The following is a 72089-nucleotide window of genomic DNA, read 5'->3' as shown; positions in this document are numbered from 1 at the left end:
TTGGGTCCCCCAAGGGGCCACAAGTCCTGCCAGCAAAGCTGCTCCAGTGTGGGGTCCTCTCTCCATGGGGCCACAGGTCCTGGGCTCTCCACAAGATCACAGCCTCCTTCAGGCATCCACCTGCTCCAGCATGGGGTCCTCCATGAGCTTCAGGTGGATATCTATGATAATGGCCACCATTACCCTACACTGGCTGAAGAGGGCCAGCCTGCCTCACCATGGTCTTCACCACAGGCTGCAGGGGAATCTCTGCTCTGCCACCTGGAGCACCTCCTCCCCCTCCTTCTTCACTGTCTTTGGTGTCTGCAGGGCTGTTTCTCTCACATATTCTCACTCCTCTCTCTGGCTGCTGTTGCACAGCATTTTTTCCCCCATCTTAAATATGTTATTCCAGAGGCACTACCACTGCCGCTGATGGGCTCATCCTTGGTGAGCAACGGGTCTGTCTTGGAGCTGGCTGGTGTTGGCTCTATTAGAGACAGTGGAAGCTTCTAGCAGCTTCTCACAGAAGCCACCCCTGTACCCCCTCCACTGCCAAAACCTTGCCATGCAAACCCAGTACAGTCTATAAAACAAGGAGGTAACAGTCAATGTGGATTTGTCAAGGACAAATAGTAATCTCAACCAGTTTCCTTCTGCAGGTAGAGGAGAAATAGCAGATGTCATGTAGCTGGACTCAGAAAAGGGAATTCTCATAAGTAAACTACAGATCAAATTAGTGTAGGAAAAGAGCAAAAGTAATTGAAAAACTGCTTTAAAAGAAACTATCATGGACCCACAGTGAAACTGAATGACAATATGTTTCTGCAGGGCTGTCTTAGACATAGCACTATCAATTGCTGGCTGATGGAAAAAAGCATATTCCTATTAAATCTGCAAATGAAAAAAAAAATAAAAAAGAAGAAAATAAGCTTTCTGACAGGGTTAGAATTCAAAGTCATTATTAAACTGAAGAATTTTTTTCTAAAGTAGCATATGATTCAGCTAAAAGAAAGATGCTAAGAAAAATGCAAAAGTCTACACCTAAGCAGGAATAATGAGTTGCATGACTGGACTCGATAGCAGAGAAATATCTGCAAAGAAATATCTGGCATTTCAGTGGATCGTAAGCAGAACAGAAGTCAATGATGCCATGCTGATGCCAAACTTATATATCCCACTAGGTCATAACAACAGGAGTATAACCCATAAAAATATTAAATGACCCATCTGGCCTACCCACACTGGCTAGTTCTGAAAAAGTCCAGAGGACAGCAATCAGGATGACCAGATATCTAGAAAACATGACCTACGAGGAAAGACTGAAGGAACAGAGTTGTTCCATCTGGAGAGAAGACAACATCCATTCAAGAAAATCCCAAACTGAGGACAGGGCTGTCTACAGGGAATAAAGGAATGAATGAGCTTCAACTGCAACAAAAAAGATTCAGATTGGATATTAGAAAAATAACCTTCGAACTCTGAGGATACAGAAGCATGGAATAAGCTGTTGCAGGAACGTAGAAGATCCAACTTTCGAGATACTAAAGACTAGGTTGTGTTATTACTTATTAAAGAATGTTACTGCTAGAGGAAGTACTGCTTTTTGGCACAGGAATAGACTTTATGACCTCTTGGAACCTCTCCCAACCATATAATTTTATCTTCCAAGATGATGTAACTAATCAAACAAGCTAATTAACATGCCTTTATACATCTTAATTCTAGTCTCAGAGTTGCATCAGTCTACTTCTAGAAAAACATCTCCAATAGGTATGTTTTGCAACCACAATGCTAGGAATTGTCTTTAATGAAATGGTCTTTAATGAAAGCTGACTCTGCAGCACTAGTATACGCCAACTCTACGGGCAGATGGCAAAACTATAGACTGCGATGTTCAGGTCTCAATCCAGAGCTAAAATCCCATCCATGATGTCTTCAGGGCTGTGCAAACCCTGGTGGATGAATTGGTCCCATGGTATTTGGTAAACCCTATCCCCGGGCCCACTGTCTGGGTGGGACTTGACCACCAAGCAAGGACCCAAGCAGACACTGGCAGCTCCATTCAGCTTGGGGTCCTGCTAAGTGCTGCTAATGGGACACACTCTATGTGGACTATTTTAAAGCCAAACAAATTGCTACTCACTTTTTTTTACACATACACAAACTCTCATCTTACAGTCTCATCCTATTATTAACTACATACATTAAAAGTAAAAAATAAAGCTAAGTCATAAAACCGTGGCCTAAATTTGTCTTAATTTTCTTTTGTACAAAAACTGCCTAGTTACAGGCATAGAATTATGGGGGTTTTTTAATTTTTGCCAACCCAAGTAGGTTTACTTTAATTTAGAAGTTGTTTGTATGTAACTTTTAAGCAACTCAAAACTAATCTCTGCCACAAGCAAAGCTGCAGTAAAATCACTGTCTCCATGCAGTCATTTCTAGGAAGGGTAACGGAAATTTCTGTAGCCATAAAGAAAAAAAAAATTACACCGTTCATGTTTTATTTGCCACTAGGTGGGAGTGGAACATAATCTTCTACTTAATCTTTATGTAGTATCAATAGATAAAGTGAAAGACAAAGTATATAAGCATATTTTCTCAGCTGGTCGCTAAAGAAGAATCATTCTGTCAACAGAGAATTACTTTAGCAAATCATGGGTGTCTACAGCTACAAGCTATGGGAGCAACATTACATTTTTATTTAAATCTTCTATAAAGTACTGGTACTTCGTAAGGTAATGCTTTGATTCCTACTCAGAATGCAACTTTTTTCATTTGTTTTTCAATCGGCATTAAGAATTGGAAGACTTACTTCTATTTCTAAAACTTATATACCTAGCTGATGCATTTTCAAGGAGATGCCTTGAATAATATAATAATGCTCAGCCTCATTAACCCGTTGTTAATGCTGCATCTTTTGTCAGTATTGAGAACACTGCATATCTACATAAATATTATTCAGATATATTTCACAACAATTTGTATACACATAGAAATCATGCACTTCTTTTTTATCACACAGGGCCCACACGTGTCTTTTCATGACCAATGACATTTAGGATCACTTTTGAAAGCCTCCATGTTGTAAATAAAAAGGGTGGTTTTTACCATAAAATATTGTGCCCAACAGTCCTTCTGTATGTGTCTGTACCTAACATTTTTTTAAGTGCAGTATCTCAGTGTCTCATTAGTAGTTACCAGTAGTTATCATAGTAAACTACAGATGGATCATCAAAGAAAGAAAGAGAGAACCACAATCGTGGGCTGAAGTCCTTTCTTCCTTCTTTAGAAAGCACAACATTAAAAAAAAATAAAGGTATTTTTACTATTTCTTGGAAAAACACAAAGTTAGGAGGCATATGTTAGGAAGAATACACTGGAGGTTTCTAAGATCATGAATGGCTTAAGGGAGGTGAAGATGGAAAGATTTTGCATTGCCTCTCTTGGTGCAAGAGTTTCCAGTGAAGTTAGTAAGGAGCCGATTTAAACAAGCAAGAGGAAGTAACTTTTCATACATCATGCAGTTAAACCATGGTACACAGCACTTAGGATTGCAATGAAGTCAAAATAAAATGAATTAAAAATCAATAACTACTCAAATTCTGGCAGGATAAATGAGTCAGGTTTTGGGGTCTTTTTTTTAAAATGTTCATCAGTATTAAAAGTAATAGTTAAGATGGAAAAAAACCTGCAGCATCTACACGTGGAACTAGTACAAGATGAAGGAGTATATTTGCTCCATTTCTTATGCTTCTTTCCCTTGGCCTTAAGAGTATCTCAGTTCTTGCTTGAGCCTTGAAAGTCCAACCCTGCTTTGGGAACAGCTCTCCAGTGCCATGAAGGAGACACTTCAGAAAATGCCGTCAGTGCTTCCTGCAAGGTTGACCAAGTCCGGGCATGACAGGCTTGTATCTCACTATACGTTAGCCTTTAGAGAGAGCTGCAGGCATGTCAAAGCATATCTGGCGTCACATGTATTTTGGACTCTTTGTCATTCTCCAGGGTACAGCCAGCTCCCTCTGGGTTCCCTTACCCAGCCAGCTCTTACCACGCGCCAAGAGGCTCTGCCAGCAAGGTACACACAGCTTAGTTTGGGTATCAACCCAGCAGCCATTTCTTGGTGAACACACACAAAAGATAGCTGAGGTTTAATGAGTTACCAAGCATTAGTATGCTCCTCGCCCTGATAAGACCCCTAATGAGCTTTTGCTGGACCGGCAGGCATCAGGCAGGTGGGGAAGGGTCAGCCCCACAGCTCTGTGCTGTTGACCTACCACCTCCTCACTACACTTCTTCAGGATTTTATACCTTTCCATGTCGCTCTTTTTCCCTCCTGAATTGCTCTCAACAGCCCGGCTACCTCTGTTCGTACTTTTGCCTTCCTCACCTCACATGGTTTTACTCGCAGGTCAGTGATTTTGGTGGGAGCTCAAGCCAAGGCTGTGCAGCTGGGCCGTATCCAAGCCAGGTCCTGGATGGCCAAGTCCCTGGGGAAGGGGCTCAAAGCAAGGTAAAAGAATGCAGGGGTTACACCACATGCCATCGCCAGGCGGTCCTAACATAAATTTAGCCACCTTGGGCCACTAGTGGGTACTTCTGCAGTCAAAAATAGTAGGGATGACGCACAGCCTGCTGCTCCTCGCCTCCCTGTCTGCACACCCGTGACAGCCGACCTGTGACAAGGCAATATAGAGCTGCTCTGCCAACTCCAAGTCAAAAGTCCAAGTCTCTTTGTTTTCACTGCCATCAGGCTGTACTTCTGCACAAAATTTGGTGCCACAGAATTGCCCACAGCACAAAATCAGCTTCTTTTTTGACCAGGAGTCATTGAAACAGTTTGAGCCCTTAAAATAAAGACTTTATTTACATTAGAAAATCGTTTACTCTGAGTTCAGGATACAGTCTGTAGTGAAGCTGCTAACATACCTCCTCTGAGCTCTGACAACATCCAGTCCCCTGCATAACATTTTGACTACCAAAAATTTGGGCCAAAACCACAGCTAATTTCAATGAAATCAGAAGAAGAAGAGTTTCAAAGCATGCTCTTGAGTGATACATTGGGTACACTTGCAAACCCATGCCTCATCAGTCAGCTCCAGTGACCTGGGACCCTCCACCCACAGGCACACTACATGCGGCCCCAAGACACGCAGGTGACCCGAGACCCTCCACACCATGTCCCCCTGTCCCCTCAAGTTATGCAGGACTTCCCTGATCTCTTTTCCTTCCCTTCCTCCCATCTTTTTCCAAGGAAGGATCCAGCATCCCCTCCCCTGCTTTACATTTTAGCCTAATTTTTGTGCTTTCTGCTTGCAGCTGTGAGCTAATGGGAAAAGGAACACTTCCATAATTAGCAATTCTTAAGAGCGGGAGCAACCGCTTCTGGGACATTGTGACTCCTGTGCAGCGGAGTTCAAAATTATAATCAGGGTGATTGACAGAGACACGGCGCGCTTGGGGACAGCGGAGGACAGTTAGTAGGACGGAGAATGTAGTGTATGCTGGCACCATCCCAGAGGAAGCTTCTTCACCAAGGATGTGTTTCATTAGGGGAGGTAGCCTTACGGTGGTATCAAAAAGACCAGGCGTGGAACAGGCATACAGACCTTCATGAAGAAAAGGCAAGTTTTACCAGAAAAGCTTTAAATGCTCATGTTAGTTTATAATTTTTTTTTATTTTTTTTTTACCCCAGTCCATGCCTGTTTCAACCCAGCTAAGGCTAATTCTCCCTAATCTGTGTTTATACATGTTTACCCACATATCAGCCACTTGATCTAACCTGGAAGTCGGTCTTGCTTTGATCAGGCTGTTGGACTAGATGGTCTTCAAAGACCTCTTCCCAGCTGAATCATTTTGCAATTCGACATTTTTAATAGTCAGGGAGCGCTATCATATCCAACCAGTTTGCTTTTACCGTTTATTTTGTATTCGCGGTGCCTCCCTGTACACGACAAACGTAACACCAAGCAGTCCCAAAGCTCGCTTCAGGCGTTTCACCAGCCCGTAGGCTTTGACATCCCAGATCCCTCCCCAGCAGTTATCCCGGCTGGGTCTTTGTCTAATCGGGGCAAAGGGCAGGATCAGGGGCTGTCATCTCCAGAGGGATGACGCCTGCCTCTCGTTTGACCTATCTTCCTTTTTTAACAGCTGAGAGTAACCTGAACTGCGTTTCATCTCACAGATACTTACTTTCAGCTGCTTCAAACGAACAGCAGGCAAAGAAGAAAAGAATCTTAATGAACAGCTAAAAAGTTCTATTTACGGGTATGATTTTTATGCAATGAGACATCATTCATTTTTAATACTATTTACATTTTTAAAATTTTACTCAATTTGGTTAGTAATTCTATTTTTGCACTTGGAAGAAATGCCTCTGGTGATTCAACTACTGTTAAAGGAAGAATTCAAAGGATTTTCAGTATCATAATGCCAGCCAGCAAAACACTAATACACAGTTTGGAAATTATGGGGTGAGGCACACGATGATTCTCATGAAGAATAAGCAGAAATTCCAATTAAAAGGAAAATTGCAAAATATATCCAATCAAATTATCCAAATGAGAGGGAAATAGAACCATATATTTTATCTGAGATAGTGACTGCTACAGCTAAAGTGATAGAATAACTTTTCTCTTGACATTTTGAGATAGCTCTGGAGAGGAAAGTTTCAAAGCCTTATTATTTAAAATGTATTCAGAACAGAGGTGCTTCTCGTGACCAGCAGCTTTGAGAATTTCAGTTCTGACAATAAGCAAAGATAAAGAACACTTTAAAATATATTTTTACCCATGAAATCAGTGTACACAAGAACCAAACAAGAATAAGCAGAGCAAACAGATTTACATGAACTTTGTCGACATACACGTTTCATTTTTATGTGACAGAAGACGTTTTTACGACAGAACACAGCAAAAGAAAACTTTCCTTGGTACTGAGCAGAATAATGTAAAATTCAGGGGAAATGGTTGATCTGAAAACCTGTTAGAAGGACCTGCTAATTTCAATGTATCTTTGTATTACCTTTCAAGCACTGATGAGGGTAACTCTTTATGTTTTATTTGAGAGTGGAAACAAAGTGCAACTAATCCTGCATCAGAAGGCACCTCTCTGATCTCCTGCTACTTCAGTGGGACTCCTGCCCTACAGGGTTAAAGCCAGCAAGGAGCGTGACACACTAACTGAATAACAGTTTAACTTAAAACACTTAAAAAAATGCCCACTGAACATCGTGGTGGGTTGACCCTGGCTGGACGCCAGGTGCCCACCAAAGCTCCGCTGTCACTCCCCTCCTCAGCTGGACAGGGAGAGAGAAAATATGACAAAAGGCTCATGGGTGGAGATAAGGGCAGTGAGTTCACTCAGCAATTACCACCACAGGTGGAACAGACTCAGCTTGGGGTAATTACCTTTATTTATTACCAATCAAATCAGAGTAGGATAATGAGAAATAAAACCAAATCTTAAAACACCTCCCACCACCACCCCTCCCTTCTTCCTGGGCTCAACTTCACTCCGGATTTCTCTACCTTCTCCTCCCAAGCAGTGCAGGGGGATGGGGAATGGAGGTTGTGGTCACTTCATGACAGGTTTCCTCTGCTGCTCCTTCCTCCTCAGGGGGAGGACTCCTCACTCTCTTCCCCTGCTCCAGGATGGGTCCCTTCCCTGGGAGACAGTCCTCCACAAACTTCTCCAATGTGGGTCCTTCCCATGGGCTGCAGTTCTTCACAAACCGCTCCATTGTGGTCCCTTCCATGAGGTACAGTCCTTCAGGAACAGACTGATCCAGCTTGGGTCCCCCAAGGGGTCACAAGTCCTGCCAGCACACCTGCTCCAGCGTGGGGTCCTCTCTCCATGGGGCCACAGGTCCTGCCAGGAGGCTGCTCCAGCTTGGGCTTCCCATAGGGTCACAGCCTCCTTCAGGCATCCACCTGCTCCAGCGTGGGGTCCTCCACAGGCCGCAGGTGGATATCTGTGCCACTGTTACCCTCCATGAGCTGCAGGGGGACAGCCTGCCTCACCATGGTCTTCGCCACAGGCTGCAGGGGAATCTCTGCTCCGACACCTACAGCATCTCCTCCCCGTACTTCACTGACCTCGGTGTCTGCAGAGTTGTTGCTCTCATATGTTTTCACTCTTCTGGATACTGCCATACAGGTTTGTTTTTTTCCCCTTGTTAACAGAGGTGCTACAACCATCACTGATGGGCTCAGCTTTGGCCAGCGGTGCGTCTGTCTTGGAGCTGGCTGGCATTGGCTCTATCGGACATGGGGGAAGCTTCTAGCAGCTCCTCATATAAGCCACCCCTGCAGACCCCCTGCTACCAAATCCTTGCCATGCAAACCCAATACAAATGTTTGTGAAGGTAAAAGTTCCTAATATTTCTACTAGGAATTCTTTAGAACATATAATTTAATATCACAGTTTCTCACAAACTTTACTGTTATTACAGTTATGAAAGATGGCAAAGCGACACTAAAGAAAAAAATACTTTATTTAGATTTTTATATTTGAGAATAATTATAAAATTATAAGGAATATGATAGGATATAGCGTATTTCATAGATAGAGTAATGCCTCTTCTTGCTACATTCTGCATGGGCCAAAAAAAGTCTTACAATAAGGTATTTTTCAAAGTTGCCAACGGGAAGGCAGTCTTGAGTTACTACTATTCTTCTAAGTAGAAAAGAGAAATTCTCACAAATCAGAGACCTGAAAGAATGGATGTACACATCTGCAGCGTTACAGACAGAGTTAGGTGAAGGCAAAAGAAAGAGGAGGGAAATCTGCCTCTTGTACAATAATAAGACATTGGCAGAACAAGAGAGCTTGGTGTGGCTGATGTATGTAAAAGACATATACCTTTCTGTCAGAAGTAAATATAGTCTGGCCATATTCATTCATCTGTGGGATCTGCCTGCACAGAGTAAATGGCAAAGGTAAGCACACCCCACCATGAACAAGCCTTACTTGTTCCTGAAAACTGAGAAAGTATCTTTTCCCCCTTTTCATGGGTTAGTTGCCAGAGAGGGAATTATCTTTATGACTCATATTCTTTCATTTCATGCAATGCATAAAAAGGGTAAGGACAGAATTGATTTATTTATGACCTGTCTTCCTATTGTCCTTTACCCAGCCTTGCACTAGACACCAAATTCATTTGCTTCCATGATGTGCTTCTTCCAGGAGACCTGTTTCACAGGAAGAAGACTGGCTTCACTGGAAGAAGAAGGAAGAGCAGACTCTTGTAAAAGGTCCTTAGCATGCAACCACAATTACTGCATCCCAGTCCACAGAGAATAAAGAAGAGCCTGTTCAGCAGGCTCTTCTTTCTCCCTTTCTAGGAACTGACACTGAAAACTATTGTGGTTATTTCAATAGAGCTAAATTTACCAGGCTACTTCTCAAACTGATGTCCAGACAGGCTCCTCAGTGATATTTCATACAGAAACATGAACCAGCAATGGACTCTGCATGCTCTATGTGAAGTCTACACATTGATTTCTGCAGCACTGCACCCCTTTGCGGGATTTCTGTAGTTTCCAGCACAGAGACAAGCGTACACGACTTCAGTCAGCAACTCCTCCAACTGCCCAGCCAGAGTAAGGACCTTGCCAAATCCCTTGCACTCAGGGTTTCCCAGTCCACCAGCTCTTCAAGACATGGGGTTGTTGGTAGCACCAGCAAGCAGGGAGGAAAGCAGCCCTCCTTCTTTCAGCTCCCATGCAATGTGACAGAGGATCTAGACCCATCCCACCTAAATGGCATACCTATGCTGGAAATCCTGTCATCCTGGGCTTCATCAACAGGAAGAGAGGAACTCCCTGGGATAATCCTAGAGCCAAGTGAACTGAACTGCCCTTTGGCAGCAGCTACTGCTCTTCTTTGAATAAACAGGGAGCCTGCAGTAACTAAACACCAAACAGATGCCTCATGGGGAGATCTGCCACTGTAAGTACAGAAAAGGATTAAAAAGGACAGAAGACAAGATGGGCACTGCAGGCAGCAGGTATATGAAGGTCCTTGAATGTGTCCAGAGGATGGCAACAAAGCTGATGAAAGGGCTGGGAGGCATGTCCTATGAGGAGCAGCTAAGGACTTTGGGCTTGTCTAGTTTGGAGAAAAGGAGGCTGAGGGGTGATCTCATTGCTCTCTACAGCTTCCTGAGGAAACTCCCTCCTCATTGAAGGCCTCTTTTTCCTGAGCCTTGATGTTACATATTTCTCCTCTTAGCAGGAAATTTGTTCCTTCCCATCACAAAGGCACTCGGATAACAGCAACTTGTGCCTGCAGCTCTAGTTGGTACAGGTACAAGGTACAGCTGCAAGGTACAGCATCACCCACAGTTAACATCAGGACACGGACCCTCTGCAGGCAAAGACACTTCCAGGATGATGCAGAATTTCTGTGTGACCTCCCAAAGCCCACTGCCAACCCTGAAGGAGGCTAGTTGTCATCACATCAGCCATGCAGTACAAACAAGTGGGTAGACTGCTGACAATCACAGGTACTTCAAGGAAGGTGGCAACATTGCTGGAGGGAAGAGCGAGCCGGCTGTACGGGCTCTGAGTAGCTTTAGCATGGAAATAAACCTCACACAGCATAAGATGTCTAGAAGACGAGGTGAACCAAGCCATAGCATGGAAGCTGCTTCTGCTGCATATATATGAGAGGCAACGCTGATGGCCCTCAGAGCCTGATCACTTGAATCCAGATGAGTGGTGGTCTCAGAGGCTGCAGATTTTTCTTAAAATGGGCTAATACTCAAGATGAATCATGGTCAAGCATTTTCTTGCCTAAAATATCAAGATGTGTGCTCTTAGTCAAAGCAACCACATCTTGCCTGTTGTGTCTTCAAAGCTGCTTGTTGCTATCACAGAAATTAGACTGTGTTTTACCTGGGAAATTGAACTATTAGTATTGCAGTCCTTGATTTTGCAGGAAAATAATCTTCTCCTCGCTGGATCCTCACACTTTTCTAGATCTAACCATTTAAAAAGTTCTTGAAACATACACTTCACAAGCAGATGCTTTCATCGGACAACTCACTTGCACTGTGGCGTGTAAATGACGTTTGAGATGTGGGAGCACTACTCAGTATAAGCAAGGCAGAGCTGCTGGTTGCCTCGAGAATGCTACATACTAAGCAGGATGCTGTTGTGTCAGCATGCTGGTTTCTTGCCTAACATTGCTGAGGATAAGCAGAGGCCTATTTGAATCCATAATCTATTTCGGGGAAAGAGTGTTTCCTTCTGGAATATAACTTCAGGATACCCTCCAGGTGATATTTTCTGTAACTGATAAACAACCAAGTCATTATGTTAAAAATTTTCCCATTAAGAACAAAAATTGCCATACTGAGTCCAGCTTACAATTCTTCTAACCTGGCACCTTCTCTGTAATGGGAAGCAAACCCAGACGCATTTCATGGGAAATCAGACAGTTGGAAGGAACATTCAAACTTCTATTTTTAATGGCTGGAGAAAGGCATCTGCCCTAATGCCTCCAGTTGAATGTTTCAGATGCTTTGTCATCCCCCATGGACAGATATTCCAGATAGGCGTGTGGCAGATGCTTGATATTAGAGGATGATGCGCTCAGCATAAGGAGATATGCCTTACCACATAGGAACAAAGCATGCAGGGGAGAAGATGGGAGTGAGGACCTTCAGATTCATAGAAGGAACTCTAATACAATTCTAAGTTTTGAACACATCCTGCCACATCCACCACTGAATTTTCCCAGGGGTTAGTTATTATTTTTTTCTTCTGGATCTTTGTTATTATTTTCTAAAACAGAATTATAGCCTCCCAAGGAAAGCACATTTATTTATGACTATGGCACCAAAGGAGGCCAAATATAGCAAGAGTCATGAAAATGGTTCTCTTTCTGTCCCTTTTTCCAAACAACCTACTTTCCAAGCTATGGATGGGTTGCCTAGGAAGACTTCTACAATTGTAACACATCCAGGACCTGAAACTTGGACTGTAGCAAACAAAAACGGTGACTGGAACGTGCCCAGCATCCAAATAACAAGCACAGAAAACAGAGGTTAAATATCACACAACCACTTTTTCAATAGATTTTATCTTTATATTGCATTATATGCCTAAGGGGAAAAATCTGGAGCAGAGTCTTTGCTGGCCCAGTGTGTCATTGATTTCCTTCGAGAATTTTTAAGAACAACAGAATGAACAGAATGTGTCTGTCCCTCCATTTTTGAAGTATTTGTATCAGCAAGTAAAAAAAAAAAAAAAAAAAAAGAGAACGGTCATTGTCATCTTAAGAAAAAAGAAAAACAAAGAAAAACCCTGCAATAGACTTTTCTGCAAATTTATCATGTTTTCTTGCAATAATTTTTATTCCATTTTCCTACATTAATCTTAAAGAAAAAACATGTTCATCCAATTTTTTCCAATTATTTTATTTGGTCATTGCCACGATTGGATTTTAGGAACAATAGAAATGCTGGGGAAAAAAGTTAATTAGACTTTATTTACCAAAACTATCAGAAATTAAATACCCTGCCTCACAAAAAATCTTTCATTAATTTCATTAGGTAAGTGTGATCTTTCCTGAAAGATCTTTATTTACCCATAATGAGATTCTGTCAAAATCAAGCAAATATTTCTTTGTTAAGGTTAACCAGAGGTATGGTGATTTCTAAACGTTTTGTTTAGATGGCCATTACTGTTTGCCAGTGTTTATTACCTGCAATATAGCTTACTTGAAAGAGATAAACCATCTATCAATAGGACATGTCCCTTTGGCAGTAGTTTTATCAACTCTTCCAAGCATCATTCTTTTTCATTAACTGTTTCACCAAACATCTGTCTTTCATCTCCTTCTTACACAAAAACCTCCACAGCAAACTACCATTGACACATCACCCCTTGCCATGGATGATATTCTGCGAGTTTTTTATGGTTTGCATTATCTTTTTCAATCTCCCCCCCACCCCCAGAAAGAAGGCAAGCAAAAGATAATATGTTTTACTGAACCATATGAAAAAAAGTCCAACATGTATTTTCAGGCACCCAGCCCTTCAACGCATTGGTTAAAAAAGTCTTTGTACTATTTACACTTATTTACATATTATATTAGAACACGTAAATGTTAGACCAGAACAAGAGAATACTCCTAAAAACATATTCCTGTTGCTGTAGAAACTGATCTTGATTTTTTCTGCCACACTAGTAAGAAGCAATTGACATGCAAACTAACATCTTGGCACCTTGACATTTTAGGCTAATTAAGGTGTAAAGCACAACAGAGATATTTGAAATGCTTTTTCTTAAAAAATACAACAAAAATGTGTTCAGGTAGAGCTGTAGGAGGAGAAGTTGTTGTAAACTATAAAGGACAGAAACAACCATTAGCATAGAGAGAAGAGATACTGTACATTTCTTCCCAAATAGCGTGTGTGATACAACAATATATTGTTCAAATTCTGATATTATCTTTTCAGTTTGACTGAAATGACAAATACTGTGCCCTATCTTTGGCATAAAAAAGAATCACAGACTCTGAACAAATAAATTCAATAAGAGCACAAAGAATACAGATACCTGAACTACAAATAGCTTATGTGAGACATATTTGATGAAAGAGAACTAGAGAAATGTAATGTTAGGAAGCTAAAAGAGACAAGAAGAAAAATAAAGCACTTTCTAGACTTCTAGGATAAGTTTGGTATCCAGGGCAATTAAAACTAAATTAAATCTAAACTAGATTAAACTGAAACTCTTCGGAGCTCAGTATGTCTTGCAGACTGTTCTCAGTCTCCATCCCTATTTAAAAAAAAAAATCAAATCTTCTTTTAATTAAACAATTTGACCTTCATTCTTCTTCAGGAACAACTTTCCGTTTCTAAGGGATAATGAAAAACAAGTGAGTGGAACCAATGCCACTTCATACTCTATGTCTAACAGACCCCAGGAGCCACAGGCAAGAATGGAATCTAATGGCTGGATGATGTCAGAATTATACAAGATGACACAACTATGTATCTTAGAAATAAAAAGGTAATTAAAGCATGATACATCTGGTACCCCACTACTTTTTAAATTTTATCAAACTCTACAACCTGTAGTAAAATTTTCCATGTTTGTATCAACCACTTTAATCTTGATTTCATGCAGAACAGTGAGGCATTTCCAAGAATGGGACGAAAGGACAATATTTTGGTTTGCCCACATTAACAAATTCTTACAAGTTTTTCTTTGAGACATGCCTGCTTGGGAGACCTTGAAATTTGCACTGGGGAAGTTTTTTAATGCAATTATATGACACAAAATGTCTCTGGAAAAAGCGATTTTAACCTAGCACACTTTCAAAATATTGCTCAACCTTGAAAAAAATAATAGAGACTTGTTATGACTTTTTCAAGAAAATTTCTCAAAAATGTTGATTAGAGTAAGAATCCTATAGGCCACTGTTGAGCTGGATTTTTACACAGCCAGAGCAAATCTGAGATGGCTTTGCTCAGGTTAACAGCTGTAGGACCTAGAGAGTACAGAGAGACAAGTTCAAATGCTCACTGGAAAGCCAGTTCAGAGGGAAGACCATCCCTTTATGATGTTCTGTCTTAAACTCATATGATAGACTTTTTACTTTTTTTTAATAAAAGTCTAGAAAAATATTTAAGTTTACAAAGCTAAGCACTCAGGATTTGGAAAACAGTGAAATTAAATTTTCCTGTGCAAACACATTTCAGACCCTTTTATCAACATTACAGCACAGTTAGTTACATACGTGACCTCATATGATCAGGGAAGTTCAAGGGGAATTTATAGCCAAAGGACTTTTTTTGCTTTCATTTAGCCGATATGTAAAGATATGTAATACTTCATATAACTCTCAACAGGCTAATTTGTGTTTGGAATGTCTATCGTGGTAGTTGGTGATTATCTCTTCTAGCTTTTCCTTTTAAATGCATCCTCCCAGTCCCCTAACTCTAGGTTAGAGTCTTTCCTGTGATAAGCACATTCAGTTTTCATCAAAGGGAATGGAAATGCTGCATACACAACTTGTAATCTGCACTTGTGCTTGCTGCTTTCCTCTGATCACACAAGGTGATGCTTCCACAGCAGGGATCATCTCTTCACTCCAGGAAGCAATGCTTCTGTCACAGTAACCCAAAAGTACATCGGTGGTTTTGCCACTCTATCACATGACCAAATCACACCTAATTTTCTACCTGTAGTCTTGTGTCCATATGTCCTTCCCTCTGCTTACCAAAGATTATAACTAACTGACTGGATTTCAGGTCTTTTTTTTTCCATATGGATTATTTGATTTCTTCTTTACAATGAGTCACTTTTTTATGTTTTTCTTAATCCCTTATTAATACTGGCTCTTTAAAATTTGCAGTTAAATTTTCTTTAATCTAAAGATCTGAAAATGTTCTTTCAGAGATGTGTTGAAATAGGGTTAACAGCAGCTAAACGTTCTAAAGGTGTGACAAATGCAACGTACTACATGCAAAAAATTAGCGAGTGATTTATGAGATAAACCATAGAATAAATGAAATTTGACATTCAACACGTTTTGGGCACGTAAATCTTAGTAATTTGGAAATGCACTATGTTATAATTATGTACTTACAGAATATGTTTCCTTCCAATAGATTTCCCAATTACAAGCCAACTAATGTGCCAAACCAATTAATGCTCTGTCTAATGCACAAACAATTGCAAATTTGTCTCCTGCTGAAAGGTCTATTTTTCTACAAATTTAGCAAAATGGGTTGAATTTTGACTACTTAGCAATTTCTTTTCTCCCACGCATAGGGAAACTGGAAGGAGAAATTAAGTTGTGCAACAGTAAGGCACAATCAGTTCCGGGGGAAGCAGGAACTACAGCTGAATCTTGAATTCTGGCAAGCCAACCTAGATATAGTAGTAGTGCATTTCCACAATGGTTTTCATGATTTTACATTATTTCTGCATAATACCTGGTGAATTGTCAAACCTGAAGTACAGCTGACAGCAAGGAGGCTGTTAAGTTACCATCTGGATACAGCAGGCAGCTTTCATCTTTTTCAGGAGGAAAAGCAAAATCTTTGGCAGGAGCTCAGCAGGTATTCCACACTATCTTGTTCACTGCCTCAGAAAAAAAATATCGCTTTACTTTCATTCTGTGTACTTATAAAATATGCTATACAATAAAAAGGATAGTGAGTAACTAATAGGATCGTATGAAAATAGTTGTGAATCTGCCTATTCCCGAGCAGCCTGGCAAGACGCTTTGAGCACAGAGGCTCGCCAAAGAAATAAATCTGTAATCAGACCTGCCAACATTCACTCATTCAAAACTACATTCTTTCATACTGAATTCATTTTGAGGCTGTCAAGTTTGCCCTCTAGGGATAAAGGACATTTACCGTAGATATTATGAGACATTGACAAAAATCTCACGGCTACTCATTCCCTGGGGACCCTGAATTTACGACTGAGGAAATGGTGTTTCATCTAACAGCCCACACAATGGCAATGTACTCATTTTGGAGTAATTCTGTTCATGTTCATATCTTGCTTTTAAAAGCAATGTTCCCTTTCCATGCTGAGAAAAGTGTCATCCATAGACCTGCATCTGAAACACTAGCAAGTCATTCAAGTATTTTACTGTAGTCTAGGCTAACACAGGGAGGGTCAGAAAGTTTCCTTACCTTGCTTAAAGCCTCTGTGACAAGACTCTGTTCAGACCAACTTGTCAGGCTGACGCTTTTGACAAACTGCCCTAATAAAAGCAACAATACCATTGAAGCCATATATAAATCTTCAATAATAATTAAATTCTGTATTATTGAATTCAGTTCTAAGAAAGGAATTCTACGAATGATCAATTTTTTGTTTGGTTTTTGGTACAAGCTAATCCCCTGTGTCTTTATTTTGGCCTCTTAGAGAGTAGTTACACGTCTCTCTACCACCTCTTGCTGTTATCAACAAAAACTGATTTATATTTCATGCTTTATGCATTTTTTTCAATACAAACCCCATGTTTTCCGCATTCTTCCCAACCTCTGTGTTGTCAATACATCAAGTCATGCAGCCTTGCAAACATTTGCGTCATAAGTGTTGGAAAGGTACCTCCTAAATTAACAAAATCACATGGTCTTGTCTTGAACTCACAGGCCTACTTTCATGATGAATACAAACTACTATTTTTCCAGTGGGATTTGCATGTGCAGCATAGTGAAGTTTGGCAGGTCGTAGCACTTAGTACTGCTCAGGCTGCCCAGTAAATCATCCACCTTGTCTTATCACACAGCGGGCACAGCCTCAGTGTAGTATTTCTGTATTTCTGTAATTCTGTAATTAATTCTGTAATCAAATCACAAAAACCTTGTCTCCTACTTCTTCCACTTCATCACTCTTCAGCAAAATGACCACTGGGAAGATCCCTGCTTGAGTAGTCACTTATCTCCACAGGTTATCCCAGCCCCGTACACTTCATTCTACGTTGCCTGGTGGTCTCTGGTTAGGTTAGTGTGAACTCTTTTATCAGGTATATCTGGTCTGTCAGAAAATATTCCCAGACATATATAGAAGTCCCTATGAGTTCTTCTTTCTAGGAGGAGCAAAATTCCCTCAGTCCGATGTCCTCTAAGGGATACTTGACTTTCACTGAGTAAATGTGGCAGCAGGGATGCCTCTTCCCAGCTTCACATAAATTCAAAGCATCTTTGCAGATACAGAAGCTTTTCAAATCTGTTGCGTGTAGGGTCTGCCGTATAAGCTCTGTGAAGCTTCCCTGTCTTGTCATAAGCTCATTAACCATTTAAATGATTTCAGAAAGTTCCCATTCAAGAATTTTTGATCTCATTTGTGGTTGATGGCAATTCTCCAGACTCCCAGCATGCTTACCACCCTAGTACTCCTCTCATCTCATGGCTAGGCACAATTGTATCACCTCCGTCAAGCCCAGCTGTTCCTTCTCAATGCAGAAAAATAGCAGAAAGCCACCAGTCAGGGCTTCCTGGAGTAGACTTGAAAGAGCAACATCTCCATCAGCACCCTTTTTAGCTGCAAGCATCCCACCCCCAGTGTTTTGGGCATGGGAACTGACCACTATGCCCTTCCCGAGTTCTGAGTACAAGAAATGAACGAAGACTTTGTGAAGACTGTAATCCAGTTTTCACAGGCTTGCACTTCTTTGCCTTACCCCAAATTTTGGCCAGAACAATTCTCAGACACTGCATCCTCTTAGCAGATAGTTTGCTCTGCCAAGATAGCTTTGGACAGCCCCTGCTAGAGCACAGCTTGCCACTGGCATCAACATACTCGATTTTGTTGACTTTTGCTGGAAATCTGCCTTTATGCACTTTTTAAACTCTTTGGCCCCTCAGGCTATCATGGCTGCATTTTTGTGATATGTAGAGGATATGGAATCCATATGGACCATCAACAGGCTCTTTAAACGTATGGTAGATTTCCTCATATGGTAGAGCTGACACCTTAAGGACTCTGGATGCAGTAGGCCTGTTACTATGCTTAGTAACTAGGTTTGGGTTTATTTTTCTTTATCTTCTTTTCTTTTTCTTTCTTTTCTCTGCTCTCCCTTCATTTATCCTTTGCGTCTGAAGGTTGCAATACATACATATCAAACCCTTCACCTGTAAGTCAGCACCAGAAAGTATTTTACAAGAGTCTGAGATGCCTTTCCTCATTTTGTCCGTTATCCCACATCTCCTATTACTCTAGCAGAAACCTTGTAGTGTTCCTAAGGTATAATAACATCATTGTTTCCCAGCTCACCCTTTCTTTATAATCCATTCGTTAGCAGACTTGTGAAGTTTAATAGATACTTTAATAAAGCTTCTGCTTTTCAAAGACCTGAATTTCCAATTTCTCAATCTGTCCGAGTTTTAAAATGTCAGTAGTTTCTTTGGATAAACTACAGTTTAACACACTGCTTGGATCTAGGCTGTTAGAAGAGGTCAAGGTAGTCCTTTTGATTTCTGCTATTTAATGACATCTTCCTTTCTTTCAGAACACATGGAATAGTTTTCAGTACTTTGTACTGTCTTCTTTTTTTTTAAACTGAGACAGACCGCAGAGGTTGGGCAATATCCAGCAACACCAACATTGCTGCTGACTGTTTTGTGGCTGTATCTATTTGAGCTCTCCTTGGGTACTTGTTCAAACCATCTTTGGTGCCAATACCTGCTTCTTCAGCATAGTTTCTGGCTGCTTCCCACACTGGCTTCAAACTTGTACCAGGTGAGAATGAGCACCTGACATGGCAGACTCTCTAATCATATTGCATTAGGAACATTTTGAATCCCTCGTGATTCTCTTTCATAACTTTTTTTTACCTAAATAAGTTTTAAACCTGTTTCACCAAACTCTGGTAGGACTTGAAGCGGAACAACGTTGATCTGCAGGTTCTTCTCAACCAGCACAGATCCTCCCTTCTATGCTTTGAATACCAGGGCAAAATGTATTCAAATTAATTTCTAGAGCATTGTATTACCTGAGTTTAATGACCATTATACACACCGGAACAGAAACACACACATGTAAAGAGTCTATTGCTAAGCTTCCTCTAACAAATTGCATTGGGTTGTTTCTGTGTCCCCCTTCCAAGGGAGCTCTAACTGACTCTGACTTTCAACACTGGTACTCCAAAGATGATTTGGCAACTGTTTTTTAGGCCTTAGGCAAATCACTGATTTTATTTGACCCGCTGTTTCTCAAAGATAACCAGACAGTTTTATGTAACAACCCTGCATCTACAGATGGAAAAAAGAGCACAGGCAAGAAAACAATCTTCCATATTGTGCGGTTTACATTCTCTCCCCAACCCCTATCAGACACTGCATTCTCCAGCTATCAATCCTACTACAGATTTACGGTGAAATCAGCACTAACACAAGTTAGGATGAAAGTGAATACATGTATTTGTTTACATATGGAAAGCAGACAGCAATGTCACTGAAGTTCATACAAACCACAGGTTATAGAAAGGCAGGAAAATTGTAGTTATTTCAAGATGCCATCCAAAAGGCCCTCCAGAACCTGTGACAAGCTATAAACACCTAATCTACATAGTTGGGGTCTGAGGATATTTGCAGGAGGGCACTTCATATTAGAAAGCACACTTGCTTTTGTAATTCACTTCTGGTCCTTCTGAGCTTTCCATTTGCTTAAAATCATCCTCTAGCTCCATCCACTATACCTTCTTAATTCAGTCAAGAAGACATTTCTACCTTTTCCCCACCAGCTTGCTGGCTGCTCCCTCTTGCTTTTGTAAGGGCTCTTTTCCCCTTGCAGTGCCTATCCAGAGGGGACTCAACGCGGCCAGCCGTGCCTCATGGCCAAACCCCAAACACCTCCTTACTGCACCCCCAGGTAGAAACCCCTTCTTCAGCAAGTGGGGCAGTGATAAAAACCTTATGAACTGGATATTCTGTGTGGGCACAGGGTTACTAATTACCTCTTATTCGATCATAGACTTGGGATTTATGAATGCAGTGGACTGCCAATCACTGTTTGACTTTGACCATACCACCAGAACACAAAAACACACATGTAGGGGTATGTGAGGTGTATGAGGCTTGTTTGAAGCAGAGCTTGATGAGAATTACAGAATCATAGAATGGTTTGCGTTGGAAGGGACCTTAAAGATCATCGAGTTCCAAGCCCCCTGCCATGGGCAGGAACACCCCCACTAGACCAGGTTGCTCAAAGCCCCATCCAGCCTGGCCTTGAACACTTCCAGGGATGGGGCATCCACAACTTCCCTGGGCAACCTGTTAAAGTGTCTCATCACCCTCACAGTAAAGAATTTCTTCCTCATATCTAATCTAAATCTTCTTTCACTTTAAAACCATTACCCATTGTCCTATCGCTCCACTCCCTGATAAAGAGTCCCTCCCCATCTCTCCTGTAGGCCCCCTTTAAGTACTGGAAGGCTGCTATGAGGTCTCCCCAGGGTCTTCTCTTCTCCAGGCTGAACAACCCCAACTCTCTCAGCTTATCCTTATAGAAGAGGTGCTCCAGCCCTCTGATCATCTTTTTGGCCCTCCTCTGGACTCCCTTCAACAGGTTGATGTCCTTCTTATGCTGGGGGCCCCAGAGCTGCATGCCGTACTGCAGGTGGGGTCTCACCAGAGCAGAGTTCGGGGGGCAGAATCACCTCCTTCGACCCGCTGGCCACGCTTCTTTTGATGCAGTCCAGGATGCGGTTGGCTTTCTGGGCTTTGAGTGCACGTTGCCGGCTCCTGTTGAGCTTCTTGTTTACCTGGGCTTTAGTAAGGCCTTTGATACAGTTACCCACAGCATTCTCCTGGAGAAACTGGCTGCCCATGGCTTGGATGGGAGTACTTTTTGCTGGGTAAAAAACTGGCTGGAGGGCTGGGCCCAGAGAGTGGTGGTGAATGGAGTTAAATCCAGTTGGCAGCTGGTCATGAGTGGTGTCCCTCAGTGCTCGGTATTAAGACCGGTTCTCCTTAATATCTTTACCAATGAACTGGGTGAGGGGATTGAGAGCACTCTCAGTAAGTTTCCAGATGACACCAAGTTAGGTGGTAGTGTCAACCTGCTTGAGGGTAGACAGGCGTTGCAGAGGGATCTGGCTGGATCTGCAGAGGGAGAGGCTGGATCAATGGGCTGAGGCCAGTGTTATGAGTTTCAAGAAGGACAAGTGCCGGGTCCTGCACTTGGGTCACAGCAACCCCATGTAGCACTACAAGCTTGGGGAAGAGTGGCTGGAGTGCTGCCCGGCAGAGAAGGACCTGGGGGTGTTGGTCGACTGTCGGCTGAACATGAGCCAGCAGTGTGCCCAGGTGGCCAAGAAGGCCAACAGCATCCTGGCCTGTATCAGGAACAGCGTGGTGAGGAGGACTCGAGAGGTGATCGTCCCCCTGTACTCAGCACTGGCGAGGCCCCACCTTGAGTACTGCATCCAGTTTTGGGCCCCTTACCACAAAAAAGACATTGAGGTGCTGGAGCAGGTCCAGCGAAGGGCAACGAAGCTGGTGAGGGGTCTGGAGAATAAGTCTTATGAGGAGAGGCTGAGGGAGCTGGGGGTGTTCAGCCTGGAGAAAAGGAGGCTGAGGGGAGACCTTCTCGCTCTCTACAACTACCTGAAAGGAGGTTGTAGAGAGGTGGAAGTTGGTCTCTTCTCCCAAGAACAGGCAACAGGACAAGAGGAAACAGCCTCAGGTTGTGTCAGGGAAAATTTAGATTGGATATTAGGAAACATTTCTTCACTGAAAGGGTTGTCAAGCATTGCAACAGGCTGCCCAGGGAAGCGGTTGAGTCACCATCCCTGGAGGTATTTAAAAGACAGGTAGCCGTGGTGCTTAGAGATATGGTTTAGTGATGTTTTTTATCAGAGTTAGGTTGATGGTTGGACTAGATGATGTTAAAGGTCTCTTCCAACCTAGGCCGTTCTACGATTCTCATCCGCCAACACCCCCAAGTCATTGTCTCCAGGGCTGCCCTCAAGCCACTCCCTGCCCAGCCAGTGTCTGTGCTTGGGAGGGCCCGTACACACGTATACAACACATGGGAACGCGTTGGCCCTTACGCTTTTGTGCCTCAGACCCCTCCGTGCACCTGCCGTGCGAACCTGGCGGCACATCCATCCCCCAGGCGTGCCGCCTAACGAACGCTTTCTCCCGCCTCGTAGGCACTACGGCATCGCTGCCCCGGACCCGGGTGCGTCCCCGCCCTCGCTGTCGCCACCTGCCCCGGGCTGCCCCCGGCCCGGCTCCGGCGGCTCGCGGCTGGCAGCCGTCTCTCCCCCCCCCGCCTCCGCCCTCAGGGATAGGGGGCGGTGACGTGAAGCACGACGTCACCGAGGAGGCGAAGGAGACGCCTTGCAATCTCCCGCGCTTTGCTCGCCCTCCCTTCCCCCACTGCGCTGCCAGGACTCGGCGTGCCGGCGCGGGACAGCCCCACCCTCCCCGCACCGCCCGACCGCGCCTTTGACCAATCCCGCCGAGACTGTCGGAGTCGCCCACCAATGAAAGTGCTCCTTGCGGCGTTTCCCCGCCTCCGCCTCCCGCCTCCAGCCCGCAGGCGCACCAATGAGACAGGAGGAGACAAACCCCATTCAGGGACGGGTGCTCAGTCTCTCATCCGCTCCCCACCGCCCCCCCCTCCCCCCCGCCGCCTCGAGTCTCCAGGACGTCATAGGGAAGGGCAGGCCAATCGGGGGCGAGGCGCCGCGCGTCGCAGCCAATGGGAGCGTTCGAGAGCACGGCTGGCGCGGCCGGCCCCAGGGGGGAGCCGGGACCAGAGCGCGGCGGCAGCGGCTCCGCCCCCTCTCCCTTCGCTGGTGGCGGCCAGGCCGGCGTTCCCCCTCTCCGCCTCCCCCGCCTCCCTGTCCCCGCCCGGCCTCCCTCCCTCCCTTTCCCTTTCGCAGCAATGGCGGCGACGGCGGCGGAGCAGGAGCAGCAGCAGTTCTACCTTCTCCTGGGCAACCTGCTTAGCCCAGATAATGCGGTCCGCAAGCAGGCCGAGGTAACGGGTCCGTCCTCGCCCCGGCCCTGGCCGCCGAGCCGGCCTGTCAGACCTCACAGACCTTGCCGGAGGGAAGGCGGGCGGGGAGGGGGGGGGCAGGGAGGCGGCGGGGCCGGCCGAGTCCCACGTGTGAGCAGCGGCACCAGCTGCTGCCGGGGCGGCCCGGGCCTTTCTCCCCGCGCGCGCGGCGCAGCCGGGCGGTTGTGGTGGTTGCGGCGGTTGCCGCCGGCCGTTGACGAGGGCTCCGGCTGGTGGCGGGCGCGTGAGGGCGCGAGGGGTCCGGTTCCCCCTCCTCCTCCTCTGGCGGCCCTGCCTGTCTGGCACCGCTCGGCTCTCCCTCGGCCGCCTCCTGTCCGCTCGCCACCCCGGGCCCTTGTGGAGCCCACGAGGAGACGGGGCCTGAGCTGGCTCCGCCCGGGCTGGCCGGCCTGAGGGAGCGCGGCTCCGCCGGAGAGGGGAAGCCAGGCCGGCGGAGGGTGGTGAAGCCGGTCCGCGCTGGGATGAGGGGCCCCAAACGAGGTCAGGGCGGGTGCCGGTCCTGGGTGGGTGCGGGGCTCGGAGGGGCGTGATTGAATTGAAAGGCTCCCGCCGGGCACCGGGGGGTGAGGGGGGGGCGGCTGCACTTGTAGCCTGGTCTCTGCCCTCCCCAAGTGGAACGGGCAGAGGGTCCGTGTCCCCCAGGCCTGGTGCTGGGGCAGGAGTGGGGCCGTAGCCGCCCCCCCCGCCAGCCGAGGACCTCTTTTCCTTCCATACAATAGTTTGGTTTTAACTTCGGAATGAGCCGTGTATTCAAGTGTTTCGTCAGCTAAGAAATATTTCACTAAAAGAAGCGTTTTCAATATGCTGAGTTTCTCTGTTATCAGCAGAAACTTTTCAGATGTGTTATTTCAGCTGAAATTCTTTGTGGTGGCTAAGCCACGTTAATTCTTTCTCTCTGTCATGCTTAAGACTCCATTGTCAAGCCTAGTGGGGAATCTCTCCCATTGAATTAAATACTAGCGTCTAGGTCTAGCATGAATTCCCACTGCATGGCTGCATCGGGTCTTTTATCGCTCTCATCACTTCAGCGGTCAGCAGAGTTCAGCGCATTGTTTGGTGCAGAATAAAAAGTATTATTGTTCCTGATGCTGCAGTGAAAAATTCCTAAAATATAAATTGGGAATGAAAAGGAGAGGAGATGAACAGTTTTAGAAAGCTAGCAAAGTTCAGTGTTGATTACCGCAAACACTTTCTAGAGAAGCAGCAAGAATTATTCCCACATTCCCGGACATAGAGATGGAATGGAGGCCATTCCCAGGGAGCTGAATTTCTTTCTTTTCTCAACTATATTGCCTGCATGTAACGTAAGAACATTTCTCACGGCTTTTTGAACTTTATTATAATTGTAACAAAGCAGATTTGTTAGACAGCTGTGTCATAATGCTTGTGAAATAAAACATTCTTGGAAAAGAAGTCTAAAACTTAGATTCTTACAACTGGCATGTTGTGTCAGAAACTTCCTTGGAATTGAATTGGAGGGTTTTTTAATTTCATAGATACATATGCACTGGGTCTATCAGAAAGCAACCTTAATTGCTTTTCAAGTCCATTAGTTTCGTATACAAATACAAGTGAGTAATATAATTTTTACTTATTTAACTGCACTGAATCTGGCATTGGTTTCTGCATATTTCCGAGATGTATTGCAAGTATTTTTATGCTTTAAGATCATTCAGAGTGGAAGGGTCCTCGGGAGGTCTGTAGTGCAATCTCCTGCTCAAAGCAGTGCCAGCTACCAGGTCAGACCAGGTCATTTGGGGGCTTTGTCCTGTTGAGTCTTGAAAACCTCCAAGAATGGAGACTGCACATGCGCTCTGAGCAACCCGCTCCTGCTTGACTATCCTCATTAGAGCAAAGAGGTCTGAACCTCCTTTTTTCAATTTATGCCTGTTATTTCTCATTCTTCCGCCATGCATTGCTGTGAAGAACCCAGCTTGGTCGTCTTCATGGTGGATTAACAAACTTGGGTACCTAGAAACACAAATCTACCTCGCTATAATGTAACTAGGTTGACTTTTTTTTTTGTCTGTTACTTGAAGCAGTATTTCTTTGGATGAAAGTATTGCATAGCCTTTAGAATATTTGCTTACTAAAATCATACAGGACTCATATTTGATCTTAAACACCTGCATAGTCCAATCATTTTTTTAAAGCGTGCTCACTGTTGGAAGGCAATATCGAATACTGTAGGAATTCAAATAACTGCAGGTAAATTGAGTAGCAGGTTTTCATTTGTGTCCAAGTAAAACCAGTGAGAATGAGAAATGGGTAGACAGAACAGAAGGAGACAGACTTGGGTTATTTCTAATAGGTCTGGTCATTTAAATTAGGATGAAGGGTGTTACGTTGAAGACTGGACTTGATGGAGATGTAGAGTCATACCCTGTTTGGGTGGGGGCATAGTAAAAGCTGTAAAACACAGAAAGGGGAGGAGGAAAGTCTAATCACCTAAAACTTGGTTTTATTTAAGTATTTCTGTATATGGATCTTTATATGTGCTTGCACACTCATAACTTGTTCTGACCAGTTTGCTGAAACCTGGTTCATTCCGTTTATCTCCCATTAACAATTACTGGAATGTTGTCTGTTGACTATAAAAGCCTGTCTTTCTCTTATTTTTGTGTCTGTCCTCTGCTAGAGAAACTTTTGTTTACTTTGGTTTTTGTTTTTTTTTTAATGCTTATTTTATCTCTTTTTTAAAAAATATATTTCCCAGGTTTGGAAGAATGTGAGTACTAAGTGTAGATAATAGATATTTGATTGCATGTATTCTGAAAGTTAGTCTTGCTGTGTGAGAAATGTGTACCTCTGGATAAGGTAGCTGGGGGACTAATCATGAGCTAAAAGAATACAGTGAAGATGTAGCAGGATCCAGGTACATAGTTTGGGCATAGCCAAGGCTGGTAGTAAGATGGCTGGAGCCAGCAAAGTAGTCCTCCGCCAGCACAGGGGGAAGGTTCTGGTGTGGCCGTATGTTCCTCATGCCTACCTTGCCCTGGTGCTCTTTAGCATCCTCTGAATTCCCATTTACTGACTTGACAGAATTATGACAATGAACAACTGGATAGTTTGGTGCCATTTCTGGTGAGTTTAAACAACTCAAAATAGAATTTCATTATTATCAGAATTTTTATGAGGGCAGCCAGCTTTTACAGTGCTTTAGCTCTCCATGAAAGCGTAGCTTCAAGTCCATGCTGGGCCTCTGTTTAGGGAACCTTCTTGTTTCTGCATTTGTGTTTATATTTGTAGATGATAGTGCAGTATAAATACATACGTTCATGGAAGTGGTTAATCTGAGAAGACTTTCTATTCTGGCCCTAAGCCTCATTTAATTTTGCAGTTTCCATGAAATGATTAGATTAAATGCAGGGATTCATTGGGGATTCAGAGTCTCACTGACTGTGAGTGTAGATTAGCAACCAGAGAGAATATGAAGTAAGAATTGACTCTGTGAACGAGGCCTACTAGGAAACAGGTACAGAAGGTAGACAAAGATGATCTTTAACATTAAATGTGTGATGCAGAAACTACTTTATTGAAAATAGCGGGTATACTGTCAAGGTGTGTAAATTTGCTAGAGTACTGGAAAGAGCTGCTGCAATGGTAAGAATGGGAAGTAGTCAGTCAGGCAACTGATTGAAATGAAACCAGGCTTTGTGTGGTAGGCTTATTCCTTAAGTTCAGGGTGGGATAGTGAATATTTGGAAGGGGTGGAGTAAGTTATCTTCAAGACTGTGTCCGCAAAAAATAAATCTTTCAGAGTTAGCAAGTGTAGAAGTATTTCTGAATGTTTTAAGTGGTTGCTCTTCAGCTTGTAATTCCTCTGTCCTTATGTACATAGGTTTAGTATACCAGAAACAAGCAAGCATTTATGTGTTTAAAATGCTCATGCATACCATGTTTTGGATAGTGAAAGTTATTTTGCTGTGAGATCACTAGCTTCTATGTACCGATTTAGTTTAAAAAGCCATAGTGAATGAACTGCATGCCGGAAGTGTGTAAGACAACGTAACTGAACTTCTCATTAAACTTTCCATTTTATTAAGAGGGTTTCCCCAGGGGGGAGACTAAACAGTCTCTCTTTTTGAAATTCAGACAGGAATTTAAACATGAAAAGTTCTTATTCAAAACATATAGTTGAAATGTGTGACTGCCACACATGACATTGGAAAAGCTGTAAAAAGGTTCAAAAAAAAAAATAATAACTGAACAAATTTTTGGACTATACATTTGTCAGTGGTTATTAACCTGTTGGTCACAGTTCAGTCTCAAGCTTCCAAAGTTCTTAATCCTTTGATGTGATAGAAGGTACGATTGATTACCAGGAGGATACGTGTTCCATATATGTTACGTGTTATGTTTATGTTGTATTTCTTAATTCATCTCGTAAGTGGCCAGTACTGCATATGTAGATGATTCCAATATGACAGGTCTTACTAGGTAACTAAGACTTCACTTATTATTTTGAAGTAGGTCAGAAATTTTTATGTTGATAGTTTAAATATTTTGCTACATTGTTTTCTATTAATTGAATGGATACTGAAATTGTTCTAAAAGGAAAGTCAATTCATATTAGTGCTTAACACGTGTTCTAGTAATTGTTTACAATAAGCTGCATCCCTTTTTATGCAGGAGACATATGAGAATATTCCAGGTCAATCTAAGATCACGTTCCTCCTACAAGCAATCAGGAATACTGCTGCTGCTGAGGAGGTAAGCCTCAATAATCTTTGAATTCTGCAGATTTTAAGGGCACTTGGAGAAGAGGGGAAGAAATCAGTGTTGGTCATTTTGGAAAAAATGAACAAGTTTTGTATTAACCGAATCATCCTAATTTACTGCACATTTGTAGAGGAACAACTCATCTAGTTTGTTGCAAGTCAAATTCACTAGCTGAGAATTTTTGATGCAGGATATTTAGTTTCAAAAGTAGTCTTTCATAAGTGACTGCTTAGATCTCCATTGTTGTCTGGCTGTGTGTTTTGCTTAATGAATGGGTTCTTTCCTTAAAATGTGTAACTAATATATGAGTGTTACTGTGATGTTCCTTCAAGTTACAGTTGAGAAATGCTTTCCATTTTGGGGTCCTGTGCCTTAATATGTTAAACTTAGGTATCATCTGAAACTTCTTGTGCTTCTCAAATGGGAATTGGGGGAGATAAGGTAAGAGTTGTTTTGCATGTTTTGTTCAGATGGCTTTTGTATTTTGTCTTATTTAGGTAGAATATGTTCATTAAGTCATGTAGCAGTGTTACAGAGTGAATACAGAACAGTCTAAGCGCTATATAAAATTTTTCTTTGGGCATACAGTAAGTGTGCCTTTTAGTTATTCCTTAATTTTGTAAAGGCTCTCACACTGTAGCAATCGGATATAGTACTTATTGGTAAAACTACTATTCACTTGGATATGCAGAGTGAAGATCTACTAAGCTTTCAAGATATTACAAACTTCAGAGTCACTTAAAAGTAAAAATGTTTGACTTTTTCTTTTTTTCAAATCTAGAGTTTTACTGAATGGAAGGATGTAGCATGTAAAATTTCTGAACAATATTGTAAGGAGAGTATAAGTGTGCTTTTTCTCTCTGGATAAAGATCTCTTCTGGTAGATTGTATTCAGTTTAGAGGTAGATGCCATTTGTGCTTTTTAACGCTAAGTATCAGCTTACTAAAACTGATGCTTATCTACCTACAAAGCAGTGTTCTTGTGACAGAATCCTTCAGTATTATACCAGCAACTGGTTGCATAAGAGCTGTAGTTCTCCCTCCTGCCCCGCTGAGATGTTTCAAATGATAGAAAGCCGTAGAGCAGTCTCTCCTGTATTTAAATGTCCATGAAAAATAAGATCTATCACTGCACCTTTTTTATCAGAATAATGTCATATGTAGTGATCAGATAATACTATGCCCTAGAAATCGTAACTGCATTGCACATGCTTCTGTTTTGAATACATTTGATAAGTCTGAGTTGACAACTACAGTCATGCTTGTGTAAATAAATACTTGGTCTGTGTATTTACTGATTTTATTCCATTTCTATCAGCTAAGGTAATAGCCCAACCTGAAACTTGTTCAGAATCTTGCAAATGACTTGGCTTCCAACTAACTCAAGTGCAAAGAAACTTTTCACCTGTAGAAGTTACTCCTACAGAAGAAATCGGAAGATAATGTTTGTAGAATAACTTGTCATTTAACTCCACCAATGGATAAATCAAAGAAAGGTTTAAATTTTAGCTTGTAACTTAAGTAGACATTAGGTGCTGGGCTCAAACAATTCTGATTAATAAAAGCTGTGAACAACCCCTCTGCCGTTTAAATCCAAATACATAGTAGCCTAATTAGAGCCCTAAGGGAAGTAATCTCCATGCTTAATCTAAACATTGCATATAAACAGGTAGGGAAGCATTCGGCGTGTGTTCAGTATGGTGTTGGCATCAAGAGCTAGGCATTTTGTATCTGCGTGTGTTTTATGTAGATCCAAATGTTGGGCAGAATAGTGCATCTGACACCAGTGGATAGGGCTTTGGGCCTGGTATGTGTCCTCTGAGCACACTGAATGTACTGGCACCACTGAGTACAGGCTGCTGGAAGAAGCCTTAGAACTTCAAAGATCCCTTGCCCAGGCTATGGGAAAGCTAGGTTCAGATCCCTCTTTGTCCTGAAGCCTCTATGTTGCTTTACCCCCCACCCCCCCCCAAGAAAACTAGGCTAAAGAAAATACTCTATCCTGTTTGCAGGAGCTGGGCTTCCGTGTTGTAGAAAATACAAGATTTGTAGGACTACAGCTGTTGTGTGAATCTTCACTCTGCAACCTATTACTTTTTGCATTTAAATGGAGAAACAGGGATTCAGATCCTGCTCCCAGCATCCCTTGCATTTGACATGGAAAAACCCATTAAGCTAGATCAGAAATAACTCTTTTAAAAACTAACTGTACAGCAGGGTTTTTTCCTAACCAAATGCCTAAGCTGTGGAAATAATCACCTTTTCCCTCTGTTCTCATTTCATACTTTCCTGATAGCAGAGTAACACTGTTCACAGAAGTGAAGTGTCTGACTTAGCAGTTGGAACACTTCTGTGCCAGATGATAAGTGAGTGTGTGCACCTCAGGCTGAGGAGGGGCTTGAACCCAGGTCTCAACTTTCTGAATGTGTAGTCTCACTGTTAGGAAGTTAGGACTCTCCTCCTTCCTATGCAACTGCATTTTAAAGGGTTGGGCAGAAAGGTGGTGTGTATTCACAGATTATTTGGTGATTTTTATTCTGAGGTGTTAGAGGCTGTTTCTTTGCAGTTTTACCACCTAGATCTCAGAGAGGAACATAAGTTCTGCATTTTCTCCTGCGTTGTTTTTCTTCTTGGTTAACTCTAGATTGGCAGTTTTCAATTGTGTCTGAATTTACAGTTGACTAATTTCAAGCCCTGTGAAGTACAAGAACAAATGCTGTGTAAAACTGTTTCTGCTGTACTCACAGCCCTCTTACAGGGCTCTGACCTTTCCCTTCCCTCTCTCCATATTGTCATGTGAAGGGGTTGCATTTCTTAGTCTGAAAACTGCTGCTGTGGGCAGCTTCCTCTTCAGCATTTGGAGGGGAAGGAAGGCAGCCCATGGACTTCTGATGGCCCCCAGGTTCTGCCGTTGAGTTGTATGTGGCGCTTAGGCACTGCGTGCTTTAAATTCCACATGGGGCTGGATCCCTAAATGAGGTTGTGCAAGTCCATCTTTTGGACTGTGTCCTAAATATTGGTTGTTTCCATGCATGCATGTTTTCCTCCTTGAGGGCTTAGAAGGAACAGTAAAACAAAGGTAAAAATCACTGTGACTGTGCCGCACAAGATGGTTGGTCATTTTCTTAGAAAATGTGTAGGATTACCTGGGCATTTTGAATGCCATTGGAGAATGCTGTATCCCAGAGTGCTGTTCAGAATTCTTCTGCTGCCCTGCACAGCAGTTTGGTTTTTGTCTTGTGCCTTGGTTCCATCATCAGTAAAATGCTAGAACATTCTTAAAGCACTGTAAATTCTGTAAGTAAGAAGTGGTATGTTGAAATTCAAGTATTATGACTACTTTTTATGTTAATACATTTGGCATTCCAATTGTATGTGAGCACCTCAGTAATTTAGACGTGCAGAAGAATCCAGTGCTAGGAGAGAACTCTGCTTTTTTATGCTTCATTGGTAAATGGAAGTTCTTTGGGAATGTACACTTTATATTGTTCCTGTTCTGATTAAAAGCTATAGCTGCTAAGTTGCAGGATTTTAAAATGCTTGTTTGGGTACATACCTTGTAACACTTAAATGTAAAAGAGCCTTTGGTGTGTGTGAAAAATACATCCTTCCTTAAAGCAGAAGAAACACCCCCAGAGCTGCCATTATCCAGCCATGTTTGTCTTTATTAAATTGACAACGGCAGTTTTCATATATAGGTGGATATCTGCTGAGGAAAATATGCCATTTATTATTAGAAGTCAATTGCTGCTTTGTCACTCCTTTGAACATTTGAATTTGCTTCAGGGAATTTTTTTCTAAGCTAGTAAGAGTAAAGAGCTAATTCATGTAGTGTTGATCTTGTGTCTTTCTTTATACCTTGTTACTTGTGTTTTCACTTTGCAATCAGTCTGTGTTTAAGTTCTTCAGAGGTGAAAATTCTTATCTTTGAGATTGCATGCTTTATGAAAACAAGCTCTATTCCCTATCTGGCCACCTATTATTACTTCAGGAAAGGAATGAATATAATGTGAGTCAAATGTCAGAGAATATGCACAGAAACACAATGCCCTGAGTAAGGGATGACACTGAATCAGAGTTTGTGCCTTGTTTAGTCCCAGTAAATTTGCTTCCCAGTCAAGGCTTCTCCTATGTAAGCTCGCCATGCTAATGAGGAGAAATTTAATCTGTCACAATACTGGTGCTTCTAGGGATGGAAGAAGGGAAGAGATCATTAAATTGTTTTTGGACACATTGTTAGTGGGATTCCCAGAGGCAGTGGAGAAAGGAAGGAGGAAGATTCTAACTCATGTTCCCCGTGTGATGACCTATTGCTAGAGAACCTTGGCTTATGGTGGGAGTTACAGCATAGGTGGGCACCGTGACTCTCTTTGCTCATCTGTCTTAGATCTACTAGGGAAGATCTAATCCTATGTATGTGGTGGCTTTGATCCATACTGGAGCTGTTGAGTAGGAGGAGAAAAGGGATGATCTAGAGTAAAGTCCAATTCTAGTCTTTCCCTTCTGCTAGTAAAGAGACACTTTGTGTGCACTACTCTTTAGCTGTGTAGAAGAGAGCTGGGTAGATTGGAAAAAGGCACAGTGAGTCTGGAGACTGCAGGATGCGACGAGAATAGTATCTTGGGTGATGTTCTAGAAATACCTGGTTTTTACAGGGTATGCTAGAAGTTGAGACTTTTTAGCAGTTTGTGTTTCTCATATATAGGTTGAGAGATCTTTTGGAAATTAGACTTCATTAGTTCTGCTGCTCATTGAGCATTTTTGAATTCCAAAGGCTGTTTTAAATGAAATTGTTTTTCATTAAAGTACAAATTAAGGAAAAATATCTTGGGGAAAAAAAAAAAGAGTGCACATTGCCTTGGATTGGTTTTTCTGTGAGGATTTAACATGTGTAAGGTTTTGTTACACGCGTTAAACTTCATAAATTTGGGAGATGTTTTTTAATTACCATTTGTCCTTCTAGAAACAGTGGTTAGTGAACATACTATTTATGAAGTTATTCAGAGTGCTTCTTGTGTCTTTTTGCCTTTACTGCATGTTTTGCTCTATTCATTTTGAATTACTCAGCCATGTGTTTTGCTTCTAGTTCTTGTATAATTGTAAATAAATACAGATATGTAAATGACACTGTTGTAGAAATGCTTTATGCAAGCAGGAATCATAGAAGATTGTAATATGTGGTATTGAGGTTCCTATGCTCAAATTCAAGTTTAAAGAAAAATGTTTCATCATAGGTTTGCAACAGGCTGAAAGCTTTAGTTGGTTTTTGTTTGGGTTGGTTGTTTTTTTTTTTTTGTTAGAGTAAGAGTTTTATTTGCCAAAATCTAACTCTAGGTTCCTGAATCTTTAGTGTGGAATTTGGTTGTCTGAGAAAGTGAAGTGGGGTTTACAGGTTAATTTTCTGACAAAGTTGTCCCATTAAGTCACTTGATAATCAAAAAAAAATGCATCTAGATTATAATTATCTCAGCAGCCCATTTAAAATAGAAAGACAACATGCTTTAAAAATATTTTAGTAATGCACCGAAGTCCTTAGCTTGCCACAAAATATGTCGAAGATTCAGCTCTAGGAAAACCCTAATTACCTCAGTGGATTTCATGATTATTTCTTTGAAGAACTGTAATTGTCAGAAACATGGTTGTAAGCTGATGTTTCTTTACTATGTTTTTACTTACTGTCGTAATCATCATCTGTTGCTGGATAGGTGTTCCATTCACCAAACAAGTCTACACAGTGAAAACTGATCATTTGGAAGCATGATGTCAGTAATCTTTCCTCATAAGAGCATGATTATTGTATCACAACTTTTAACATACATACTTTCTTATTCAATAGGCTAGACAAATGGCAGCTGTCCTTCTACGACGACTTTTGTCTTCTGCGTTTGAAGAAGTTTATCCAGCTCTTTCACCTGATGATCAGGCCTCTATCAAAAGTGGATTGCTGTTGATTATTCAGTTGGAAACGCAGTCCAGTATGAGGAAAAAAATCTGTGACATAGTTGCTGAACTGGCAAGGAACTTAATAGGTACTTTATATAAGCTGATAATTGTGGTAAGATGTTTATGCATTGATAATAGTTGTATTTTTATCTCTTGTCCTCTAGTCTTGTGTAGATGTTAGTACATCATGTGCAAACTGATTTAATGGTTTAAAATAAACCCTAATATTTTTTTATATTATCCTTGATCAGATAAAAATAAGATTCCCTAACTCTACTTTTTTAAATTGCTTGAGTTTAGGTGAGATTGTATTAAGGTTTAGAAATCGAATTTTGTTTAGATTCTCATGAATGTTATGCTGAACATCAGTTTCTGTTTGGAGTGCTGTTATATAACAGTAAATAGAGATCATCTGTTCCTGAGTGCCTTTAGATTGAAGATTTCAGCCATATTTTACACTGCAACTCAGACACATCTTCAGATCCTTTTTTTTTTTTTTTTTAATTAATCTTAGTAGTGATTACTGGTTGCCCTGTACAACTGAGATCTAACCACCCTTAAGTTTGCTTATCCTAAAACTTTGTGGTGTTTAATCTAGATGAAGATGGCAACAACCAGTGGCCGGAAGTTCTGAAATTCTTGTTTGACTCTGTCAGCTCTCAGAATGTGGGACTGCGGGAGGCTGCTTTACATATTTTCTGGTAAGCTTTCACGCTTTGCTACATTTTTGCAGGTTAGTCAAATCATGTCTGTAAAAATGTAAGAAAAACTGTCACAACTTAATTAACAAGCAATCATATATATTTCATTTATTCTGTTGTATTGTGGTTTTTCTTAACTCTTACATGTACAGTTACAATCTGTAGCTTAAGCAATGGATAAGTTTAAAATAATAGTCAAGGTTAAACTGTGTGAATTTTTATTAATGTTTTGGTCTTTTCTTATCCTTAGGAATTTTCCTGGGATTTTTGGGAATCAGCAGCAACACTATTTGGAGGTCATTAAGAGAATGCTGGTTCAGTGTATGCAAGATCAAGAGCATCCATCAGTAAGACCTTTATGTTTTGGTTTTGTTTTAGTTGTATGTTCTTTTTAATAATATGTCCTGAGCATAGAAATTTAGTGTAGTAATCTCAAATATAAAGGTTAAACCATAGATTCCAACCAGAGAATTGCATTTCCTGAAACTGATGAACATCTGGAGTTTTGACTATGGCTACTGCAAAACAAAAAGGTCAAACTTTTTTATGGTCCTAAAGCTGACTGGCTGGCTCATACCCGCACTGCCTCGGCCCGGACTCTTCCCTAGTAGTTATGCTTGGAGAAACCTAGCTGTAGTGGCCCAAAGCAGAGCCAAGGGTTTTAGCCCAACAGTATGAGGGGTTGGAAACTCCTTGTTAAGCTCTTTTTCTGGCCCTTGTGTATAATAGTATAGATACTATGTATCTCTACACGTAGTATCTGTACACAGCTTGTCTCAAACCTCTGAATATATGACAGCTCCTTGAACCGTTTGTGCATGCTTTGCTCTAAGGGCATGTTAGCAAGCCTCGCTCTTCTGGAAGACTTCAGATTTATTGATTTGTGCAGAGGATTGTACTTTGAAAATGTTTCTCTTGTTGTGGAAAATGCTGGGAAGAATAGGAAACCCTGCTGTGGTATATGGGTTCAGTTTGCTGCTCCCCCATGGATTACTTTTTTTGACCTTTGAAAGTCAACTGAGTAACATTTTCTAAAGTACCACAAGTCATGCCTTTAAAGAAGAGTGTTTTAAATACTTAAATCACACTTTTTGAAAAATGGGACTTAGACACTTGCACACACATTTGAAATTGGGATGGAGGTTGAAAACAATAGTTTTTTCTTTTTTTTCTTTTTCTAAAAGAAAAAACAACCCTCAAAACAAACAAAAAAAAAGCCAAACAAAAACAAAACTAGGGAATACTTGACACCTCTTAATATGATAAACTTTATTTATATCAAGGACACAGATGCTGAATATCTTCAACATTGCTTTACCTTAATTTGAAGTAAGATATAAATGCCCGTGTTAAAAACTAATTGGTATACTTATTTGCAAAATGGAAAAGGGAAATGGTAATACAAAATGTAGTCTCATAATAGGCCTAATGTTAAAAGAAAATAAAGGCATGTTTCATCACCAGTTCTTCACATTTCTCTTTCTCCAATCCTGCCCATCTTCTAGATCAAGACTCTGTCTGCTAGAGCTGCAGCTGCGTTTGTGCTTGCTAATGAGCACAATCTTCCCCTTCTTAAACATTTTGCAGACTTGCTACCTGGAATCTTGCAGGTAAGAAAGCAAACAAGTAAAGCTTAATGTGCCATTACTGTCTGGATTGAATCTATCCAAATGTAAATTATTGGTTTGCAAATGTGTGTAGCATGTGAATTTTTACTGACACCTGGATTAACTGTATCTTAGTTAGCCTGATATCAGTCACCAGCAAGATGCAGTGGAAACTGATAAGGAATTTTGTAAACACAAGCTAATTGATAAGGTTTTAAGGAAAATAGTTCAATGATGATGAATTTATATAGTGTACCTAGATAAGTGAGTTCAAATTCTTTGTAAGGTATTTAACTCAAAATCATACAGCTTCTAAATTAACCATGATATTGAAATATATTTTAAATATGGGCTACCCAGAGATTTCAGGTAATCAGTAATTGGGAAATTCATTGACCCATGATAAACTGTATCTATTCTGTTTAGAGGAAAGCACAGAATTATTCTGAACAAAGATTCTCAGAGTAACAACAATAATATGGACAAATGGTCTTTATTGTTTGATAAATTAGGAATTTGCAAACAAAATGCCTTTTTGAGCTTCACATAATTTCTAAGGCTGGATTAGATCTCTTTTAGGATGGATGAATTTGAGCGAAAGGTGGATTTCTAATATAAGGTTGTTTACTTTTAGGGGGAAACCAGACAGAAAGGTTTTGAGCTCTGAAGGGCGACAATTTCACAGTACAGTTCCCTTTCTATATTAAAGAAAAAAGTGAAAATAACTAAATAGCTGTGATAACAGTGGTAGCGAACTTCTGGCAATTTTAAATTAGGCTAAATTTAGGTTAAAGACTGTCTTATTGCTACAGGCAGTACAGCAGATTCCTGTTGACAGTGTAAGCTATAAACCTTGTCTGTGTGCTTTGTGGCAAGCTGAAGAATAATTGTGCCAAGCTTACTGGCTTTTGCAACCAATGGAATTCTCCTTGATCTTAAATGGAAACTGAGAGGAATTTATTAAAATCAACTGAACTTGAAAATAGGCTCTGGTGTATACAAGATAAGTATTTTGATATTGAGGTCACTATTTGGTGGTTAGTCCCTGTCTGTGACTTTGGCAATGGCAATTGCATTGTTCAAAAATTGTAACTGGCTGAGAGGCCCTTGGCTACTGAGTACTGTATGAGTGGGAGTGAGGTAGAATTCAGGGTGGGCATGCTGTTCATCTTGATGTTTGGCAATTAAATAGTATGCTGTTTTTAGACTTCAGACTAATAGCCCACTTTGTGTGATATAAGTTTCAATGCTACTATTTTAGGCTGTAAAAACATATGCACTTGGCTTGCATTTTCAAGCTTTATTTTGCAAATACCGAGCACAGAACTATGCTATGAAATCTGTCTTTTTATAATGCTTATTGCAAGAAGGATTAGATTTTCTGGCTGTGGTAACACAAGATGGATATGAAGATCTGAGTTTATAAATAGGAGACGGGATGTGTTAGAATAGTGGTGAGTGACCTTTGGAGACAGTTGGATGGTTTTTTTTGTTGCTGCCTGAAGTTCATTTTGTTGAAATATTGGTGTGGTAAAAAAGCTAAAAATAAAATTCTGACTTAGCAATTCAGTCCTGTCAGTACAATTTCTATAGTGGTTATGCTGGAAGTTGAACTTTCAGAACTAATAGTTGAAACTTGTATCCAAGAGATTTATCTTGGAGTGGAGATAAAAGCTGCAAGATAAGCTGACTTCTGTGGTTATTCTACAGAAAAGAGCCTCTGCCTTTTAGGGCTCTCTGTGCATTTTGAACTTTCTTCAGAAACCTAGTCTTGCTTTAAAAAACTGTCAAAGCTGCAATGGGTATAAAATACAGAGTTTTACAGAAACTTCCACTACATATTTCATTATCCTTTGCCCGAATTAGAGGACGAGGGGCAACTATTAGTCCAAAAGGCCTTAGCCAAGATGGATGTGATTTTTTTTTTTTTCCCCAGAACATTTTTGATACTAAGGTACTGCTTTTATGTTGAAAGTGTGGGCTGTTTGAGTGGCATTATTAAAAGTGTTGGATTCTAGATTTAAGTATTAAAAAACATTTAGCTATTCACTTTTTAAAAATGTTTCTACGTTAGGGAGGCATCAAGTACTTCACTAATGAAAATTCCCTTCAAAACCCCAAAACCATGTCTGAAGACCCTCTTTTTCTTTGGAGGTTTGGGTTTTTGTGTCCTATTTCTAGAAGAGTTTTAACAGCATTGAGTAACTGTGCCCTCTTTTGGTACTAGGGTATCAAGCTGGTCAGTTAAAAGTAAGTTTTCAGAATGTAGCTATGGGTTAGGAAAGGTACTTGCAAAATGCTTGATTTCTTTTTCCTGTGTCCTGTGACTGAAAGCTGAAAGGCCTGCTTTAATTTCGGTGGCTCTCCAGAGTTGTCTGGAAAAAAATAAATTATTTAATCTTGAGATTACTGGTGTTTGTACATGTAAGCTATGCAAAGCTGTTCTCACGTAACGGGGGAAAAAAGGAGTTAGACTCATTCTTCTTCTTTTGGGCAGAGTTACTCTGAGGACTTTTTCTTTATTTAAAATGCATTTTGAAGTTGTGCTTGTCAAGATGTAGTGTGAGTTTTTGCATTTTGGTACCTCTGATGTGAGACCTTAATTTTTCTGAGTGTCCGTCTACTGCATTAGATTTAAACTAATAATGGTCAGAATTGATGCCATATAACGTTGTGAGCCACAACTAATTTGTAGAAAACTTGCAGTTTTGGACCTCAGATACTATCTCTTTGTGGTTGTTACGGATTTACGCACGCTGGCCACCGTAGCAGGGTCTGATCCTAGGATCCTGCTGAAAATATGAAGTGAAGGCTTCCAATTAGTTTTTCATTAGTTCTCAGGTTACAGCTGGAGCTGGGTGCCCTCTGGAGAAGGACCCCTACCCCAATTCACGCCTCTGAATTATACCCATATCACCCATCACCTGATCCCCAAGTCCAATTCTGGTTGGTGGTTTTACTGATTTTCAGTGTTGTTAGGCTGGCCTTCTGAAATGACTTCATGCTCTTAGAATTGTCTCCTTTGTCCTTATCTTCTTCATTCTGCTTGTATCTACCAGATTCAGCTAGTTCTTTGTTAGCAGCATTAGTTTTATCAAGAAATTTACTCTCAGTCTTAATGGCTAACCACAACACACTAATGCTAAACAAGACTATTCAGAGAGACAAGAATACAGTTAATCAAATTTCTTCTGTAACAGTGGTTCTATTCATAGTATTATTTGGGTTTATTTAATCTTATTTTCATCTTATCTCTTGATAGGCTGTAAATGACTCCTGCTACCAAAACGATGATTCTGTCCTGAAATCCCTTGTAGAAATTGCAGATTCTGTTCCCAAGTATTTACGACCACATTTAGAACCTACGTTGCAACTAAGTCTGAAGGTAAAGCTAGGAATTTTTTAATTTTTTTCTTTTTTAGTCAGTCTTTCCTGCCCAAAGCATCTGTTCTAACCATTTGCTCTAATCTGGATTGTAGTTGTGCGCAGATGCCAGTCTCAGTAACATGCAGCGTCAGTTGGCACTTGAAGTAATTGTGACCTTGTCAGAAACTGCTGCTGCGATGCTGAGGAGGCATACAAACATCGTTGCACAAGCCAGTAAGTATTTTACTCGTTTTCTTGGTTGAAACGATTTGTCTTCCTTTAGTGTTAAACTGACTTTGCAGGTGCTTAGTGGCAAAACCACCTCTAACTCAGTTTCCTGGTGCTGGTAACTTTAGGTGACACCAAATTGGATTTTCTTATGGAGAAAGACTTCTTATTGTGACTCTTCATAAATTAATCTGCTTATGCAGCCACCAACAATTTGAATAAAAATACAGTAGATTCTTCATTAGGTGTTTCCAAGGAAAATACTACTTTAATGCTATTCTGCTGGCTTTGGAAATTTGTACTGTAAAAAAAAAAAAAAGTATTTAGTTCTCAAGTTCTTTTGAAGTTGGATATGTAGGCCAGACACTCTGTGGTGCTGGCAGCTGAAGGAGTTCAGCATGCATGTTGAGCTTCAGTGTTGAGTTAAAGATGTAAATTAAAAATCAGATGCTTATATAAATGCTTAGAGAAAGTCCAATGCAGATTGTAAATTCTTTGGAAAGGCACCTTTTAATCATGTGTTATTATTTGAGATACTAAAAATAACTGTCTTCTGGACAGCCCCAGCAGCAATGCTGCACACAGTGGTATTTCTCTGCCTTTTATATACTTTCTGTGAGTAGATCAGGGCACTGACACAGCAGTGTAGGCTGCTTTTTGGAAGGATTCTTCTCCCTCCCTGTCACACTTGTATCAGTCTAAATTCTTGCTTGGTTTCTGAAACTTGCATAAAGACAATCTGTTAAAAGGCAACTTTTTTTACTCGTGTTTTCAGGCTGGAGAAATTTGTGCATATACACACCACTAAAATAAAACTTCTGGAAAATGTTGTAAACTGGATCTGCCTGGCCTAAGTGTCTAAACTGTTGTCTAGAAGTTTTGTTTACTTGTAGGACAGAGTTTTTTTTAAAAAGCAGATTCTTTCAGAATATGTTTTGAAATCTGAAAATGTTTAGAGCGCTGTTGGGATAGCTTGTTGGGAATATTAACGCTTGACACTTGCTGTCCCCAAATCATTACAAGCTTCTTATCTGGTGTGGCAGCATAGTAGAGAAGTACCTCATATCTCTTTAGAATGTATTACTTTTATATTGGGTTGCTAGTTGCTGTTTAGGAATGAAATATTTGTACGAAGATAATGCACCATGTGTAAATGAAGTGCCTTTGGTTTTCAACCCATTGTAAAATTGCTCTTAATGAATCAGTAAGGTGAAGGACTTTTATTTCGCAGAGCTAGTTATGTTCAGAGAAAGCCAAAAAGGATTGCTTTTGTCTTGGTTTCGTGCCTTGGTTTAAGAGGCTTTCTGTTTTCATTCAGCTAAAAAGTTGCTACATAACTTTATCCTCACAACTATGACTGGGTCTTAGGCAAAACTGTTATCTTATGCTGGTTTTACTGAACAGGATGCTAATTTAGGAGTAAGTCTGTGTCCTGTGTACCAGTCTTCTGCTCAGGAATTCCATTTGGGTTCAGACTTGCCTCCTGGAGCTCAGTATTCAGGATAGCAGAGTGCTTTATTGCTCTTTCCCTAGAAATTAGAGCTGCAGTCTGTCTTTGGCTGTAGTTTTTGTTCAGTCTCCAGAAAATGGAGTCATGGCATGCTCTGAAAAGGAGCAGGCTTAGTGGGCTCATTCTTAACTTGTTTGTAAACAGTCTATATATTGGCAATAGTTAAATTTTGAGGGCTTGTCTGGGCAATGTTGAAACTAATGCACAACTCTATATTTACAAAAATACCCTTTGTGAAACTAAACTTACTGGCAACTACCTTCATATTAAACATCAAGAAGAAATGTGTACAAGCTTTTGCAAGTTCTGGATATAACGCTGGCCAGACAGCTTTGGATTAGTTTATTCTCAGCCTTGCTTGTTTGTAGCAATGAACAGTGACATCAGTTTTTGGAACCCCATAGCATTTGTGGCAGATGATGGTTGACTTGCATATTTCAGAGATGTGACAATACATCATTTTCACCTGTGTGCTTATGAGTGTGTGTCTGAAAAGCTGGGCTATAATACTGGGGTTTTTTTGAGGAAATTCTTTTCAGTGACTAGTAAGTATATAGAATTCTGGCATGTGGGCATCGTTCTAGAAAGTTCATAGTGTCCTTTAAGTTATCTTGATATGTATATAAAAGCTCTCTGAAGGTTTTTGCAGCCATAGTGTCATCTCTGGCTGAAGACATGTAACCTTATCAAGCAAATAAATCCGTAATTTGATCTTTTCTTGATACTTGCCTGACAATGCTGTCAGTGAGCAATATTTTCTTCTGTCATCAGTTGACTATAAGTTTCTCATCTGTCCACATGTATGGCGAGGTGAGTTTGCTTAGGGTTGTGCCTCTGTCATAGATTACAGTAGTGTAAGTATATTATGAGATTCACCAGTTGCAGGATACCTAATCAGTTGCAGGCAGCAGCATGGTCTACTGTGTGCCTACTAATTTTTGAGGTAGGTTGCTGTAAGGGACAGTTAACTATGGTGCCTGTCTTCAAGATATGTGCTAGACTGTCCTAAAAAGATTCTTAAAGCTCAAAGATTGAGTATTTGACTGAAAACTTCTGTTTCCAGGGCAAAGTGAAGCTTTGTTGCATTAATGATGTTTAATTCAAATAGCTGCTCTGAGTGGTTAGTGTAATACGAAGTACAGAATGCCTTACTTTGCTCTGAAAGTGCAAGGTATTTTTCAACCTTTGGGCTTCTGAAGTACACCAGAACAGGCAGGCTTATAATAGAAAAATGACTGCACTCCTTCCTCCCATGAGAACAACTCAGAAGAATAGGTGTTGCTTATTGCATAGTAGTGGAATGTTATGATAAAGATTGTGTAATAGCTTCTGTAAAGACTTACACTGAGAAGAGCAGACAGAAACAATCTACAGAGGCAGAAGTAGAAAACTTGGTGGACTATTATGTGCAAGATATTTTTATGATACAAAACGAATATTTACATTGTGGGGAAAAAACCTCAAGTTCTAAACCGTTAGCATAAAATTTTACTTTTACAATAACGTAAGTGGCCAGTGTACATATAGTTAACAAAATTTATAGATGTTGTTAAAACTAAGGGTTGAGTATTATTCTTCCGTAATGAATGTAGTCTCTCATCAGTGAATTTTCAGTTATCAGTGTTTCAGCAAAATGAATGAAGCATATCTGAGTTCTTAAAGCATATAGTACTATTTTTAACTCTTTCAAGGAACTTAGACTTTATTAAGGAATTTGCTTTTTACAGTCTTCATAACTTAAATCTTGCATTGTACTGTCATTCTTGGTAAGATACACTCAACTGTTGTTTACTCTCAATTTAAATTATTTTTGTGAAAATCTATTCTGCATTACTGGCTGATGCAGTTTGATAGACTTGGCTTTCTGCTGCTGGAAGAAGAGCTATGTTTCTTCAATCATTTTTTTGAAAGATGAGAACTTAAATTTTATGCTTGTTATTTGAGAATCTATTTTAAGAAAGCAACCAGAGTTTAAAACTTTTTTTCAGTTCCTCAAATGTTAGCAATGATGGTTGACTTGGAAGAAGATGAAGACTGGGCAAATGCAGATGAGCTTGAAGATGATGACTTTGACAGGTAATTATGAAACTAGTTGTTTCAATATATTATCAAGACTGTGTGGCTATAGGCAGATTTTAAATGCAGGATGCGAATGACTGCAGTGCATTACTTTTTCTTTACTCAAGTAACTCTCCTGATTTTGTTCCCTTGGTCATGAGTGGTATATATGACTGTTCTCGGTTTATATGTAGGTTACATAGGTACTGTTCAGCAAGTAAGTAAATTCTTTCAGTGTTTGTATATTGCTGTAATTCAGTTCTACAAGTTGCATGTTCTATTGTCTGCTATTTTGCACTGTTTTAACTTTTCAAACTCTCGTTTCTTCTGTCGTTTCTGTTACTCAGTTCAGAAGTCAGTGCTTCCTAAACCTTTAAATTGAGGGCTTATCCCGGAGTTAGCTGGAACCAAAGGTGAAGGATACTGACTTGTTTAATCATCTACAACCAATCTCTTCATTTTTCTGTATCTATGCCCTTGAAAAGGTGGTGGTAAAGAAAAAAAGCTGCCAACCTTTGAAAGGACATCAGAATGCATAGTGGAATTCCTTGCTTGATTTCATCTAGCTCAAAAAAGTTATGATTTTGCTGCTATTTTAAATCCCATGCTATGGCAGCAGTAGCTTGTATTGTTTGTCTTGGGCATGAAAGATCTAATAAAGATGTCCAGTCTTTTTGATTTGCTTATTCCTGCATGCTTTGTAGCTTTCTCCAACTTCCCAAAAGAACGTTATGGTTTCTCTGCAGTATCTTGTTACATCTGCTTTTGTCCAAATACAATCAGATTGAAGTAGAAGAAAGCAAAAAATACGTGTAGAAGATGACTGTTTTCACACTTCTGTAAAGATACAGATGTTTATTTACCAGTCTAGACACATTTTTGCCACATCTGGCATCTTCTTCAAGAGTCACATGTAATTAGTGTTTCAAAACAATTTGTCACAGAAGACTTTGAGATCTTCATAGGAAGACAGGCAATAGAAGAGATGTTGATTTACCACTGAACTGTGTAGTGACCTCTAGTAGATATCAGGCATATAGAGACACTTGCAAAACGGATGCATAGGAATTTATGGAAGAACCTGTTTAATCTCTGCTTGACTTGGAATACTTTTTTTTTTGTTCCCCTTGATTATGGAATTGAAAGTAAGCTGTCCTTTCTTCCCCATCTCACATGGTAGACCAGACACTTTTATCCTGTTTCGTTTCCTCAGCTTTGAAATTTTGCCATACAGGTAGAACTGTCAGACACCATTGCATTCAGGTGTGTCAAGTATTTGAATCTTTTTAGTCAACTAAATTTCACAGCAAAATAAAATATTAAAGTTCAAACCCTCATGAAGCCTCTCAGAGTGTGGAGTTTATTCAGATGGCCTGCTTTAGGCAGCTTAGTAAGCACTCTGAATCATCCACTCGAGGCATGCCAATTTCTCTTTATTGGCAGCAGAGTAACTTTGTTCTCCTGAACACAAGTTAGCTGCCTGTGGATTTTAGAGTGAAAATTTTCCTTTTTTTGTTAAAAGTTGCAAGTAGAGTAAGCAAAGATCAGAAACCAAGTTGTGCTCGCAACCTTAGTCTAAAGGAGAAACAAAGCTCCTTTGGCCCTCAAAGTAACAAAAGAGCCTTGAGGCCTGGACACACAATACTGGACATCAGGTAGTCTCTGGTGATTGTGTGTGTAATGTTATTTTGTTTCTTTTAGGAGGTTCACTCGTGTTACTATGTGTTTCCTACCACTGAAGCTCACCTTTGTGGAGAGTTGTTGATTAGCTGATGTTGTGTGCTAACCTCTCGGGGTGCATGAGTCTTTGTAGCTTCATAAAAAGACCGGAATTTCAGTGCAGTCCAAGAAACTGGCTAATGATCATCAGGCTGTAGCCTAGTTAGGGTGTGTTCGGATCTGACTAAGGGGGATGTGAGTCAGCCTACACAAAAGCAGCAAAGTATTTTAGCATTTCCAGTTTTTTGTTGCTCTGACTTCATAGAGCAGTGAAATTCTAAAGGAGGAAAAGGTTAATCCAAGTTCCTCTTTTCCTGGCAAAAGCCTTGCAAACATTGGAGGGAGGTGCGTGGTCATTTTTCTAACATAGACTGTTTCTTCAAACTGAATATATGAATTCAAGGTGGGAGGAAACAACTCAAAGAATGTAACTTCAGATGAAAGCTGCTATTAACTTTAGTGAGTTTGCTCCAGTCTAAACCTGTGTGCCCATGCTCTGTTGTCCTGCCGTTGATGTACCTGTTTATTTGAATATGGCTACTCTGAAGAACAAATACAATATTGCCAATATCTTTGTGCAAACACCTTTGTTCACAGCATGTGAGCTTCTGGACTGTTTATAGTTTGTAATGAGACTTGGGGATTCAAGACTTCTATTTCTGACCCAGCTGACTGATACTGGAAAGGAGGGGGAGATTCATCCCTCTCTGAACCATTACTCAGCTCTTCCATCAGCGTAGATGTCTAGGCTGGACTACCCTTGAGTTATTACAGTGCTAGTCATACCCAGACTGTAACAGTAGATATCTGTGTCCTGGAAATTTTCTTACTTTTCTGTAGAGAATAATTTTATTGGGCGGAACAAGTCACATTACACATCTAATGTTTGGCTATTCTCAGTTCAACAAATTCCTGACCTGGAGTGGATGCTTTCTGCCTGAGTCATTGGCAAGAGAGCATGCTACTAGAGTACTGGTACTGTAGCCACGCAAAGAAGGTCTCTTATGTGCCCCAAAGCTTGAATTCTGCTGGTTCACCTGATTCATAGCAAGTCTGAGCTCATTTCTGTTCTCATGACAAAAAGATAATTGCTGGTATTATTGCTTAATTCATAGCAAATTTAGTTTCAGCTTTGTAGGTATGTGTAACTGTTGGGAAACTCATTCTTCACTTTCAGTGCTAGTAAGGCCCAAGTTTCTTTGGTACTAGACTTAATCAATGGGCTACAGATAATAAATGTTTAGGTGGAGGATAAATATTTTATGACTGGTGTGTGAGCTTTTAGGTTTGGATGTGCTTTATTTACTTATGCAGGCTCATGTGTATTCAGATGGCAAAAATTTGAAGAGTAGAACTGCCGGAAAGGGCACTCCTGTGCCCTGTTGGACTGTTTGCTTGATTGTAGATATCAAACCACTGATATTTCTGTAACTGTTATTTAGCAATGCAGTTGCTGGTGAGAGTGCACTGGACAGAATGGCCTGTGGCCTTGGAGGAAAACTTGTTTTACCTATGATTAAAGAACATATTATGCAAATGCTTCAGAATCGTAAGTAACTGCATTTTTTATTTATTTTTTTTTTTTACAATTCTATCCTTTCTAGGAACTTTGATACCTCTTATATCAGGTAGCTAAATGTGAAGATTTATTTTTATACACTTCCAATTTTGATTTCAGCAGCAAAAACTGTAAATGCTGTGAACTTGGAATTTTATACTTTTTCTTAGACTGTGATTTATTAAACTTATATACAGTGCATAGCAACATTTTTCTGGAATGTGGACAGCTGAACAGAGATGTCAAAACCAAAACAGTACATTTTTTTAAAACTTGTAGTCTGTGAAGTAAATAAGTAATTCCTTCTAAATCCCTACACAGTGCCTCACAGTACCTTAAGTGTGCCTAAACTGCCACCTATTATTCTGTAGCTCAATTTTTTTGCTTCTTCTGAAGTGCTGCATTTAAGTGAAATTTTAATACGTTACATAGAGGAAAACGTGTTCTTTTTGTTCATTATTCCTGTAATTTGATGGACTAAAGTAGAGAAGTCTGTGGTAGGCTGGCAATCTTTTGGTATGCTGATTTTAATACGTTTCATGAGGTGGTTCCATATATTCTTATCAGTTGCTATGTATGCTTCTTTTCCTCTTAAAATACCTGTAATGCTTGCTCAGGCAATCATTCAAAAAAATATTGTGCATTTGTTGCATGTGCTTTCACTTGACCTGTGCTTTGAGCCTTTGAAGTAGAAGATAAAAAGTTCTGGGTACTTTTCCTACCTTTATTATTTAAAATCCAGTGCAAAACAGACTATTACCATACTGGATATGGAACATGGGGCTACTCAAGGTATGACCTGCAGAATGTGAACACTGGTAAAGTCTGTTTGGAATGAAATTTTTTTCTAAATAAAGTTTTGTTAAGGAAACAGGTTAACCTGGCTATTCCAGTGTTGGCAGCAATAATAATTTTAAACTTCTGTGTTTGGATTGGGTAGCCAGATGGTCCAAACATGATTGCATTTCATTTTGTAGTATCATTGATTTCAGGTCTGGAATGCATGCTAATAGTAATACAATGAGAGTCACAAGAGGTGCAGGCTTAACTAGGAACATCCAATGAACTTAAATAGCACAAAATAAACTGCTTCTTCACTGCACCTTCTGTCAAGATATTTCATCTCATCCTGATCAAACAGAAGCTTGAGTGTCAGGATTCCAGTGCTCTGAACTGTGGTATTCTTCATTCCAGGAATTTAATACATTACCAACAATAATGAAATCTTGCATTATTTTGGGAAAGAAGTTCTGTTGCATGCCTTTCCCTCACTTTGATAAACCTGTTTATTGTTCTTTTTTTTTTTCTGTAATCCCCATGGTTTCTAGCACCAAAAAAGATTCTGTTAAGAAAGAAATAAAATAAAAAAATTGGAGTTTCTCTTATGTTTCCCTTGCCTAAATGAAAAAGGAGCGGGGTGTGAAAGATCCATTTCAGCAATATCCACTAGCCTGAGAATAGGTTGTTAGAACTTGGAGGCAGGGATGGCCTTACATCCCTAAATGGAATGTTACTGTTCTTAAACAGTCTTGCAGAGACTGCTGAAAACTTCAGTACTGATTATTTATTTGTTTTAAATGTAGATATTGTTTGGTTCACTAGATGTTTTTTCCCTTCCTGACTAAAAGAGGAAGATCTAGGCTCTTCTGATACCATTACAAAATGGGGGAGAGGAAAAAAAGCTCATTTAATTAAAATGCAGTTCCCGGGTGTTAGTACTATGTACATACTTATATCAGCAATTAAGAGTTGTTTGTTCTATGTCTGGATTTGATCTGGATTAGATACTCAATATTTTATGTATCTCTGGAATTATGTATGAGGAAAAGTGAAAAGTATTAACAAATCAAGTAGATGCATCAATTTCCCTTCCCTCTCCTATTCACTCTTCCTTCTCCTGTCCACTCCTCAAAAAACATGATTTGTCTTTATGGTGCTTTTTAGTTTCCAAAATAAATAACATTTATTTTTATTTTTACTATTTTGTAGCTGACTGGAAATACAGGCATGCTGGCTTGATGGCGCTCTCAGCCATTGGAGAAGGTTGCCACCAACAGATGGAGGGAATTTTAAATGAGATAGTTAATTTTGTTTTGCTATTCCTTCAGGATCCTGTAAGTATAATTCTATAAATTAATTTGAAATGTTTTCATTTTTGCTCTCATGACTTGTTAACTGTTTGAGGGAAATACTTTTTCAGCATCCAAGAGTAAGATACGCCGCTTGTAATGCTATCGGACAAATGGCAACTGACTTCGCACCTGGTTTTCAAAAGAAATTTCATGAGAAGGCAAGTAGTAGAATAGCAAAAAAAAAAAAACCCAAAACAACCCAATGGTAAAATTATGAAATGATGAAAATTCAGAAACTTGTTCCTTTGAAGATTTTCCTTTTTTTTTTTTTTTTCAGGTGATAGCAGCTCTTCTGCAAACCATGGAGGATCAAGGCAACCAGCGTGTTCAAGCCCATGCAGCTGCAGCACTCATAAACTTCACTGAAGATTGTCCTAAGTCACTGCTTATTCCGTATTTGGATAATCTTGTGAAGCATCTTCATTCCACTATGGTGATAAAATTACAAGAGGTATAATATACTGAACAAATTGTTTCAGTGAGAGTAACCTTGTTACATATGCAGAGTAAGAGTAGCTGAACTAAGACCTCTGAAATAAGCCAGTCTGCTGATGTTGGTCTAGACTGACAAGAATGGGGATACCTAGAAGAGCTGAGTTTTACACTTGACATGTTTTTAAGTAAAATATGTGCTTTAGAAATATAACACTTTATTATTCTTCTTTCCAAGTTGATACAGAAAGGCACTAAGCTAGTTTTGGAGCAAGTTGTGACTTCAATTGCATCAGTTGCAGATACAGCAGAGGAGAAATTTGTTCCCTACTATGACTTATTTATGCCCTCTTTAAAACACATTGTTGAGAATGCTGTTCAGAAGGAATTAAGACTCTTACGAGGAAAAACTATTGAGTGCATCAGCCTAATTGGTCTTGCTGTTGGTAAAGAAAAGGTAAGCTTAGATCTTATCTGATGGTCCAAATAATGCCCAAGGCATATTTTTAAATGCCTTTGGGTTTTGCGATGTTCGCATTGAATTAATATACTCACTTGTTAAACATATAGCTATGTTGTTGCTGATTCTATGCTTGTCTTCCTGTTTTCATTTGAGGTGACTGTCTTGCTGTTTAGATTCACAAATTCACAATAGAACTTTAAGATTATTACAACCTAAGTTATTCTTGTCATGCTGAGTAATGCTGAAATCAAGCATTTTTATCTTCGGTTTTTTTGCCTTAAGATTCTAAGATTCTTAAGATTCTAGAGCATCTCATTTAGGCAGTGTCAGAATGGTGGGTGAAATGTACGTAGTCAAAGGAAACAGCGTAGGTTTTGTATGCGGATGCCTGAAAAAGTTTAAATGTGCTTGTAATAGAACTTGAAATACTTGTTTGTCATGAGGCTTGATGTATTTGGGAATGTTGGTTTATAAGTCGGTCAAAACATGTCTCTAACAGTACCGAGAAACAACTGTGAAGGACTATATAAGAGTCTAAGGGAAGTTCTGATAGCAAGTTCGCATTATGGTTTACAGATTTTCATTTTATTGAGTGAAGAAAACAGAAAATCACACTTAAAAGTAAAACAATGTGATGTACACAGTACAAAAATACTAATAGCCTCTCCCACAAAATTACCGGCCCTTTCCTTTCACTTAGAAGAACCACTGGTAAACTTACCATTCATGCAACTAAATTTATAAACAGATTTTAAATGCAACTAATGTTTAATAAATTATTCTTAGAGGACTACTGGTAACATGGGGAGTGAAAAGAGGGTAGATGTCACATCAGATGCCCCAATGGTGTTACCTAAAATGTTAGTAGCTTCAGTAAGTAGCTTCTGCTCTCAGCTTTTATCCCAGTTCCATAAAGGAGTCAAAATACTAAGGAAGATATCTGGGGAAGTTAGAATTTTCAGATTTTTTTTTTTGTGAATATTAGTATTTATGTAGTGTTTTATTTAAATAGTCCTCTGCTCTCAAGTATATGAACAGAGGGTACAGTGAGGCTTAAGACAAGAATGACTCAGTGATGCTTCTGGAAAAAGAACTTGTGGTTTCACTTTTATCCACATTTCAGTCTATTTCCAGCTATAGCTTATGTCTTGGGTAGTGTCTCGGACTTAGGACCAATTTAAGTAAGCCTTTAAGTGTCTTGAGAAGTATCCTTTTAATTTGCCTTTAAAAACATAGTTGTTTCCTATATCTAGTTTATGCAGGATGCATCAGATGTAATGCAGCTGTTATTGAAGACACAAACAGACTTCAGTGATCTAGAAGATGATGATCCACAGGTATGTTAAAATTGTCTTCATAGCGTGTAGCTCTTCGGTTAGTATTAAAAACATTCTTTGTACATGTGATGTTTCTGTCATGTGTGTTGCCCCCATGTAATTACACCTTCAGACTAATTGTTCAGCATGTCTTAAAAAAATTGAGATTGATGGCCTTGGAGTCTTTCACAGAAGTGTGTTTAGGAAATGAGACTTCCAGGTCCTATATTTGCCGAAGAAATTTCAGCATGTGGGTAATCATTCCTTGTGTATTAGTAACTACTCTGCTTGGCACTGTGTGACCTATTCCCTTGCTGTCACCTTTTTATAAATAGTTCTACAAGACTCGTTAGACAGCTGCTCTAATGAGTGGAGAGCTATTTTGACTTGTGTATCTGAAACAAATACTCCTGTGAAAACACAGTACTGCACTCTTTTTTTGCTCTCATTGCTATTTCCACGAATGCAGCTCAGTAGTGTCATTTAAATTCAGGAAATTATTTCAGAAGGAAATTTACTTTTCAGGACAGTCATAGCATTACAAGTACATCTTACACTGTCACATTTTTACATGTATAGCAACTTTGATCAGAAGTACTGTCAACACAGCACTACAAATAAAGACTTGGGACAGGTCTTTTGAAGATGCGTTTTTATATGGATTGCATATTGGATGAGTTATCTTTGAAATAAGTTTTATGCATTACTGACATTATTTTTAAAAAGTCATATTGTATAATGTTCTTCTGTTATGCTTTCCTTTTAAGTAAGCATTAAAATAAAATGCAGGACACGAAAATTCTAACTCTTCTCTCTTACAGATTTCTTACATGATCTCGGCATGGGCCAGAATGTGTAAAATTCTTGGAAAGGAATTTCAGCAGTACCTTCCTGTTGTCATGGGACCTTTAATGAAGACTGCATCCATTAAACCTGAAGTAGCTCTTTTAGACAGTAGGTTTAGCATAGAGTTTTCCTTGAAAAAGTACTGAAATACACACTTTTGGAGCACTTTTAGATTTTAATTTTTTTTTTCTCCCCTCTTCTGTATAACAGCACAAGATATGGAGAATATGAGTGATGATGATGGTTGGGAATTTGTAAATCTAGGAGATCAGCAAAGTTTTGGAATTAAAACTGCAGGCCTTGAAGAAAAAGCAACTGCATGCCAGATGCTGGTGAGTAATAGGACTGACAGATCACCAAAACTAATAGGACTATGTATCCTGAAAAATAGTTTTGGTGATCTATGTATTGCTGGACAATTGAGTCTGAAGCCAAAATCTGTAGCGAAGATATTCTTTATAGTATCAAATGAAATATTTCTGTTTTTCTTCAGGTGACAGTGTTAAGTTTGGACTTCACATGCTTCATTGTATGTGGCTTATTTGATTAAAAATAGTTTCTTTAGTTTGGAGCTTCAATTTTTAAGATGAACAGATAGTTTTCCTTTGTTAGCAAAACTTTGAAGAAAATCAAGATGTTAAAAAGAAGTTCCTTTTTGTGAATACTGATATTTCTGAATTCTGTTTAAAAAATGCATGCATGTACTAAGAGTGAGATTTGTACTGCTATCGGGGTTTGTTAAAATACCACACTGGAGGGGGTAGGTAAATGTATTATTACACATGCTTTAGAATAACTTTTTTTTAAAAAAAACCCTAAACTTTTAACAATCTTTCTCACCATTGCATAGTTGAAAAATATTAGTAACAGTATTTTCCCTTAAAAGTGGCATTTCCGTGCTTTGTGTTTCAGGTTTGCTATGCAAAGGAGCTAAAAGAAGGATTCGTTGAGTACACAGAGCAAGTTGTAAAGCTGATGGTTCCCTTGTTGAAATTCTATTTCCATGATGATATCCTATTAATGGATTCTGCTGTGAAAATGGAAACTTAGTTTGGAAGAATCAGTAGTGCTTAGTGTTTTCCGAAATGAATTGAAAGTGTTACTGTTAAAATATTCTGTTGCTTTATAGCAGAAACTGTTTCTGAGAACATTGTTTTACACGCTATTTTAGGCAACGTATCCTACTTTTTCCCCTAGTTTCTTTTTAAATAAGCACATCTATAACATTAAAAGCAAGCAGTAGAGAAAGTGATGTTCATGCAGATGCAGTGAAGGAGAACTTGAGTAGCTTTTCTGTCATGGCCTGAAACAAGCTTGAAACAGCTTTTAGATAGCAAACAGTTTAATTTTCCTGTGATTTTAATCTGTGTCTAATTAAGAGATCAAATGCACTAGAATGTGATTTAAAATAATCTGTCAGGTAGAAAATTAATAAGTTCATTATGATGATGGGTGTTTAAATTCTAAGTGCTGCACCTTGGCCTTCAGTGTTCTATTTCCTTAATCATGAAACGTGTTCGAGTGGCAGCAGCAGAGTCGATGCCCCTCCTTCTTGAATGTGCTAGAGTTCGTGGGCCAGAGTACCTCACGCAGATGTGGCACTTTATGTGTGATGCGCTCATCAAAGCCATTGGGACAGAACCAGATTCAGATGTTCTCTCAGAAATAATGCATTCTTTTGCAAAGGTAACCTTCTTCCTTATGAATTTTGTCGCACTATTGTTTGTGGCTTTTTATGGCAAGAAAGGACATGTGTTTGATGTTCATTTAAATGGCTGGAAGACATGCAGGGCTTCCTCTACACCAGTTTTGCTTTGACTATAAATGTTTTTGTAGCTGATTGAAAGCCTCAGTTTTGCTTTTTTTGCAAGAACCAAAGTATTAACCTAAAATAACTACCAGAATTGTTCATTTTAACTGCAAACTGTTCATTTAACTGCAAAGTTATGCGCTCAAAATGCATAGTGGTACCATGTCTTACTTGTATAATTTGAGTGTTGATTACAGTATTTATTTTCTATTAGTATTATTTCTGCTGGTGATCACTTAAAGCAGAGCATGTATTAATATTCTCTGTGTGCTTAGATTTCATTGAGACTGCTCATGTAACTTAAAGCTGAAAAACTGATCCCTTTATTTCACTAGTGCATTGAGGTAATGGGAGATGGATGCCTTAACAATGAACATTTTGAAGAACTTGGAGGAATATTGAAAGGAAAGCTAGAAGAGCACTTTAAAAATCAAGAATTAAGACAGGGTAAGTTCCTGTTAACACGTGATAATGGCTGTTCTTGAAAGCAGAATTCCTAATAATTTCTGAACACACAAAAAGAATCTTAGTTCAGATTTCTTTAATTTGCATATTTATGTAAGGTAATTAGGCTTTGAAACAACAGAATGCATGAGTTCTATTTGTAAACTTTGGGAGGATGAAGATGGCATCATCTGCAGAAATACTGTAGTTTAATCAAAAGTTGATGGACAGATTTACTTGAAGACAGTGCACATGTCTATGGTGTTGTCATTTCTGTGGGGTTTTTTTATCTGAAGTCTTTGCCGTTTTCTTAAAGCAATGATAGTTTCTTATTTCTATGCACTTTTCTTGTCCTTGTGGATAAGCTGGTGTGTTTATTTCTATCTCATGCGTTTTTACGCATTCTTAAACTAAGCTGTCTCATTATACTTCTTGTTTTTCTGTGAAAGCTCTTTTGAAGCTTCTTAAAGACAAAATTCCTGTTGCAATCTTCAGCTACTGTTTCCTATTTTCTAAATTTGTTGCTGCATCATTTTTTCCCTTTCACAGGATTCTTACGCACTTGTAGAAAAGTAATGGTTTAATATTTGTTTTTTAATGTAGTGAAAAGACAAGATGAAGACTATGACGAACAAGTTGAAGAGTCATTACAAGATGAAGTAAGTTGGTTTGGGGAGTTTTTCCACTTGTAAAGCACTAGGATAGAAATACATTACATGGATGTGCTATGCTACTCAATTAAAGCATAGTGCATCCTCAGAATTACTTCTTCCTGGAAGAATGTTCTGTTACCATATTCCTTCAACACTTCCAGTAAGAAATGGGTCACGCTTGAATTAGAAAATATGAAAGTTTTCCATGTCCAGTATTCTGAAGGAAGAAGCTCAGGATAAAGCTCTTCATTTTCTTCACCCTCTCAAACAATTCTTAGATGACTTTAAATAGTCTCTTGTCAAATGCTGTATCAGTGATAATCTAAGGCCTAGCCCTGCTGACTTGTTTTCTCTTTGTGCCTTATGACCTAGGTGCCTCTTAACCTCGAGCACACCTCTGACCTATGACGTGTCAGGTCAGGAGCCTGTCTCAAAAAGAATAGATCTAAAATACTATCAAAGGAGGACAGCAGGATGAATAGCTGGCATAATGTGTTTGCTTATGAGAGAATACCAAAGTCACTATGATACCAAATTAACTTTTGGTTTGAAGTGAAGGTGACTGTAGAAGAGAGACGATCGTTCTGTTAAATCGTTATTGGTATGGAGGGAGTAATATAGAATAATAAATCACTGCTGCTTGTAACATGAGACATAAAGGATACTCAGTAAACTTAACTAGGACATTTTTTGCCACACAATGCAGGTGTGAAGCTTGTGAGGTTGAACTGTGAAGCATGAGTTTAACCTGTATGCAGGCTCCAGAATATATCTTAACAGATCATGCACCCATATATAAATACTTTCTTAAATAACAGTGCAGTTCTTGAGCCCCTTTCCTTTGGGATCATTAGGGCCAACACTCAGAAGGATAGGTTTCTGGCACCTACATACTGCTTGGTATCAAAAATTAACAAAACTCCAGTTCTGAGCCAAGAGCCTTTCCTGATTTTAGTCCCTTTCTTATTTGCAGTGTTTACTGTTCGTTCTTGTGGGCAGTGAGTTAGGTGGTTTCTTACCTTTTTTTCTTATGTGTCACTCTGTAGTGATAATGAGAGAAAATGCTAGCAAGGGGCAGTTTCAGAAAAGCTGAGTCCACACTCTGCAACAGAGTTCCAAGGCATTTTAAAAAAATGCTTTAATTTATATTTGACCTTGCTGATTTTTTTTTAAAGACTGCAAGGAAGACTTTTTTGCATTACCCTGTGAAAGTAGGAGTGGGACCAGAATGTCACTTGCCATATGGACAAAATTAACATATGGTAATGAGTAACATTTGGATATACACCTTTGGTCCCAGAATATGTTTATGTAGCCCTACCTCAAGGCAGCAGAAATATAAAGGAGTAGAGAAGTCGTGAAAGATATTCAAACAGTAGTTTTGGTAAGATATTCAAATACAGCCCTAGCTTAAGCAGTAACTAAGCTGATTTGATAGAGGGTAGGAGAAGGCATACGCTATGCAAGTGTTATGCTCTCCCCTTGAGCATCTGTTATCAGCTATTAGTAAACAGGCAATACCAGCCCGGGTGGACCTTGTGGTGTGATGCAGCAATTCTTTACCTCTATTTTTGTGTGTATGTTCCAGAGATATTGCTTGAATTATGCCTTGACAATGCAGAAGTTGTCTACCCAGGGGGGGTTTAAATACCCAGTAGTGGGAAGCTGTCTCTTGCATGAGAAGTACTTATTAGTTTCTCATTAGGGACCAGGAGCTACCTGTATCCTGTTTTCCCTGCCTGTTAAAGTATAAACTGATTAAAGGAGCCATACTGAGTACAACAGAACTTGCTTTAAAACAAAGTCACAGGGTTTTCCCAGCAGAAGCGTGTCCAGGGAACAAGCCTCCCTTGCAGTTACAACATGAATTAAAAGCTGAATCTGAGCTAAGGATTTTTACTTTACCAGTTTGATGCATTAATTGGGCAAGGTGAAAAATGAGGTTAAGTGGTAAGAGGAGAGGATTAATATTCCTTAAATTTTTGCCACAACCTTCTGTCACAAAGGCAGTTATCCATTTACTTTTCAATGAAAGCTTGTTACAGTATCTATAAGGTACAGAAGAAGAAAAGGGCCTTCTGCCTTCTGTAAAGGGAATCCATTGAAGCAGTAAATTTGCACAAGACTGTGTTTGTCTTGATAATTTTTGTGTCCTTGAAACAAAACTTGAAGTCCTATGCAATTGAGTAGTATCAATCGACTTACATTTTTGAGAAGGGTAAAAAGGAGGACCCTGGGAACTACCAACCAGTCAGTCTCGCTTTGTGCTTAATAAGATCATGGAATAGGTTTTCTTGGAAGCTATGGTAAGGCACATGAAGTCAGGGAGGTGATTAAAGACAGCTGACATGGCTTCACAAAGGGCAAATCATGCCCAGCTAATCTGGTGTCTTCTATGATGGAGTGACTGCATTGGTGGATTAAGAAAGAGCAATTGGTATCATCTGTCTTGACTTCTGTAAGGCTTGTGACCTGCTCCCCCACAACATCCTTTTCTCTGTATTGGAGAGAGATGAATTTGATGGATGTACTGTTCAATGGATAAGGAATTGTCTGGATGGTCGTGTCCAAAGAGTTGCATTCAATGACTCAATGTCCAAATGGAGATCAGGAAGAAGGGGTGTCCCTCAAAGGTCTGTATTGGGACCAGTTCTGTTCAGTCAGTATCTTTATTAACATCAAAGGTTGTGGAATTCAGTTGCACCCTCAGCAACTTTGCTGGCAACACCAAGCTTAGTGGTGTGGTTGATGCACTTGAGGGAAGGGATGCCATCCAGAGGGACCTGGACAGGCTTGAGTGGTGAGCCCATGTGAACCTCATGAAGTTCAGCAAGGCCAAGTGGAAGGATCTGCACTTGGTTTGGGACAGTCCCCAATATCAATACAGAGTAGGGGATGAGTGGATTGAGAGCACCCCTGCTGAGAAGGACTTTGGGATGTTGGTGGATGGGAAAATTGCACGTAAGCCAGCAATGTGTGCTCGCAGCCCAGAAAGCCAGTTGTATCCTCAACCGCATAAAAAGAAGTGTGGCCACAAGTTGAGGCAGGTGATTCTCCCACTCTGCTCTGTTCTTGTGAGACCTCAACTGAGCATTCAGCTCTGGGGTTCTCAGTACAAGAAAGACATGGGCCTGTTGGAGTAGATCCAGAGGAGGCCCACAAAAATGGTCAGAGGGTTGGAACACCTCTCCTATAAAGAAAGGCTGAGAGAGTTGTGGTTGTTCAGCCTGGAGAAGAGAAGGCTCTGGGGAGACCTCATTGCAGCGTTTCAATATATAAAGAGGGCTTATGTGAAATATGGAGAGAGACCTTTCACCAGGGCCTCTAGTGACAGGACAACATTTTTAAACTGAAAAAAGATTGATTTGGATTGAAGATAGGAAGAATTTTTTTTATGATGAGGGTGGTGAAACACTGGAACAGGTTGCCCGGAGATGTTGTGGATGCTCCACGATTAGAAGTGTTTCAAGGTCAGGTTGGATGGGGTTTTGAGAAACCTGTTTTAGTGAAAGTTGTCCCTGCCCATGGCAGGGAGGTTGGATTAAATGATCCTTCAAGCTCCCTTCCAACCCAAACCATTCTATGATTCTTTCATTCTGTGATTAGACCAAGAGCTGAAAAGTAGTAGAGTTTAAAGGATTGGGTTTACGAAACCAAGTCATTGAACAACTTTATTCTATTAGTTTAGAGACCTTAGCATTTCATGTGACTTCCACTATTTTAAAGACTGTTAGTCTTAAGGTGAGTTGTATCCTTTTCCTATCAGGACGACAGTGACGTTTATATTTTGACTAAAGTATCAGACATTTTGCACTCAATATTCAGCAGTTACAAGGAGAAAGTACTGCCGTGGTTTGAAAGGCTACTTCCGCTAATTGTCAACCTAATTGTAAGTACCTTGCTTTCTTTTAGTTTGACTTTGATTATTATTTTTTTCTGATGTGTTAATAGGCCTTCCATGCTGGAATCTTAGAGGATGTGGTTGATAGAATGTGACAATTATTGTTTTACAAAGTACAGGCATTGAAGGTTTATTCTGGATCATGTATTACCCTATGCTTTTTGAACAGCTGCGCTGCTGTGCTACTTCTAATTTCTGTGTTGTAAGACCCAGAATCTTGACCCACACAACTATTTTGAGAAACGTAATTTGCCTGGGAGTGTCCAATACTCTGTAAAACGGATTTCAAGAGGAGGCCTAAAAAAGTGTTATAGGCTAGTGGGGAAAATTGACACTGAACTAAGTAACAGAGTGAAACAGAGGTAAAGGATTTAGCCTAAAATCATTATTCTTCTGATTAGCTCAGATGTTCACCTGGATTTTGTTTTGTTTATGGTATTTCTGCAAGTATCACTACAGAAAATTATGTGTTTGTAGGGTTAAATTTAGTCTGGGAAGATTTTAACAAAAATACCAGACTACTGTTACTATAATTATTCTGTTGATATATTCATTGACTCTACGAAAATTACCAACTTTAAGGTGGCTTAAACGTGACCTGTTTTTGGTGCAGTGTCCACATAGGCCATGGCCAGACAGGCAGTGGGGGCTATGCATTTTTGATGACATCGTAGAGCACTGTAGCCCTTCCTCGTTCAAGTACGCTGAATACTTCCTGAGGCCAATGCTACAGTCAATATGTGACAACAGCCCAGAGGTCAGGCAAGCAGCTGCCTACGGTGTTGGAGTTATGGCACAATTTGGTGGAGACAGCTATCGTCCTTTTTGCACAGGTACGTACCTGCATCCGATAAAACTATTTGAATGTGTGGTTCTGGGGAAAAAAAAAATCAGAAATTAAAGATTGCTCACCTTTTGGTTAATGAGGTCTCTTCCCTTTGGCAGTGAAATAGATTGCCGGTATAACCTGTGTGGCAGACTGGTGCTGATTAGTAAAGTGCCTGAATTCCTTGGGCTTTTAATGATGTTCTGCTTAGTAGCATTTCTGTTGCAGGATGTACCCCTTAGCAAACTTGACTTATATTTTTTTTAAAAAAATATGGTCTGACATGCAAATGTTCATTTCATAAAAAGTAGGTTTCTCGTACACACCTGCCTCATAGTCACTTTTTACTAATTCTGATGTGGTTACGTGTTAATGCAAAACCCTTTGGATGTCTAGAAAAGTTACACAAGTGACCTCTATTAAGGAGTTGCCTAAAATACAACTACTGAGGCTCTCTGCTTTCCCATTATATAAAAAGGAGCCTGATTTCTGTGACTAAGAAATTAAATGAGTATGATAAGAAATTAAATTAGTATGATAATGCCTATCAGAAACACTTGGTCTGCTTTTTTTCCTGAATGTCTCGAGTTTCTCTAAAACTTCAAATTTGTCTTGAATTTAAAGAAATGGTTGTCTGCTGGCACTCTTCTTGCCAGTCAACAAAGTTAATTCTGCACACTAAATAACACCTCTTATCAGAGGGTTTTTTTTCCTTTTGAAAGAAAATATATAGTCAGCTGTATCGAATGTGTATTTCACATGAATCTTAAATGAAAGCTGAATTAAGTGATGTAAGAAAATAAGCAGCATGTGATAGGGATGAATTAGGGCTTTAACACAAGTCTTACCTACATCAATAGAGCTTATAATTTTCACTATTAATGTAAATGTAACTGTCACATGGTGACCATCAAGATGAGGTGGCACTTTTTTAAGAAAAAAAAAAAGAAAAAGCAGGGAGAAGCCTTGCAGAGAAACATTAAGAGCATTAAAATTTAAAATTATCTAGAAAAATACTTCCTAAAAGGTTGGGAGTCTTTTGCAAACTTTTCTGTCAGGTTTTTGTCTTGTCCCAAGACTAGAGAAGTAGAGACTGAGGTTAAGATAAATCTGATTTTGGAGTTTTGGGGGGTTTTTAGCATCTGTTGAAGTCTAATTTTATTTTTTTAATTCATTAGACTTTACCTTGGCCCACTTAAACTTTATAACGGCTTTGATCCTTTTCTTTGTATTTGAACAAATAATCCCTGATTAAACCCAGACACTTGGCTTCTCCTTTAGTTGGATGTTTAAATAAAATAACCCTTTTGCTTTACAGCATACAGCTTATTAGCAGGCACCTCAAAAGTACTTTAAATACTTTTGTATGTACATGAAAGAACTTTGTGATTTATTTCAATAGATGATGTGCTGCGATTAGAAACAACGTAAATCCATGGCATGAGAAGCTTTCTACCCCATAGGTTTTACTCTCTTCTCTGAAAACATCACGTTTGTGAGCTTTTATTTATAATTTAACTTCTTTACTGATTAATATGTAGCACTGGCATATTGTTCTATTGCAAGTTTGTAGCAGTATATAAAGACTCGAGACTATTCAGAAAAAGCAGATGTATTAACATGAGTGGTTTTGGCAGTCGGTTGAAACAATACAGGAATGTAGGGAGAACTTGTAAATGGTGCAAGAGCCACATTATGATGAAACAAAGAGTTAAAAATAGTAAAGAACAAAGAAATAAGATTGCAGAAAAAGTACAACAAATCAAGTTACTTTCTAAATGGAGTTACAAAGTTACAATTTATGTGACTGTCAACATTGCTTCTATTTCTTATGATGGTGGAAGAATATAGTCAGCTATTCTCTGTGAATATTGTATTAATCAACTGCATGTGTTTCTTCCTAAATCATATCAGTGGCCTCGAAACTTTTGGCGGTGCAAGATGCCAGAGCAGTCAGTCCTGGGGGAAAAAAACGATTATTGTTGTAGAAGATTGTCTTCTATAGTCAAAAGGGGTTTGGGGGAATTATCTACCACAACATGAATGTGAGAATAGATCTGCTTTCTAGAGAAGAAGAAAGCTTGTCTGCTAAGCTGTAGGGAGGAGACTACACTGATTGAATTCTTGATGCCCTCCTAATCTTACAGCTGCAAGGACACACATACCTACAGAGTCATCCATTAGTATTAAGGAGTATGAGAAAACATAGATGAGATTTAGCTTCGGCAGTCATAAAAACCTGAGGTACAAATTGCAGCCTCAGTTTGCCTGGACATTGTAGACTTCTATGAAACAAATTCTGCTTTGCAGGAAAGTCCGGCATTGTTATCCTGCATTCAGTACACAAGCTAGTGGGTCTGATGATCAGGGTTTCTGCAGTTCTGTCATGTTTATCAGCCCCATAAAAGTGTCCTCATCTAGCTTAGGGCTAATTGCATTTTTCCATAGCTTCTAAATTCTTCAAAAATCTAATTTGGTGAAGTTAATATAGCAAGTGTCATTGAGTATTCCTTAACTGCAAAGCTGCTACTTACTCATCAAAATGAAGTAGTGTGAGATCTCGCTCTTCCTTAGTAATTGGAGTTATTTTGAAGTGTGCTTTCTGCACAATTCCACAACCTGTTTTCTGTGCTGATACAGAAATGCACAGCTTTAGCATTATATTTTTGGCAGAAGAACACAAGGACAATTGTTCCTGCCTGCATGTAGAGAGCTCTGAAGCTTGCATGGGCACTAGTAACTAAAAACATGATATTGACGTTTATTTGTAACTGTGCATATGGTTACCTGCATGACTATTTAAAAAAAAAAAAAAAAATAATTGCTATTAACCTATCAAGGAAATTGGCATTTTTCCTTGGTGTTTGATTTTTACAATCTAAACCATTCCATGTGGATTCGCCAGATGAGGTTACTCGTGTGAGCTTATTTCCTAGCGCACCTTTTAGCGGTGGGAGATGTGTATGTACATATACATGTGCACACAAGCAATAGATGTACTGCAGGTGTACACTGTAGACATGCACTACAGACCAAATTAATGTGAACATCGCTGCATTGGTGCTTTTTATCATCCCATGTTTATAGAACCTGTTAGATTAGAAAGATAGTGCTTGTTATCTGTTTTTACTATAAATTACAATGTCTTATATATTGTAGATTGCAGAACTCCAAATGAGAGACACAGGAAGATTTATTTTTATTTTTTTTGTCTTCTGAACTTAGAAAACAAATCCAAACTTTTGGTTTTCTTGTGTTTCGTTGCATACCTTTGTTGATCTGTTTGGTTTTCATATCATGATTATTGATCAGGGAAGAACCTGGAAGTAGTGGGACATTGGGATGACTGGATTTTGGTGTTTAGGCCACAAAAAAATCCCATTTTTAATACGTGCAGTTGTCTCATGTAGAATTTGTGATGTTAATAAAATATAAGTTGATTGTGCATTAAACTTTATTCTTGTGTTGTTTACCAATTAGAGGCGCTTCCATTGCTGGTGAGAGTCATTCAGTCACCAGATGCCAAAACCAAAGAGAATGTCAATGCAACAGAGAACTGCATTTCAGCTGTAGGAAAGATAATGAAGTTCAAGCCTGACTGTGTAAACGTTGAAGAAGTCCTGCCACACTGGTTATCATGGCTTCCACTTCATGAAGATAAAGAAGAAGCTGTTCATACTTTCAATTATCTATGTGACTTAATTGAGAGGTAAGGCAAAGTCTTGATGTTAATGCAGGAAGTAAGCCACTTTGCAGGTTCCTTCCTTGCATTCGTTTTCCAAAACTGAGAAACTGGCAGGTTTTTTTACAGAAAATTTCAGGAAAATTTTTGATACTCTGCTTTTACTTATCAATCTTTTTACTTAAGAGCAGCAGGTGTGCCCTTGTTCTTTTCATAACCTTTTAAAGTAGCTTCGTACCTTTTTGCTTTCCAAAAGCTTGAGTATCAACAAAACAAAGTATGAAGCAGAGAAATAATACAGCTGAATTCATGATACAGTGCTATCTCCCTTATTAAGTTTGTAATAATGATTTCAGTTATTATTGAAGGCACCTTGTCCCGCAGCTTGTTGTTTAGATTTGTGCTCCCTCCTACAGGTCAATAGAGGGGGGAAAAAAAATATTCTAGTTCAAGTTGCACTTCATAATTGAGTGGAGGAATGTCAGCTTCTGAATCATTATGTAGTAGCCATGTTCTGGCTGACACTGTATTATATTTTAGTAGAAAAGTAGAAATGAAGTATCTTAGCTTCCCTACGGTCTTTTCTAACATGTGAATACCTTGTATCTCTTTGTCTTAAAAAGGCAAGGTCTCAAAATAGGTGGTGATAGCTGAGATCTCTGTACCGATGATAGTACAGTTGTGCAGAGACACCATAAGAATGCTGACATGTATGTGTATAGAGATTTATATAGAAATCAGGAACTGCAGTACTAGCACACTTTTGTACCCAGCTCTGTGCAGGTGGCTCAGCCTCACTACGTCCTTTTCTGGCGCTCTGTCAGTCCTACATTTATGGTCTCTGCGTTCCTGCAGTGGTAGGTGGCAGGGCTGGAAGCAGATCATGTTTTCCACTCAGATCCCTGGTTGCCAGCACTCCTCCACTCCAACACTTGGCTGGGAAAGAGGGAACAGAACTGCTTACTTGCTGTGTCAGTGAGCGCTGACGGAGAGCTGAAGTCACTGGTGCTCCCGACGCCAGTGACACAATCTCCTCCCCCTTGCAGCATTGAGAGAGAGAAAGAGTAAGCAAGCCCTTTTAGGCAGAGTATTTCTGTCACACTATTTACAGTCCCATCTGCTTGGAACTCAGCAGTTCTGTAAAGTTCAGAACTTCTTCCTGATAAAGTGTAGGCCGATTAAAGAGTGAGCTGGTTAAATATTAACAGGAGAGGGAACATTCTGTCAGCAGGCAACAAAGCTACGCATACTTAGCTGAGAGAAACTTAGATGTAAATAAGCAGGTTTAGAACAATATATTTCAAAATCACTTGTGCATATGCTTACAATAATGTTTTTAGTTAAACATTGATTTATTTGTAATATGTATTTTGTTTGTAACAGCAACAACCCAATTGTCCTCGGTCCCAACAACTCTAACCTTCCCAGAATATTTGGTATAATTGCGGATGGTGAAATTCATGAAGCTATTAAACACGAAGATCCATGTACCAAGCGGTTGGCTAATGTTGTTCGCCAAGTGCAGGTAAATAAATGCTTGTTTAGGTATAAAGGGAATATTTATAATCTACTTTCAGAAGTAGAACCAAACAGTTAAACCAATTTTGAGAGCCTTGTTTCCTTAGAGAATAGTGCTTTAACAAGTGCTCTTGGAGATCCTTGGACATTTCTTGAACCATTAATGATAAAACTGGATAACATTTGCACTTGAACAAAACCTGTCTCTTGCTAAATTTCAGAAGCTTATTAATTTTAAAAAAAAATAATTAAGATACAGCTAGATGGTTAACATGCTAGCCAGTATTAGCTGTTTGTGGGTTTGTTTGAGGGTTTTTCTTTTTCTGAGAAAATTAAATAATTTAAAAAAATTTAAAAATCCAGAAATTAAAATCTGGAGAGAAATCTGGCTATTTTTTTATCAGTGAACTGTACTGCAGGATTTGATCCAACATATGTTCACTGTAGGGGTCCCCAGCACCTTACTAATGACTTAATAACGTAGCAGAGGCTTGGGATCTTTGCTAGAGAATGAGTGCAAACCACAAGTAATTTTACTAATACCCTCTTTAATGCAGTGCGAACACAGGTGGCTGCTCAATGTTTTCCCTGCCTTGGGGAACTGCCTCAAGATTCACTTCTTTTATGCCATAATGAGCACTTATGGTGCCGGGTGAGGAGGATGGCGAAGTATTTCAGCTGCACCTCCCTGCACTGTTGTAAGTGATAGTGCTCGTAGGACAGATCTGATCCAGGGCCAGATGTTATCAGGTGGAGTTACTTGACAGTTGCAGCACCTAATGATAGACAGTAATGTGCCTGGCGAGCATATAGCTAATAAAAATGTGTAGAGGATCTGGAGCAGCAGCTGTTGAATTATTTTCCATTCCACTTGGCATGCTTTGGTAAAACTCAGGGTCAAGAATTTTTAGGAATACATGATTTTGGAAAGCATTCACTTGGACAAGTGTATCAGCTTGTGAGATCCATTAATTCTGGTAGAAAATGACTTGTTAAAACTCTGAAGGCATAAAATGAAATGAATGAAAATGAAGTTTCAAAGTGAAAGTGGTGTAAATGGCTGCTCTAGATTCTGGCTGACAAATATGAATCCTTGCAGTTAGTACTTAAAGTCTGGGTTTGGAACTTTATGTTAGGGTATGATACTGCTGAGGCAGGCTGAGAGAGTTGGGGTTGTTCAGCCTGGAGAAAAGAAGGCTCCAGGGAGACCTTATAGCAGCCTCCCAATACCTAAAGGGGACTTACAGGAGAGATGGGGAGGGACTCTTTATCAGGGAGCAGAGCGATAGGACAAGGGGTAACAGTTCTTAACTGAAAGAGGGGAGATTTGTGAAAAATTTCTTCCTGATAACTAATCTATGAGGGTGGTGAGGCACTGGAACAGGTTGCCCAGAGAAGTTGTGGATGCCCCATCCCTGGAAGTGTTTAGGGCCAGGCTGGATGGGGCTTTGAGCAACCTGTTCTAGTGGGAGGTGTCCCTGTCCATGGCAGGGGGGTTGGAACTCAATGATCTTTAAGACCCCTTCCAACTCTAACCATTCTATGATTTGTTCAGTTTACCTCAAATGCTCAATATTAGTCAATTTTTATTTATTTTTTTTTTCTTCTAACAATACGATGTCACATACATGTATAGATCAATTATGTATAGCGAAGTCTTGTTTTGGCTGGGAATGATAGGAACACTAAGATGGAAACAAGACTTCTGCATTGGTTAAATGATTTACCTTCAGACTGTAGGGGAAAAAATGAATGTTGAGCTTTGTAAACAGAAGAAGATTTAGCGTGTGCCTTAAAAACTTGTCAGCCTGCATAAAGACAATTTCTCATTTGTTTTCTAGACATCTGGAGGACTGTGGACAGAATGCATATCACAGCTCAATGCAGATCAACAGGCAGCCATACAGGAGCTCCTGAATTCTGCTTGAAGGGCCTTAACTATCATCTGCAAGAAAACTAACTCCAAATAAACGTTTACCCTATTGTTTAGGTTTCTTTTGTTTCTTTTTTGAGTAAAACCAGAACTGTAGTGCGTGTAGGCCATTCTTCTGCAACCTACAGGCAGTGGCAGCAGGAAGAAGCATTCTTTCAGAACGGTGTTTAAATCGGTTTCTACCCCACAACGCGGAAGAAGTTTCCTGTAAACCCTACAATAGCACTGAAGAGTATTTTTCTAACGGTATAAGCCATCCATACGATGGCGAAAGGGAAACAAGTTGAATTTTCTCATTAGACATAATGAATTAAGAAACAGCTTTAAGACCTTGTATTCAGCAGTAGATGTACGTTATAACAGATAAACGTTTCTCTACATCTAGTGTTAATTGTATTAATTGGAGTGTGAGTCTTTGTAGGGTAGAAAGTGTCCTTCTGCCCAACAAGTTTAGTAGATCAAAAGATGAAAAACTGAAGACAAACATCGAGCATGAAGACCTCATTGATTGCACTTTGAGATTCCCAAAAACAACTTGTACAGTGACTCAATGAGGAAAGCTGTTCAGCTTCCAGCCCTTGAATGTGAAGTCTCTTTGGCATGTCTGACAGTATCTCATTCACTCCTCAATAAATGACGTTGAAACACAAGAAGCTTGTGTAGAAGTTCAGTGATGTGTGGTTCTTTTAATTTCCTCTTGTGAAAAGATGCAAGTAACAAGCTATACAAGTCATGATTTTATATTTGAAACTTTGTATGTTGTTGCCTGTTACAGATTTTATGCGGTTTTGTTTCTTGACTTCCTTTTCACCAATTTTTCACCCGAGTGTGTAGAATGAAAACTTAACAGCATTCCTTTTATGACAGTAAACTTACATATCTTGACTTAAAAATGTTTTTCATGTTCAGTTTCAATTGCATTTCATAACTTAGAAAATGTAGCGGTGTTCCAGCTGCAAATGTGCCGCAAGATCTGGCAGCCAGCGATACCGTTACGGTGGTCTGCATTCGGTTTAAAACCATGGGAGAGTTGATAGCCAGACCAGAAAAAAATAAAAAAAAAACTTTTCAGGTCTTTTTGGTACTGCAAGAGCAATACATCACTTTACCAGGAAACGTAAGCATAGAGTATCTGATTTCTAACAAAGGCGAGGGAAGTTTTTGCACTCTGTTACTTTGAAGATGTCAGTATGTGCGTTGGTCTTTGTTCACTGAAGTGTTCTTCAAGTCAATTGTAATAGTCTCTTAAAACATCTTTTCAAAGAGGGTTCGTTACAAGAAAAGGTAGAATTTTATTTAAGACATTCCCCTCTTACTAAACAAACTTAGTTTTGCCTTTAAAAGTGTTTCAAAAAAAAAAAACCAAACCAATACAGAACGAGGTGTATCAAAACTGCCTAGGACCATTATATCCAAAAGTTTGTGAGACACTGCCTTAAACAGATGGGTTGACACTGTAGTTTGCTTAGAGGCAGCTGAAACAGTGTAAGGAAGTATCTCTGGTCCACTTCCCATTTTGCTAATCATTATTAATTTTGTTTTTGCGGAAATGCAAACATTTGTACATCTGAAAAAATGAACTGTTAAGGATTAGATACCAGTACTGTGAGAGAACTAGTAAGTCAGGGCAGTTATCTCAAGCTCTGGTCCTGACAAGAAAAATTGGGGTATTTAATGTCTTTCATCTTCCCTGCTGTTTTTTGTGGTGTTTTGTTTTTTTTTTTAAGTATTCTTTATTTGATTTTCCCCTCAGTCTAAAACATTTAAGTTTTCCCCTGCAGCTTCCTTTTTGCACTTTTTCTCAAAGTTTCAGCCTCAGAATTGTTTTCTTTTCCCTTCTTTGGTCTCCTCTACGTGGAGAAACAGTAGTGCATTTGGTATTTCCCTGAAACAGCACCAGCGTTGGCTAGCTGTAATGTAAGAGAGCAGCATTCTGGGCGCTCGCCTAATGGACCAGCGTGAGTCTTCTTTTCTTCCTTTCCCTCCAAGTAAATGAGAACAAATAGAACTGGGAGATGGGGTTGCTCCGTGCGCCACAGCCAGCAGGGAGCAATTTTGTGCAGTTGCTTCTACCTTGTTAAATATCATTTTATCAAAGAAAATGGCACCGAGTTAGTCACTGGTCACTGCTGGCCTGACCCGTAGGTTGGTTTCAGGGAGTACATAGAGGTCTCCTCTTGCCCGTCAGGGTTAATCCAAAAGCTTCTGTAGCGTTCTCTCAACTCGTGCAAGCTTCAAAAACTCTATGCTCCCTTTCCGCCTGTTTAAACGATGTCTGAATCACAAATCTTAGCTTTTTGGTTCCTTAATTGATACTTGCAGGAGTACAGAATTTTTAAGCAGCCCAACCGTTCTTGATATTCCACTCTTGCCCAAAATATATTAGAAAAGTAGCTTTATCTGCAGCTGGTAAAAAGTAATCCTTGGGAAGGCATTGGGACAATCTAACTGTGGTACTGGCAGGGGAAGGGCCATGGTTTTATCTCAACCGGTTTTCCTGAGTGTGACTCCAATCCTGCTTTATCAAAATGCTCAGCCATTGCATTTGAGATGAGATGCACCTAATGTGGCGTAACGAGGGCTGCAAACAATAGCAGTGCCCTGCTTTGGCAGAACAAAGACCTAGACATCCAAGCAGAAGTCTTCAAAGTTGTACTCGGTAACAATAAAAAAACAGCTAGAAAACACAGTGTTCCATTTTAATTACCTTATTTAAGCGTATCCTAGTAAGTAGCATTCATGACCAGTGCTTTCAAAAGCAGCTCATCCGCTGGAGCTTAGGTGAGTTCCCGTCTCCCGAGTCACAGGTGGCAGGACAAGAGGAAATGGCCTCAAGTTGTGCCAGGGGAGGCTCAGATTGGATATTAGGAAAAATTTTTACACTGGAAGGGTTATTAAGCATTGGAATGGGCTGCCCAGGGAAGTGGTTGAGGCGCCATCCCTGGAGGTGTTCAAAAGACGGGTTGGCATAGTGCGTAGTGGCATGGTTTAGTGATGGTTTTCATCAGAGTTAGGTTGATGGTCGGATTACATGATCTTAAAGGTCCCTTCCAACCTGGACAATTCTATGACCTATACTCTCATCTGTGAAGCTACTTGCTTTTTTTTGTTTGCAGCTCTAGGTTGTTCATGAAAGGTATAAACGCAGATAAACATCCAGTCTCCTCTGCCGGCCTTCATCTGTGAGATCTCCCTGAGAATCCCCTGCAAAATCCGAGGAAGAGTGTGACTTGCAGCCATCATGTTTTCAACATGGGGTTTGTGCGCCACCATGGCGTTCCGTCACTACCTTTTCTCCGCAGAGACTTCAAAGCAACGCTGAGGGCGAGGGCTGCTGTTCCCCAGCACAGAGCAGTTGTTCTTACGCCAAATGTTGTCTGTTGTTCTCTGCGCACCTGGATCTCTCAGCCTCACGTATGGAGTAGATGCGTGAGAGTAAGGCGCATTGCACGGTCAGAATTTTTTGACGAAATAAAGACTTGAGGAAGGTGAGTTTCCTGACGGCTCTGCGTATGCATGTACGTGCTGGGTATGCAGCTGCCTTGGGCTCTTGAACCGGAGCCTTATTTGTGCCTTAGTGATGTCTGTTAGGGGTGCACGCACACTCCGAGTCTTCCAGATACAATGAGACTGGTATTAAAAACAATGCGAAAGTCAGGTATTCACCGCCCCGTATTTTTTTTCAATTTTGAAGTAGTTTTCTGTGTATTGAAGCAGCCTAAGCCTTTCCTTCCTGTTTAATCATTCAGTTTACTTTTATTTGCTAACTTAGCCAATTGTGCTTACTCACGTGTGTCTCTTAAATTCTAAGAAATGCATTTGTTGTCTTCCGAGAAGCAGGAAACAGGATCTCGGCTTCTTCCTAGTAGAGGTCCTTTTCCCTTTTTTTGATTATCACAAAGATGTTTGTATTGCTTCAAGAGAGAAGGTCTCCTAGGCCAGCTTAACATCTCCTGAGAATGCAGAGGAACGGGCTCGATAATGGATAAAAGTCACGGGATTCGTCTCACCTGATACTGGGTACCTGTAGCAAAGTTTGTAGGTAAATAATTGTCTGCAACCAAATCCAGTGAAGGAAAATGGATGTGTCTAGATGACAATAGATTTTTGTCATAAGGCAGTGTTTGTGACCAAAGGAGGCTGCCATCTGAGTTGGCGCTCATAGGCGAGAAATTGTTAGTATCTTGGGATACTTTGGGATTGTGTATTGGCAGCCCAATGGCTCACGGAATAACCTCCATAATTGTACTATAATGCAGCTGCTTGGAAACACTTTGATTTCCTGGAACCTCTTTTTTTTCCCTACTCCTAGAACGAACCAATAAAAGAAAATAACCTTTCTCTAAAAGTCAGACAGCCTCCCTGCTGTCTCACTGGTGTCAGTTCTGAAGGAGATTTCTCTAACTCTTGAGATGGTTTTTTTTCACGTTGACAGGTAAATTACCTGCTATTTAATCCCCGTTCAAAGGTGGGATTCAGAAGGTGCTTTTATTTCCAGAGGGTGTAAGCTACCTCCATCGCTATCTCTTTTTGTCATTGTTAGTTAGATTTCTCTCTGACTTTTCTTAGCCTCAGACTAACGTACTATTAACACACTAACTTTTAACAGGTTTAGCACCAAGTTTGTGCCTCTTTGCCACTAGTGAATTAATTTTGCTTTCACAGGAGTCTCATCCAGGAGACGTTACCCACGGCTATAGCCCTGGAAGCCATAAATTTGGTTTGCTTTTAGCTCAGGAAAAGGTTTCTACAGCATCTTTTCTGACGCAAAAGAGATATAAGGAATGGAGACACATTCAGGACATGAGAAAGCTGTGCGTTTTGTATCTTTGAATACAAAATGCCAAGCTCAGTAACAGTATGATTATTCCAGTAGAAATCTAGGTTTTTGTCTCTTGAGTTTGTAGAACTTATCAGAGTATTTGCTTTTCAAAGGTGGCGTCTTGTTCCTTCACAGCCCATGAGGCCCAAATGTTTGCTCTTTACATTTGTTATGCATTCACAGATTTTTGCATGCAGGATTGACTGTGATCTTTCTAATTACCTGATAGAAAAGAAACCAAATAGCCTCTTAGCTAGTCTGACTCTATTTAGAGAATCAGCCTGGGATGATGAGCCACAACAACCCCGTGCATTGCTACAGGCTTGGGGAAGTGTGGCTGGAAAGCTGCCTGGAAGAAAGAGACCTGGGGGTTCTAATTGACAAGCGGCTGAACATGAGCCGG

The 72089-nt window shown here is 40.0% G+C and overlaps 1 protein-coding gene across 1 annotated transcript; it reads left to right on the top strand.

Moving 5' to 3' along the window:
- Positions 1-23349: 23349 nt before the first annotated feature.
- On the top strand, positions 23350-67752 carry IPO5 (importin 5). Its single transcript, XM_074151374.1, has 26 exons — positions 23350-23457; positions 28129-28209; positions 34055-34247; positions 34760-34862; positions 35113-35209; positions 36368-36472; positions 39732-39854; positions 39949-40069; positions 43562-43649; positions 46793-46899; positions 48898-49022; positions 49109-49198; positions 49318-49491; positions 49711-49929; positions 51189-51272; positions 52073-52205; positions 52308-52429; positions 53010-53106; positions 53611-53783; positions 54243-54354; positions 54955-55010; positions 58771-58893; positions 59519-59738; positions 63212-63440; positions 64797-64938; positions 66773-67752. The coding sequence occupies exons 1-26, from the start codon at positions 23362-23364 to the stop codon at positions 66857-66859; spliced, it is 3300 nt and encodes a 1099-aa protein (XP_074007475.1). The 5' UTR covers positions 23350-23361; the 3' UTR covers positions 66860-67752.
- Positions 67753-72089: the final 4337 nt, after the last annotated feature.

Source organism: Numenius arquata, chromosome 1 (genome assembly GCF_964106895.1).
Source record: "Numenius arquata chromosome 1, bNumArq3.hap1.1, whole genome shotgun sequence".
Lineage (NCBI taxonomy): Eukaryota > Metazoa > Chordata > Aves > Charadriiformes > Scolopacidae > Numenius > Numenius arquata.
This window is presented reverse-complemented; position numbering and strand designations above follow the sequence as displayed.

What these genes read in the sequence shown, in the direction of transcription:
- IPO5 (XM_074151374.1), top strand. Translation starts at nt 23,362, where the DNA reads ATGGCGGCGACGGCGGCGGAGCAGGAGCAGCAGCAGTTCTACCTTCTC. An exon ending in GAAATTCTATTTCCATGATG is followed by an intron (nt 53,107 to 53,610) that starts ATATCCTATTAA and finishes TAATCATGAAAC; the next exon opens with GTGTTCGAGTGGCAGCAGCA. An exon ending in CGCTAATTGTCAACCTAATT is followed by an intron (nt 58,894 to 59,518) that starts GTAAGTACCTTG and finishes TTTTTGGTGCAG; the next exon opens with TGTCCACATAGGCCATGGCC.